The sequence below is a fragment of the Corylus avellana genome, chromosome 10, assembly GCF_965113065.1.
Source record: "Corylus avellana chromosome 10, dhCorAvel1.hap1.2, whole genome shotgun sequence".
NCBI classification, from domain to species: Eukaryota; Viridiplantae; Streptophyta; class Magnoliopsida; order Fagales; family Betulaceae; genus Corylus; species Corylus avellana.
The window spans coordinates 21,387,504-21,450,667 of NC_142499.1; the positions used below are offsets into that span (position 1 = coordinate 21,387,504).

At 36.1% G+C, this 63,164-nt stretch overlaps 8 protein-coding genes across 12 annotated transcripts; 5 read left to right on the top strand and 3 right to left on the bottom strand.

Annotated features, from left to right (window-relative positions):
- The first annotated feature begins 452 nt into the window (after positions 1-452).
- On the top strand, positions 453-8,236 carry APD2 (RING/U-box superfamily protein). Of its 3 annotated transcripts, none has more exons than XM_059607226.2 (11): positions 453-530; positions 649-938; positions 1,130-1,236; positions 1,331-1,456; positions 1,617-1,710; positions 3,121-3,195; positions 3,274-3,356; positions 5,920-6,066; positions 6,429-6,501; positions 6,575-6,923; positions 7,895-8,236. In XM_059607226.2, the coding sequence occupies exons 2-11, from the start codon at positions 650-652 to the stop codon at positions 7,968-7,970; spliced, it is 1,419 nt and encodes a 472-aa protein (XP_059463209.2). In that variant the 5' UTR covers positions 453-530; position 649; the 3' UTR covers positions 7,971-8,236. The 3 variants fall into 3 exon arrangements, with proteins under 3 accessions (XP_059463209.2, XP_059463210.2, XP_088367236.1); XM_059607227.2 differs by having other exon boundaries at positions 486-559; XM_088511110.1 differs by lacking the exon at positions 453-530 and having other exon boundaries at positions 3,107-3,214.
- A 413-nt stretch (positions 8,237-8,649) lies between these two features.
- LOC132161770 (Rhodanese/Cell cycle control phosphatase superfamily protein) lies at positions 8,650-9,563 on the bottom strand. Its single transcript, XM_059571950.2, has 2 exons — positions 9,080-9,563; positions 8,650-8,927 (listed from the first exon to the last, which is right to left on the bottom strand). The coding sequence occupies exons 1-2, from the start codon at positions 9,544-9,546 to the stop codon at positions 8,726-8,728; spliced, it is 669 nt and encodes a 222-aa protein (XP_059427933.2). The 5' UTR covers positions 9,547-9,563; the 3' UTR covers positions 8,650-8,725.
- Positions 9,564-11,131: 1,568 nt separating this feature from the next.
- ESP4 (HEAT repeat-containing protein) lies at positions 11,132-24,229 on the top strand. Of its 2 annotated transcripts, XM_059606396.2 has the most exons (27): positions 11,132-11,444; positions 11,667-11,826; positions 12,467-12,559; positions 12,636-12,741; positions 12,873-13,041; positions 13,833-14,007; positions 15,235-15,363; positions 15,461-16,021; positions 16,537-17,142; positions 17,331-17,399; positions 17,845-17,961; positions 18,038-18,280; positions 18,735-18,782; positions 18,869-19,006; positions 19,118-19,282; positions 19,394-19,456; positions 19,556-19,663; positions 19,752-19,835; positions 19,915-19,962; positions 20,260-20,334; positions 21,794-21,889; positions 21,975-22,055; positions 22,155-22,226; positions 22,593-22,637; positions 22,722-22,805; positions 23,387-23,490; positions 23,634-24,229. In XM_059606396.2, the coding sequence occupies exons 1-27, from the start codon at positions 11,227-11,229 to the stop codon at positions 23,818-23,820; spliced, it is 4,044 nt and encodes a 1,347-aa protein (XP_059462379.2). In that variant the 5' UTR covers positions 11,132-11,226; the 3' UTR covers positions 23,821-24,229. The 2 variants fall into 2 exon arrangements, with proteins under 2 accessions (XP_059462379.2, XP_059462380.2); XM_059606397.2 differs by lacking the exons at positions 11,132-11,444; positions 11,667-11,826 and having other exon boundaries at positions 12,878-13,041.
- A 496-nt stretch (positions 24,230-24,725) lies between these two features.
- Positions 24,726-27,706, bottom strand: LOC132191972 (uncharacterized). Its single transcript, XM_059607131.2, has 6 exons — positions 27,256-27,706; positions 26,647-26,775; positions 26,447-26,567; positions 26,279-26,360; positions 25,375-25,528; positions 24,726-25,269 (listed from the first exon to the last, which is right to left on the bottom strand). Exons 1-6 carry the CDS (start codon positions 27,580-27,582, stop codon positions 25,147-25,149), a joined length of 936 nt encoding a protein of 311 aa, XP_059463114.2. The 5' UTR covers positions 27,583-27,706; the 3' UTR covers positions 24,726-25,146.
- Positions 27,707-28,854: 1,148 nt separating this feature from the next.
- LOC132191935 (uncharacterized) lies at positions 28,855-33,485 on the top strand. The gene is made up of 3 exons (XM_059607071.2): positions 28,855-29,153; positions 29,240-29,661; positions 32,876-33,485. Exons 1-3 carry the CDS (start codon positions 28,989-28,991, stop codon positions 33,315-33,317), a joined length of 1,029 nt encoding a protein of 342 aa, XP_059463054.1. The 5' UTR covers positions 28,855-28,988; the 3' UTR covers positions 33,318-33,485.
- A 937-nt stretch (positions 33,486-34,422) lies between these two features.
- On the top strand, positions 34,423-38,257 carry LOC132191911 (PHD finger protein ALFIN-LIKE 1). 2 transcript variants are annotated; one of them, XM_088510947.1, is made up of 6 exons: positions 34,423-34,606; positions 34,678-34,751; positions 34,864-34,896; positions 35,387-35,609; positions 37,078-37,198; positions 37,670-38,257. In XM_088510947.1, exons 1-6 carry the CDS (start codon positions 34,542-34,544, stop codon positions 37,916-37,918), a joined length of 765 nt encoding a protein of 254 aa, XP_088367073.1. In that variant the 5' UTR covers positions 34,423-34,541; the 3' UTR covers positions 37,919-38,257. The 2 variants fall into 2 exon arrangements, with proteins under 2 accessions (XP_088367073.1, XP_059463023.1); XM_059607040.2 differs by having other exon boundaries at positions 34,559-34,751.
- Positions 38,258-40,605: 2,348 nt separating this feature from the next.
- Positions 40,606-43,971, top strand: LOC132191253 (myb family transcription factor PHL7-like). Its single transcript, XM_088511452.1, has 6 exons — positions 40,606-40,737; positions 40,870-40,946; positions 42,685-42,724; positions 42,855-42,912; positions 43,047-43,119; positions 43,358-43,971. The coding sequence occupies exons 1-6, from the start codon at positions 40,632-40,634 to the stop codon at positions 43,802-43,804; spliced, it is 801 nt and encodes a 266-aa protein (XP_088367578.1). The 5' UTR covers positions 40,606-40,631; the 3' UTR covers positions 43,805-43,971.
- A 2,733-nt stretch (positions 43,972-46,704) lies between these two features.
- LOC132191963 (jasmonate-induced oxygenase 2) lies at positions 46,705-49,618 on the bottom strand. Its single transcript, XM_059607114.2, has 3 exons — positions 48,782-49,618; positions 47,779-48,109; positions 46,705-47,254 (listed from the first exon to the last, which is right to left on the bottom strand). Exons 1-3 carry the CDS (start codon positions 49,297-49,299, stop codon positions 47,006-47,008), a joined length of 1,098 nt encoding a protein of 365 aa, XP_059463097.2. The 5' UTR covers positions 49,300-49,618; the 3' UTR covers positions 46,705-47,005.
- Between the last annotated feature and the right edge of the window lie 13,546 nt (positions 49,619-63,164).

The window sequence follows — 63,164 nt, forward strand, 5'->3', positions numbered from 1 at the left end:
CATAATCTAAATCTAACTTTTAAATTAGAGACTGTTTGACAATTAAATCCCAAAAGTAATTTATTTGTACGTGGATCTTTAACGAGAATATTAATCCAATTCTTTTATCCCACGTTTGAATTAAAAATTTAAAGTGAAAAGGCAAAAAGAAGAAGAAAAAGATTTTAATCTAAAATCTTTTTCTTCTTCTTCAAAGAGACGGCCAACTAACAAAAGATGATTGCCTTCATCAATCTATCTAATCCTAATAACGATAAATTATTATTATTATTTTATTTTTTAACCAACCTCTTGAACTCGAACATTACCCAGAACGCGCCAAAAAAACGTGAGCTGCTAGCCTGCTATTGGTCAAATTCTTAAACATGGGTCGTAGAGAACCACACACGATTGTCACCAACGCCTCGGTAACCGTCAGTCTTCCCAACTACCATTCCTACGAAGAACAAGACCGATCGGTGAAAGTCTAAGCTTCTCTCTCTCACTCTCTCTCTCTGGTTCCATGGACGGTTCTATTCAGCGAAGCCAAGGTGCCCCTTCTCTGCCCCCAATCCCTAGGGTTAGGGCTAGGGCTAGGCTTTGGATTTCATTTTCCTTCCTCTTGCTCTGAAATTCTCACTCACTCTTATCGTCTTTCTTTTTCTCTAGAATGGCAGAGCCGGATCCGAGTACCAGCACAGCTTCCTCTTCTTCCGCGATTCATAGGGAGTTCTCGAGCAATGCGGCGTCGTCTTCGAGCGCCTCGCAAGTTCGGGAAGAGGAAGACCACCGTGACCGCGACCAACTTCAACACCGATTTCCACACCCGGAGCCACAGCACCCGCAATTCGTCATTCCCTACCAAGGAAACCCGAACTTATCGGCTTTCGATGATGCGTCGGTGATCAGGGACGACACGTGGTCCTGCGTTATCGTCCTCCTCACCTTCTGGTTCTTCGGTTTGTCTCTCTCTTTCTCCTTCTCTTCTACTTTAATCGTAATTTAATTTTTGTCCCCCAAATGTTCGCAATATGGTTTTAGTCCACCATATTTGGAATGGTTAGTTTCTCTTTGCTTGTTAGAGTCATAATCTAATTATGCTTTGAGTTTTTCTTAGCTCAATAATTTGGTCAATATTTCAATGGTACAGTATCAATGACTCTGATCCTGGGGGTTTATGGGTCTGTGAATTTACGCCTCGGCCCTAATTGTTCTCTTCTTCTGCAACCTAGCCCTATTTTTGTGCAGTATATGAAGGTGATTGCCTCGTATTGTACTCTTCTTCTTCTTCTTCTTCTTCTTCTGTAGTATTTTTTGATGATGTGTGGTAATCTTGGTCGGTTTATAATAGGTGGAAGAGTTAAATGGGTCAGGCCCTGGGCCTGTGTTATATGGGTTTTCTAAGACTCCGCCTGTTGATACCGTTACCACATGGTCTGAGACTCGTAATGTTTCAGTTAAATTTGATTCTCACCAGGCAAGTTTGCCTTCTCAGATTGTCCATCTCTACTTGTTCTTTTTTTTTTTTTTTTTTTTTTTTTACTGATACAATTCTAACTTCGTAGTTTGTTCTTGAAGCTTGAGATATTCTTATTGACGGGGTGGAGTTAATCTTTTTCTTTTTTCTTCTCATTCAGGAATGGATTTATGTACTAAATAAGGGGTCTCAAATAAATATTTCATATAGTGTGAACTCTCCGAACTACTCCATTTTTCTCATAATTGCCGAAGGTGCATTTTCATCTAGAAATTGTTCTTGTTACATTTCTATTCCTTTTCATATAGTATGCAAGTTACTCACACACTATAAAAATGGAATATCTCCATTTATGTTGTTTATGCAAGTTTGAGGGTATAGATTTAGTGTATTTAGGAGGGTAATATTGTCCTTATTTTTTGAGGGGCAAATTTTTTGGACAAATTTATCCTCCTAAATGCACTAAATGGATACTCTCCATTTCATTTGAAATGGACAGGATCCGTTTCCAAGTTTGAGTATGATTCCATCAGTGAATAGGTCCATTAAGGGAAAAGGTGGTCCTCATAACACGCAATAAAACCAGCATTATTTGATAGAGCCAATTGTGAAAACGATAATGGAAGTTTAGAGATATATATCTAAGGGAATGTTGTCCGGATTACGTGCAAAAGTTAGCCATTCAAAAATTTCCAAGTCCTCAGGATTTAAAACTATGCGTCATATATAATAAACTAGCTTCACTGCAGAGTAAAAAAAAAAACAGAAAGGAAGACCTTGAAAACAGAAGAAACTAAGGTCTTGAAGTGATAAAAATTGTGTGAGAGGGCAGGCCTTCTCTCAATGTTGCAATTGATCACTTGAAATGATGTATATGGCTGTCATCTCTGACTCGCAGAACCATTTAGAAGTCTATAACTTACAACTATAGGTACACCAATTGCCCATACTTATACACCACATATTCCCCTCAAACTCAGTTAGCAAATATTGGACGACTTAATAAATTGCCAGAATTAGGCATTAGCAGCCACATGAGGTGACAAAGATATACATAAAAGATATCAAAATAATGTAGCAAGTAGTTCTTTTATATAAATAAAAGACATCAAATAATGTAGCAAGTGGGTTTTTTATTTTATTTTATTTTTTTTAATATATAGATAAAAGATATCAAAATAATGTAGCATTTTTTTTTTTTTAAATGCAAATATGGAATATTTGATAAGGGCATGTGAACTGATTGGTTTTTCTTTTCATAACAAATGATAAATGAACAGATATGAGTACAAAGTTTTATTCTATGCTGCCATTGTGGTGTTCAATCCCGTTGCTTCATTTGTCCATCTCTCTATAATAGATTTTTACCTCCAAATGCCACACAAAAAATAAATAAGTTGTATGATCTCTCTTGCTCTCTCTCTTCTTTTTGGGTAATTTTGGAGCTGTAAAATTGAAGTGATATTTGGGGAGCAACCTTCACCTTGAAAGCCGCATTTAGCTATCATAGGCCTACTGTACTTGGAACTTTTATCTACATTTATTTTTTAAAATCTTCTTTCACGCATAATGCGAAGTTTGCCTGTGGTTTTTCGTGTATTCTTATAAACTAATTGCAATTGAGCATTTGTTCTCCATATTATTCTGAAGCCAGCACATTGCAGGGAGTGATGGCCTTGCTCAATGGCTTGAGGAACCTACATATCCTAATACCACCTTATCGTGGAACCTCATTCATGGTGAGATGGAAGTTGGAAAGTATCTATATTCTGTTTATTTTAATCCTATACTGATGTTGGCAACTTCTAATTGACCAGGAAGTGGTATCATTACACAGGACATATCAAGGTCTTCTACTTATTATGTAGCAGTGGGAAACTTAAACACAGAGGAAGTGGAGGTAATTTTACAAAAAATTGAACTCTTCTACTATAGCTTACTAGTTTGATAAGTTTATGGCCTCCAAATCCATTTATGATTTGATGAGATGTCCACAAATCCATTGCTTACCCTATCAACATTTGAAGAGATTATTTTACGGCTAGTCCATCTTGTTCTCTCAGAAGTGATATTGTGGTATAAATGAAAAATAAAATCAACTGACTAGTGCTTAATTCTGTTCTGGAACTTTTGGGCTTCGTCTCCCATTCTATAGCATATTAGGATTGCTTTGTGTTTGAATTGATTAAAGTAAGACAAGCTGCTTGGTTCGGTCATTGTGATCTGTTCTGCTCAATTGAGTGAGCTTGAATAGTAGAAACCTATAAACCGTAATATGGAATTATTTATTTGTTGCAACATCTAAGGAATATGATAGTGTAAAAAACAATTGCTAAAATTGCTTTTGCAATGAGGGTGAATGCAATAGAATTGGAGCAAGATTGTTACTACCCTTCTAGTCTTGCTCTACATGAGTGTGCTGATTCCTTGGCCTTTGCTCGATAATCAAATCGATTAATGTATGAATAATTTGAACATAGAGTTTATCCCTTTCCAATATAAGTGTTTTGAGAAATTTTTTTAAAAAAGGGCCATCCCCTTTCTTGTTACTGTCATTAAAACTCTTTCACTATTTGTTCAACGTTTTCACTATGGAAACTTTGAATAACCTTGGTATTTTTAGCAACTAAATAGGAACTGTAATTTGTCAAGATTAGGGTAAAATACTAAAATGTCTTTGTTTCAGGGAGCTGGTTATGGTAATGGCTTATGAAGCTCATATAATTTATGTTTGATACTTTTGAAGTGTATGGTTACCAGATATTTACATATTTATATTACTGGAGGGTGAATTAATGTAAGGATTTAATAAATGGTTTAATCATTGTTAATATGAGGATGCCTCTTGATTGAGCCCTTTGTGCCCTAGACTGCCTATATTTAAGGCACTCTAAGAAACTTGGGAGCACAGCCCCAGTTCTATACTTATCACATATTGCTCCAAACTTTCATTTCCATTTAAATTGATTTAAATCTTCCTTTCTAAATGTAATGATATATCCCTATTGAATTTTTTAGTACACTAGGCATTTAGGTTGATTAGTAGACTATAAGTTAGTTGGTGTTTGTGCATCTAAGTAACAAACTATTTTGTGGATACTATTTATAACTTGCTGTCATAAGATAAGCTACTTGGTTGATGGAAATCATAGAGTTCCTGTAATCTTGGAGATGCTAATTTTAAGGCTGTAAACGACCCCCTTGGGTCGGAAGACACCTTATTCTGGCTTCCAACCTGATTGGGGTCGAAACCTCATTTTTTCAACGGAACCGAACCAAAGGAGTGGGGTACCAAACCGAAGCAACACCAACAAGTGACAGGTTTCAGGCAGTTGCCAGTCACTTTGGTCAGTTGGTCCAGCGTTTGGTTTTATACGTCAACACAGTGACGCACACACACACACACACAAAAAAAGATGGCCCATGCTCTAAAAAATCTTTGCCACTCTTAATGGCCAACTTCACAAAACGAAATCTCAGTCGTAGAAGAACAAGAAGAGGGTGATGATGATGGGATTGGCTGATTGGGCTTTCTATTTGCTCATCCTCTTGGGTTTCTTCATGTTTGGTTGAATGTATGAGAGAGTTACGAAGAGAGGAGATAGATGTGAAACTGAAGAAGGTGAACACAGTTCCGACATTTGCACCCTTCCCATTGATTCGACGGTAGCAGAGTTTTCCATTGCATCTGGGCCGACCACATGTGTACGGCTTCCCTTTGGTCCGGTTTAATAAAATTGGGGTGGCTATTGATTTAATGGTGGCCAAGTCATTTATGGTAAGTTAAATGTTGGGCTACAGTTAAGTGTTTGGTGGAATGAGTTGCCAGTTGTAAAAAGTGGACCTTTGCCATAGAAAGAGGTTCAACTTTAGTCAAACAAGTGTTGTACTATATATGACGTGGCAGCATGTCTGCCCTACCAGAGATCCCTCACGAGCCCTAGCATCTTCAACTCCAACCTGGATGCTAGGACTTCCAATGGTCTTTAGTGAGGCTCAGCTGTGATGTATAGTTGGATCAAAACAGTCTTGAACCAAAACCTTGTGGCAGCTTGTGAGACACAGCTGTGATTACGAACTGGGTCTTACACCAGGCTGGCTTGATTTGGGGTGGCATTGTGACGGAGAGGGGGTTGGGAGGAGAGGACAAGATGCGAGGGCTCCTCACTCCTTAGAACTCTCGATCTGTTTGGACTTTGGGGGTGATTGGCTATGGTTTCCGAAATAAAAAATTTATATTTATATTAAAGGGTGGTCAGGTCCCTTAATAAGCTTCATAAGCCATTACCATAAATTATATTTTAATCAGATTATCCAACATAAGCTATGGTTTTATAGAGTCGGTTTTCCTCAATAAAATGTGGCTAATCTTTTCTGGTTGCTATTGTCTAATTAAAATATTTTAAGCAGTTGTGATATTTCTTCCTCATCATCTTTTATAAATGAGTCTCTACATTAAACAGGTGGAGTTAAACCTCGAATTGAAGGCTTATATACACAATACAACAGAAGCTTATTACAAGTGTACTTTCCCTGATGGTCTGTGTAGTTTGAGCATTTTGTTTCCCAATGGAAATGTCGCAGTCTTAACCTCCCCTAGTACAGAACAGGTGAGACTAGTTTTCTTCTTGATCACCTCCATTCTTAAGTATCTTTTTCTCATTCAGTAAATTGAATAAACTGTGGAGCAGAATTAGAAAATGATTTATATTGTAGGAATCCAACTTCATATATCAGTCTGGATGGTTCATATGTTTGAAAATTTGTGCCAGGGGCACTGTCATGTTGTTTAAATCATTGATTATCATGATATCACCAAATTTGTTAAATTATACCCCATGCCCATGGTTTTGCAATGGAGACATCGGTAAAATACCTTCTTACCGCTCCCCACTGGACTGAATATTTTTCAAATCCAATATGTACAACTCCAAAATTTTCAATTAACCAGGATTTTCTTTGGTTGCTTCAGGGAAAGAACATTGATGAGTGGTACTTCAAATTGTCATATGGACCAAGATGGATCACATATATTGTTGGCATAGGTATACTTAATTATTCCATTTCATAAGGGAATCTTTATGTGTAAATTTTGTACCTTAATATTTCCTCTTGTAGGTGGAATGACTCTGCTCATGTTACTGGCCTTCAACTTCTTAAACAAGTTCCAATGTAACCGTGAAGATGGAAGAAATATTCAGTTTGGGGAAATGGGATCTGCAAGAGTCCCTTTGCTTCCACACAAAGATGATGATCTCTCAAGTTGGGGTTCATCTTATGATTCTGTGTCAGATGAGGATGGTATTGAAGACTTACTTGTATTGGGTTCCCTTGAAGGGGTGTCACTAGGAGATGGTGAAAATAGTAACAATACCCGGCGTCTTTGCGCAATTTGCTTTGATGCTCCTAGGGACTGCTTTTTCCTTCCATGCGGGCACTGTGTGGCTTGTTTTGAATGTGGAACTAGGTAAGTACTCTCCATAATTTCTGTTCTTTTTTCTTTTCTTCTCTTTTTTTTTTTTTTTTGTTTATTGGCAAAATTTGAACCTGGACCTACTCCAACCTCACCCTGCCTTTTACCACGTGGTCCAAAGTCCAAGAGCTTGTTTTTCTGTCCTTAGCCCTGCAACAAACATATGTTTTCAAACTAAAGATGATTAGCGGATGTGCCTATTTGTTTGCCTAATATGACCTATACTGCCTGGACCTAGGTTGGGATCTAGATTAACAACTTACCACTGCACATGTTCCTAGTTGATTGAAGGTTGAAGCATATTTACTATAAAAAAAAAAGAAAGAAAAAGAAAGGTTGTAGCATATTTATACATATGGCTACTTTAAACATCTACTATTGGCGAACCATTTTTTGGCTTCTTCACATTTTTAGTGGATAGTTGCATGATGAACCAAGGTCAAACATAGAATACTTCTCAAGGAAAGTTAATGTCTTTATGTTACAATGATGATGATATAGTTTAAATGTCACAGTTTTAGTTGCGATTATATGTTGATGTCTTGATTATGTAGGTTAGGTACTTCCCAACAAGCCTGAACCCTCTCAAAGCCCAAGATTGATAGAGTAACATTTAACTCAAAATCATTGCCCTTTTCTTTATTAGGAAACATAATTCTCAATATTGGTCGGACACAATTTTCACTCTATCGTCATCTCTATTAAAAACACATTCCACAGCTACACCATTTCTTTCCTTTTAAATTTGGAAAGATCACCTATTAAGACTTGACTGATATAATAGATTTGGCAATAAGCACAAGTTGAGCATCATTTATGATCTTTCAAAGGGTAGACGGCAAACTATGAATATATCCTCGCATAATTGCTGTACAAATTGCCGAAGATCTCAATCCGTGTTGACAGTTTATGAGGACAAAGGATTTGACAGTTTTATGATATGTGATTCATTCTAATCCTTGCAGGATAGTGGAGGCAACTGGCACTTGCCCGGTCTGTCGTAGGCACATGAAGAAGGTGAGAAAGATTTTTACTGTTTAAGCGACAGAACTTCTTGTTAAACGGGCAACGCCTAGTTGAATAATCTGCAACGTGGATTATAATAGCTGGCCACATTATTTATTTCCTGCTGACCAATAGCATTCATCGAGTAGTAGCCGGGTTCTTCGGGTAGTATTTGAAAGTGGGATGACCTCGTCCTCTCTTTTTTTCCGATGGGCTTTCCACAAATGTAATACGATTTATTTATAGGAATGTCAGAATACGCACATTGTATTCAATGTAATTGATACGTTTTTGGTGTTTTATCTTCAATTTTCTTTTGAGGGGTTAATTTTTTGGATTTTATCTTTCAATTTTCCCCTGGTTATACCAATTGCTATTTTTTCTTTTAGATTTTAAATCCCTAACGTATTAAATAGCTTTTGGTCTGCTTTGATTCGAGTAGACAGGCTTTGCTTTGATATTTTTCCATTCAAGTGGTTGCCTGGCAATGACAAATCTGAATTAGTTATCATATGACAACTCACAACTTTGATATTCTCTCTGTGGATCTCAATGACATATCTGGATTACCTAATCTGAAGACAGGCCAAAGTAAAAATTATATAGAATAGCCAGCTTATCTTGCCCAAATATAGAATAGCCAGCTTATCTTGCCCCCCTCCCCATCCCAATTTTAAATGCATTGTGCAGTGGATAGTTTATTTGCTGAAAAGGCTAATATAATCACCTGCAACTGCTTTAATATAACAAATGTTGAACCCAAATATACAGCATCATCAAAACTCAAAAGGTCAATTACTCTTGCCCCCAGCTTCCAAGAAAATGAGCAATTGAAGGAAATAATATGATGCACCCCCTATTGTTGCATACTGTAACTTTTCAGTTCCTTCGACGGCTGGGAAATCATCATCCCCCGCTCGATTAAATCCCCCAGCCAACCACCCCAAGTTCTTGTATCCTCCTCCAAATAACTTTGTAGCCGCCATCATCGACCTGAAGTAACACCAACAAAACCAATGAAAAATTTTGTTTTCTTTCGAATTGAATTCGAGATAAATTTCATATGGGTCTCTCACAATTGATGCCTAGAGGCTAGAGATCTCAATCCATTTTTTTAATAAGTTTAATAAAGGAGAAATTCTCACCTTAAACCCTCACCACAAGCTACAAGGAGTTTGGAGTCCTTATCAGGAACAGCTTTCTGAACTTGCAATAGAAAATCAGGATTCAAGGTGGTGAAATATTGGCCAGTCCAGAGGCCAATGTAGCCAAAATGCACCCACTTCTTCAGAAGCGTAACGGGGCTGTTGTCCTTGTCCTCGACGAACAGTGGGACGTGGAGAGACCCCGTCACGCGCGCCTTCTCTCTCTCCCACGCGGGTCTGATGTCCAGGAGTGTGAAGCCCTCGGATACAATTGCCGTCGCTGCGTCCTTTGGCTGTATGGGCCGGACGGCGCCGGACTGTATGAGCTGCCGACCATTGCTGGAATATACTGCGCGGACTTGAAGTGTCGCCGCCGCCCTTCTTCGGGTGGTGGGACGGGGTGGCTTTGGTTGCTTCTCATGCTTGTTCGAGTTCAATGTGGATAAGTGGTTCAGTTGGACAGCCATCTCTCTCTCTCTCTCTCGCTCTCTCTCTTTCTCTCTCTCTTATATCCTCAACTCGCTTGTTTGTTGTTATTGCAATGAGCCCTTGCTTTTTGAGCTATTTCTGAACATGCCCATTCAATAGTGTTTTTAATTTTTAACAATAGTCTCCATCTATAACAATTTGACAAATATGTAGTTAGGAGTGTCAATGTTTACGTGTTTTGTTTAGGTTGTGTTGGGGTGTGAATATAAAATTATATGGGTTAATTTGAGTTATTTAATTAAACGGTACATGCCTCTCAATGTAACCCGCTATTCTCATGTTTGATTCGTATCAGGATTATGGGTCACGTGTCGAATTCGTGTTGTATTTAGAGGTATATGTATAGAGTTGTCAATTCTAATCTGATTAATTTAATTAAACAAGTTAGACAACTTAATTTTAACCCTCTAATTTCATATCGAATTCGTGAATCGTGTCAAAAATGACAAATTTATTTGCAATTTTTTTGGGGTGCAAATGTTCAAGACATTTTTCAATGATTTAATTAATGCAAAGTGAAAATTAGAGACGGTAATGACTAATGAGATTATTCTAGTAGAGAATGCTGAGATAGAATCCCTTATATTTTATTAAGATAATTCTAAAGTAAAGTTCTTAAAATATTAATAACTATTTTCAAATTGAATAGTTTAGATTTTATTATTCCAATGTTCATCGGCTTTAAAAGATTTCAATTTTTCCTTAATGCATTGTATCTCACCTAATAATACATGATGATAAAATATGGAGCATTTTAATTAAAAAAATCAAATATATGATCTTAAGAATTCCTTTGTGAAATTACCTAAAAAAGTTATAGGATCCCAAAATACATTATCATTTCTTAGATGTAGACTATCTAAAAACATTTGTTTCATCCCTTTGGTACTCTATCACATCATTTTAATAAGACTAACAGTACCGATCAATTCTTAAATTTTTTTGTTTTTTTATAAGAGTTGATCAGTCCTATCACGTTAGTAAGATGATATAGTAAATGAATAAAAATGTAATTTTTAATATTACTCTTCTTAAAAAATGTGTCGGGAGACTCGGGATTTAATGACAGATATCTTAATACGAGATGTCGCAAGTAAGCGTAGAAAAAGAAAAAAAAAAAAGGTAACAGTAGTAAAAAGATTAACTCCAAACATAGTTCATTTAAAACTATAAATATTTCACCTTTTTTTTTTTTTTTTTTAATTCGAATACACCGTAGAATTCCTTTAAAATTTGGAAGGATTTTGCCATTTTTTGCTTTAAGAGACTTTAACTCATTATCTTAGATATTCCTTTCAAGTGTGTTGAAATAATATAAAATTGATAAAATTCATTTTCTCCTACTTAATTTAAAAGAAAACGACAGCCCAAAAATCCGGACGGGAAAGCTCTTTTGGGTCGCCAACAATCAGTGTTGGCCTTAAATGTTTCCCATCCCAATTTGGACCTTTGAGCTGCCCAACAACCCGTGGGTCTGGCACGGGCGATGGCCCAGAGTCCAGACCCGAAGAAGGTGGGGGTCCGAACATACAGAGCACGGTGAGGTGACACACGACAAACTGAGCTCACCCATCCTGAAACCGCATTTCAAATGTTTCTTCTCCCTCTACACAGGCACGGTTCATGATCTTATTCCCAAATTAGGGTTTTATTCTGCAATGGTGGCAGTGATGATGGCCACGAACACGAGGGAAAAGCTCGCGAGTTTGATAAACTCGGTCGAGTCGGCCTCGGATATACCGTCTAAGCTCGAACCCTTGCGCCAATTGAAGCAAGATTTACCCCAACAGGACCACGTCTTGCTCTCGGAGTTCCTGCCTCTCTTTTTCGAGCTCAAGTCCGACCGGTTCAGTCCGGTTCGTAAGCATGTTGCAGAGTAACGCTCCGTTGAAAACCCTAGTTACACTTTTCCCGCTACATTTGATTTGTTTTTATTTTTCCTTGTAAAATCGTTTATTTTTGGTGATAACAATATCACATGGAAGACTAAATATAATTTCACGGTTTTAGTGTTTTCGTAGCTGGTGTGTTTCTGGTTTATACATGTGATGAATGCTGTGCTAAAGTTTTATCTGGTTTTGTTTGCTTAAAAATGTAGGATTATTGGTGAAATTGGACTTAAGCATGTGGAATTCTTACCTGAAATTGTGCCTGAGTTGATTGCTGTTTTGAGTGACGGTACACCGGCTGTTGCACGACAAGCCATCGCTAGTGGGATCGAATTGTTTCGTTCTACTCTTGAAAAAGTCACAATTCAGGTTCTTAATCTGTATTCAAGGTCTTTGAATTCATTTACATTGTGTTTGTTGCTTGTCGAGGATTATTAATACCCGTGCCGCTGAACTTGTATGCCTTTTCTTCTAGTTTAGTTTTTACTGTACATTTTTCACTCTCTTTGATCATAGATTTGAAAGAAATTCAATTCGAATTATAAATTTTCTTGGAAATTCTTCTATTTCTACCAGCAGCCGATGAGGATTGCCTTTTTCACAGCTTATCTAACTTGTCTTTGGTTGGTGGACTTAAAATGTCTCCTGGTCTACCAACATTTCTAAAAAGTAGTAATCGTTTAACATGGGTACTTTCAATATAGTGATATGATGAATTATAACATTGCCCATGGCTGGTTCCATCTGCCATGGAATGTTATAATTCCCACTAATGATGTTTTTCATCATCTCTACGCACATATTTTTTCATCCTCTCTCTCTTTCTTTTTTTTCTTCTTTTTGAATCTTGATTTAGATTACTATTGCACATGGCTGACCATCCTGTATGACCTTACTATATGCAAAAATGATAAAGTCGTAACAATGGTTGGACATGGTGTATCCTACAGTATACATTTTTCTGCAACAACCTTGTCACTACTTACATGCTTGCATTTGTGATCATCAGGGTCTATATGCAAGTGAGTTGGACAGTTCCCTTGAGTCATCATGGGCGTGGATGTTGAAATTCAAGGACAAAATATACTCGATAGCTTTTCAGGTAAACAATGATCTTATGATAACATGGAACTCAATATTGTGCATGTTCTGATTCATAATAATGGCATGTTCGCTAGACGGGAAGTGGTGGGACAAGGTTACTGGCACTGAAGTTTGTTGAAGCCGTCATTCTTCTTTACACACCCGATCCTAATGGCTCTTCAGAGCCCCCTCCTTATGAAGGTAATAAGATTTTACTTTACATTTCAGGCTCTGTGAGCTTGAAAGTCAAGGATATGTAATTTAAATATGTGGATACATTACAACTCAGACAACTTGTATTTGCTTATACAGCACACTGACCTGCTTTGTAGGAAAGTGTGTGCAATTTAATATATCTTGGATACGCGTGGGTCACCCTTTGCTTAATGTTGGAGATTTGTCAATTGAGGCCACTCAGAGTTTGGGTCTATTGCTTGATCAACTCAGGTTCCCGACAGTGAAATCTCTTAGTAATGCAGAAACCATTGTGCTCATTAACAGGTAATTTGGCCTCTCTATCATATGCTTATTCAAATTTTCTGCAAGAATTTTGCTATTTCAGGCAATCTGTTACTTCAGACGAATGGATTTATTAATGCCAAAAGGGATAAGTATATTATAGGAAAAGGATGAATGGACTTGTACTGAATTATGTTGCAATAGTGTTCTCTCTTGATGAATTTTCCTCTATGCGTTAATCTCCTCTCCCTCCAGAAAAACACAATAGAAAAAGGAATAAAAAATAAATAGATACTCTCCAGCCATTATGAGTGTTTGAGCTTCTATTTTTATTTCACCCAAAATGCATACCTGATATAAAAAATTTAAAGACATAAAATTTCCCTTTCCCCTTTTACAACTCACTCTAAAATGTTGTTCTCAATGGAAAGTTGAAAAAAAAAAAACCCCAGTAATATGAGGGTAAATTTAAAAATGAGTTTTCATGACATTTAATGATTCCCCTTTAAAAGGGTATATCTTTTGCAGAAGACACTAGTTATGGGAAAGGAGTAGATTTTTCCCTAGGGCCTTTTCTATTCATTGACCTTCCTTAGTTACCAGGCTTTGTTTGGAAAAAGAATTATTGATGGTAGACTTGGTTCTTGACAATTGCTGAAAAACATGATTTTTTCATGTCAGGCTCATTTAAAAAAGCGTGGTGTATTTGGAAATTCTTCTTAGTCTATACTTTTGTTTCACTTAATTGCTAGTATCTGTTTATGCTATTTGTTAGGTTCTGGTACTGCAGTTTGGCTTTATCTTTTGTTATATTCTACATGTTTTTTTACCAGTTTTTCGGCAATTGCAAAACAAAGGCCTGCATTCTATGGACGGATTCTGCCAGTTTTACTTGGTTTGGAACCCTCAAGCTCTGTGATCAATGGAATGCATGTTTCTGCGGCACATCATGCTTTGAAAAATGCCTTCCTCACCTGCTTGAAATGTACACACCCGGGTGCTGCTCCGGTATTTCTTTTATACTGAACACGTATTTAGTGTTCTTAAGCGAGTACCTTACTATTTGGAAAAAAAATTTAGAAACTGTTGTCACTTCTCAAACGTTGAAAACTTTGTCAAATGTTAGTTATCCAAACGGATTTTCAGATGCAGCCCCCACCACTAACACCTAAAAAAAAAAAACTCTTTTCAAAAAATACTTTTCACAAAACACTTCTAAAAAAATTAACTAAACACATGCTCATTTTTTCAGGTGTAGATTTTCCTTGTTACATTAAAAAACATTAAATTTTTAAAAAAAGTGGTGGCTGGTGCAGTGGCAGCAGCGGCGGCCACTTTGGGGCTATCATATCTGTCTTGCATCCCCCATGGTCGCTGCCAGATCCATCTTCTGGCCCCATGGTGGCCCCTAGATCACAACTGCAGTGGCTGCCATATCATCAATGTGGCTAGGTGGCCATCACCGTGGAAACTCCTGTTTTTTTTTTTTTTTTTTTTTTTCTCCTTAGTTTATTTTGTGAAAACAATACTTAGGTTTTTGTTTTTCAGAAACACTAAAATTTTCCAAAATACAACATTTTTTTCAAATGTGTCCCCTACCAAATCAATTCTCGATTTTACTTTTTCAAAACCCAAAACACTTCTCAAAAACTTTACAAAACCAACCATTTTCTTTCCCCCTCGTCTCTTTATCTGGATTTATGACTAACATGTTGTGGTTGGACTATATTTCAAGTATGCAAGTTTTGAATCAAATAAGCTATTAACGTTTGCCCCGTGTTTGTGGAGCCATATATGTAGATATTCCAAAATTTTCTATTGGATGGTACTGTTGTCAGGTCTCTGCTAACTTTGACAGGCACATGACTTGACATTGATACCTTGAGGCTTGCATATAGAGACAAGGAGAGGCAGTTATAGGGTTACTATATTCTGCCCTAAGGCTGCCTGACGCATGCATTTAACTCATACGACATTATTATGTTAATGCTTGTAAATAGTTTTTACTTTTCTTACTATTTTCTTTTCATCTTTGACTGGGTGTTAAAATCTCAGATATATAATTTGTATTGAGCATTACTTATGTCACTTCCCCTTGGTTAATTTCTGTGTTATTGTTATCTATTGGACCATCATACTCTGGGCTTGTCATGTGTTTGAAAATTGCAATTTCTACCTTGAATTTTTGTTTTGTCACACAGAAGTGATAAATAAGGGATTTTTTGGTTTCTGCAGTGGCGGGATCGTTTGGTTGGTGCCTTGGGGGAGATTAAACCCATAGGGTTGGCGGAACAGGCTCTTCAACAAGGTTGCAAGTCTAATGGAAGTCTAGGCGAAGGGAAAGAAGATTCACCAGATATTATGGTACCTGTCAACTTTGCTTCCCATTCTATTCATAGGCATGTAAAGAGAGATTCAAATACCCCAGGATATACTTGACAATGGCTAAAATATTTTACAGGAAGAGAAACCCACAATTAAAGCATGTGATGCTGTGGACAGTAATTTGGGGAGAAAAAGATCTGGATCACCGGACGGCAGTGATCTGGCTGAAGATGAAGATGTGGCAGAAAAACGAGCAAGACCATCACCTAGTGTCTCAGAGGAATCGACTAGAGAGTTGGATAAGAAAATCACAACACCTCGGGATGACATTCCTTCAACTCGTCCAAACATTTCCAGAGGAGATGGTGATTCTGGACCTGTGCAGCAGCTTGTTGCTATGTTTGGTGCATTGGTTGCTCAAGGTGAAAAAGCTGTTGGCTCTTTGGAGATTCTTATCTCAAGTATCTCTGCTGACTTGCTAGCTGAGGTAGTGATGGCTAATATGCGTTACCTGCCTCCCAATCGTTTTAAAGCTGAAGAAGATGAAGATTCGCTGCTGAACATGACTATTTATGGCAGTGATACTCAAGCTAAATATCCTCCATCGTTTATAGCAAATGTTCTGTCACTTTCTAGTACTTTCCCACCAATAGCCTCATTGTTAGATGCTCAACAGTCTGCATCCAGTGATATAGTGGTATGGTTTTCTCTTTTAATTCTGATTCTGAGAGCTCCTTTTTTTTTTTTTTTTTTTGGGGGGGGGGGGGGGGGGTCTCCAATTGTTTATTTTCTGATCCTCTAGTGATTTGTAATTGTATTTATTTAACTCTCTGTTTGAGTTAAATTTTATTTGTCTTTTAGTTTTGCTATTCTAAGATTATTCATATTAATGCAATTGTAGAAACCTGGGGGGGTGGGGGGGGCGCTCCCATTGTTTATTTTCTGATCCTCTAGTGATTTGTAATTGTATTTATTTAACTCTCTGTTTGAGTTAAATTTTATTTGTCTTTTAGTTTTGCTATTCTAAGATTATTCATATTAATGCAATTGTAGAAACCTGGGGGGGGGGGGGGGGGGGGGGGCGCTCCCATTGTTTATTTTCTGATCCTCTAGTGATTTGTAATTGTATTTATTTAACTCTCTGTTTGAGTTAAATTTTATTTGTCTTTTAGTTTTGCTATTCTAAGATTATTCATATTAATGCAATTGTAGAAACCTCATGACGAGGAAGAACTTGTGGCTGTAGCTGATACAGATCTTGAATGTGCTGGTATGGACCATGGATCTGATAATGCAATTTCGCCCACTGGTTTACTAGCTTCTTCTGATGTTGTTTCATCTGGAATGGAGAAAGGCTGCTTTCCTATTCCATCTGATATCCATGATGTGGAGAATCTAGAGAGTGAGATACCTGGCCTGGATTCTTCTGCGCATACTGATGGATTGTCAGAGACTTTGGTTGCTTCCTCTTTGGCCTCTACTGATTTAGAAGAAGCCAGTCAAGAGCAAGTTACAAGTTTGGGTCAGTCACCAGTGAATTTACTTCCATCAATGTCTACGGACAAGTCTGAGGAGCTTAGCCCAAAAGCAGCTGTTACAGATGTCACTAGCCTGGTCTCGTCAACAGCAACTTCTGTTGGGTTGTCTTCTCATTTTGTCTTGCCCAAGATGGCAGCACCTGTTGTTTACCTTGATGATGAACAGAAGGATCATTTGCAGAAATTGGCTTTTATGCGTATTGTTGAGGCATATAAGCAAGTAGCAGTTGCTGGAGGTGCACAAATCCGCTTTTCACTTCTTGCAAATTTAGGGGTTGAGGTAGAAGTTCTAGCTTTTCAAAGATGTTTATTATCATTTGTACTGCTTGTAACAGAAAGGGCTGCCATTATATATATACATATAAAGTAAGTTTTATGATGTAAAATAGTTGTATGGCCTTATACCCTGCTGTCAGTATGCACTCAACATTTCTTTATAGTTTCTTTATCAATTTGATTTTATTGCAGTTTCCCTCAGAGTTGGATCCCTGGAAACTGTTACAGACGCATATATTGGAAGATTATATGGGTCATGAGGTAAGCGAGCTTTCCAGCTTTTGTTTACTAGTTAGATACTGGCCTAGCTTTGCTTAGTTTTTTAAACTGGTTTATAGCTTCTTACATCATGAGTCTGGAGCTGAGACCTTAAACAACCTTGCACACATTCATATGTGCGTACTTGCTGGGAACTTTAAAATAGCTATTTGTTTTTGAAAAGCAGACAAATCATACTACTGGACACACCTGTATGCATGCAGCTTAAACCTAGCTATGAGTTGTAGATTTTCTATGTACTATTTTGTTTCATTGAAGTCGTTCAATCCAAGGAAGAAAACACTAATGAACTTGGTGGCCATCACCATGTCCTGTCTGTTTGTGTTTGTGTTGAAATTTGTTAGATGATGAAAGGTTCACTGTGATACTTTTTGCTTACTGCATTCATCTAACGCATCAACTGACAGTAATTACTGGATGTCTTCAGGGGCACGAGTTGACATTGCGTGTCCTCTACAGGTTATATGGCGAGCAAGTAGAGGACCGCGACTTCTTTTCTTCTACAAATGCAGCTTCTGAATATGAAAAATTCCTTCTTACTGTGGTGTGTGTCCATTTGCCATATTTAATTCACTTGTCCTTTTGCAAGGCAAAAGCTGAGTAATTTTTTTCTTGTGCAGGCGGAAACACTTAGAGATTCTTTCCCACCTTCAGACAAATCATTAAGTAGATTGCTTGATGAAGCTCCTGATCTGCCAAAGTCGGTTTTAAAATTATTAGAGTCCATGTGTTCTCCTGGAAACTGTGACAAAGCTGACGAGTTACAAAGTGGGGATCGAGTTACCCAAGGTCTCAGTGCGGTGTGGAGATTGATTATGCTGAGGCCTCTCATTCGAGATGTGTGCTTGAAAATTGCTTTACAGGTATGCTCCATGAATTTCATCATATCTGTTTGTGTTGTGTCCTTGAAGCATAGCATCTAATTCTAGTTATATTCTTCTTTTGTTATGTTTTTTCATTGAGAATTGCATGTTTTCTTCTCATATATATTAACCATAACTCCAGCCACCCTAGGTAAATAAACAAAGAAGGTTGGTAACGAACTCAACTTGTTGATATTCTTCTTCTTTGGTCATGGTTCACACTTTCCCAATATGATATTATAATCTGACAACTTGCGAATTCAAATTTTTGGGTGTTGTAATTCTATGACATTCATTCATTTAACCTGTTCATTTATTATTCATTTACCCCCTCTGCTTTCTGTCTTTTTTTCTTTATGTCATTAGAAGCGCATGCTTAATTGTGGAAAAGAACTGAAGTTCTCTCTTTCGTGTCTCTTAACTGACTTTTTGATTGCTCTTTTACCTCTGGAAGAGTGCAGTCCATCACTTGGAGGAAGTGCGTATGAAGGCAATACGTCTGGTAATTAAGGCATAACTTCCTATTAAAGCAACAAGTCTGTTTTTTAATAAATCTGTCTTACATTTCTGGGTGTATTCCTTTTACAGGTGGCAAACAAGCTGTACCCTTTATCATCCATTGCTAAACAAATTGAGGATTTTGCAAAGGAAATGTTGCTCTCTATAATAAGTGATGATGCAACAGAAAGAACAGATAGTGCAGGCCCAGTCACTGAATCACAGAAGGTATGTTTTTTAATTTGCTGATGTGGAGTCTTACATTAGGCAAATCCAATTTTACATATTTTTGTTTTGGGTTTTAACTGCATAGCTGTAACTTAAATACAACTTTTACAGTTTTCTGATCTGGAAAAACACGTCGATGAACATGTGTCAGTGAGTGCCAACAGTAAAGACATTTCCTCTGATACTCTTCAATCGGGCATGTGTCAAACTGTGTCCTCCCATTCAGTCTCCGAGGTCCAGCGGCACATGTCACTGTATTTTGCGTTGTGTACCAAGGTGTTATTTTATTTTAATTTAGATTCTTCTTTACTTCTAGTTTTCAATCATTTACCCTTTTGTCAATCTCTAATTAAATTAATATTTTTAATTGTGTAATGTAATTGACAGAAGCACTCCCTTTTTCGCCAAATATTTGCTAGCTATATGAGCATGTCAAAGACAGTTAAGCAGGTCTGATTTTTTTTTTTTTTTTTGTGGGGGGGGGGGGGGGTGGTCAATTCTTGTCATTCCTGCTATGATTTCTTGCTCCTTATTAGTTGTGTGGTGTAGGCGGTTCATCGCCAGATCCCAGTACTAGTCCGTACTATGGGCTCTTCATCAGATCTTCTTGAAATCATTTCAGATCCTCCAAGTGGAAGCAAGAACCTACTAATGCAGGTTCTGCCGATTAACTGTATAACCTGCCCATTGCCATGCAAAAGATAAATGTGACAACACCCTTTCTTTTTTCTTCTTTTTGCATCAGGTTTTGCATACACTGACAGATGGGACGGTTCCCTCTTCAGAATTATTATTTACCGTTAGGAAGTTATATGATTCCAAAGTAAAGGTATATCATATTGTTTTCTCAACTCTGGAAAAGAAATGAAGCAACTAGCTAATATGTGTTTGCTTGTGGTTGATTACAGGATTTAGAGATTCTTATTCCGATATTACCATTCCTATCAAAAGACGAGGTTCTTTCCTTTAATTTTTTTCTTTATATAATTGTGTGATCTGCTGATAGAAGTAATCAAATGGCTGCTGCTGTTCTTTTTCACGCTGATTGAATTTTCTCTTTTTATCTTAATAAATCCTGCCTATTTATCTTCTTTTAGCTTATGCCAAGCATATACTGGACTTCTGTTCTTTCAGTTTTCCTTAACTTTCTTATATTTTACTTTTCATTATGTATTCTGAATATTGATTTTAAATATTTAGGTTGGATTTTAATTTGTTTTGCTGCAAATAATGCCATTAGCTTCTTTTGTTAGGTTAAGCTGATTTTTCCCCATGTTGTGAATCTTCCACCAGATAAGTTCCAAGCAGCACTTGCTCGCATATTACAGGTATATATATATTTTCTTCATTCTTCTTAGTTGCATTGGTGCTCTCTGGGTATTTAAAGTGCTATGCCTTTTCTAATTGTCATATCCTACAAGGCTCTTATAGATAATATGCATATAGATCATACCATGGCCTTACAATTGTCTATGACATTTGTGATAGAAAAACGTAATTTGTGAGCTGCAAATTAGCTTATTGATCTTTCCCATCTCCTATATCCTATTGCTTGCACTTTACTGAACCTAAGAGCATTCGCATCTGGTTCTTCAAACCCACTTTTTCTTCAAATTTTGAAGATCCACGCCCTGAATGCCTCCTCATTTTGGACAAAATGCTACAGTGATCCTAAATATAACTGTAGCTTCTTTATCTCTTTTTTTATTCAATTCTCTCTTTAAGCTAATGAAAAACTCTCTCTCTCTCTCTCACGCACAAACTCTCTTCTCTCATAGAAACTCTCCCTTCAGCTCTCTCTCTCTCTCTCTCTCTCCCTCTCCAAATCAGGAGATTTATGGTTGTGTCACGGATCTGCTAGGGCGTGCAGGGTGAGTGGAGGAGTCTGTTTGGGGGGCGTTTCTTGGAGCATGTAATGCATGTAAAGCACATAAGCTTACAAATTTGGGCAAATTGGCAGCTGGAAAGGTATTAGATCTGAGGCCAAATATGGTGGGGACTTACGTGATGCTGTCAAATATATATGCAGCTGAAGGTTAGTGGGGGAAATTTGCAGATATCAGGAAGTTGATGAGAGGGCTGGATCGAAGTAAAAGACCAGGTTTATAGTTTTGTTGTTGGAGATAAGATGGGTTCTCACATTAAAAAAAAATAATAATAAAAAAGGATTTAAAATGAATGAAAATGAATATTTTACTGAAGTAGAGAAAAAAAAGAAAAAAAGAAAAAAAAAAGAAGAATGTGATGTAGAGTGTTTTTCAAAAGTGATTCTATAAAATCGAAAAAGTGGGGCTACTCTTCAAAATTTTCTTTGCTGGGCTTTTTTTGAAGAACCGGATGTGAATGCCCCAAGACTTTCAATCATATCAGTAACTTCGCTGGGTTTTTTTTGTCTGGGTACTCAAAATCATCAGAGCTTCTCTTAACCCATTCACTATGCTATATTTGTTTGTTATCAGTTTACCATTTAAATTTTCGTGGAATTATAAGCTATCAGAAAGAGGTGGTCATGAAATTTCTGTAGTACATATTTTGGATCACAGAATGCTTGATGTCTTGTTTTTATTATTTTGTTTACCTTACCTTCTTTGAAGAATTATTCATCCAGTTCAAAATGCATGGAAGAAATGTTTTTACTTCAGATGAACTGTTTAGTGATTTCATATCTAAAAGAAGCTGATACGCATACTTAGCTTTGAAATGCATATCCTACTATATTCCGATCCTTATAAATTGTTTGATCATTTATTGAATGGATATGTATAATCTAACTAAAATCATAAACAGGGATCATCTCATTCTGGTCCAGTGCTCACTCCAGCTGAAGTGTTAATTGCTATCCATGCGATTGATACCGATAGAGATGGAATTCCCTTGAAGAAGGCATGCCTTTTTTGTTTTTACCCTCTTTTGAAATCGTACCAAAAGGCACCAGTCCTTGACTGTGTAATGTTATTTTTCTGAGCAGGTCACAGACGCATGCAATGCTTGTTTTGAGCAGAGGCAAATATTCACCCAACAAGTGCTTGCAAAGGTTTTGAATCAGTTGGTGTGTACCATTAAGAACTCCCAACTTTTTATCACCTAAATTCCAATTATGTCATTATGTCTATCGGAGCTCACAGACGACCAAGGTTTTCCTTTGTAGGTTGAGCAGATTCCTCTTCCTTTATTGTTCATGCGGACAGTGCTACAAGCCATAGGTGCTTTCCCAGCGCTGGTGAGAAATTAAGCAGCATGTTCTCCTTTTCTATTCTAAAGAAGAGCCATATTATTATTTGTGTGTTTAGGCCTTTTTGTGGATTCATGGTATATCCTGATGTGTTCATAGGTATTTATTTTTATTACATTTATAATTATATACTGTACTAATGCATGAGTTAAAAACTTAGAATGCTTAGAAGTCATTTCAAGCTCATATTTGTCAAGTCCACTCATTAGTTGCTACAGTCAACTGATTGAATTGGCCATTATCCCGGTATGAGAAAAAAAGGGGAAAGAATTTTCTGCATTTTCTTCAAAGTTTATACCTTTGCTTAACATGTTCATGACTTCTAGTTTATTCAATGACTTAAAAATGATGTAGGTGGATTTTATAATGGAGATCCTGTCTCGTCTTGTGAGCAAGGAGGTGACTATTTTTTCATTGTAAGCTGATTGGTAGTCGTTTAGTACTTCATTCTTACTTGATCTCCTATTTACTGAGGCGTTGCAGATTTGGAAATACCCAAAGTTGTGGGTAGGATTCATGAAGTGTGCACTCCTGACAAAGCCTCAGTCATTCAGCGTGTTGCTTAAGGTCTGGCTTTTCTGGTTCTATTTGTCGTTGATAATTTTTCCTATAATGTTTTATCATGTTGGATGTGCTTGCTGCAGAAATTATTGCAGTATTATAGGCTCTTTTAACCGTATCACTTTTCCTGTTCTGCTCAGTCCCCCCATCATGTCACAGTTACTGATCACATGTCAATTCTGTTTCTCTTTTTATTAATTTTTCATTATACTTTCAATCCTTGGTATTGAAGATAAAAGATAAATAAAAAGTTACCCAGTGTTTATCTGTTTTAGTAAGAAAATTCAGTAAAGGGTGCCATGAAGGAAAGTGAACTCAGATGCAATCAAACTTCTAAGATTCAGGACAGTATGAATTCTGTGTAATGTTAACAAATCATATACAAGAGCCAAGAATGAAGGGAAAAAAGAAAAAAAAAAAAGAAAAAGATTTGTTTGGACAATGGTACTAGGTCGAGTTCAGTAGAGGGAAGTGATTGCCAATCCAGAACCTTTCCAAACCTGTCATGGTTTGGGATAATGTTGTGGGCTTTAGAAGTTCTAAAGATTTGTTCTTTCTTTGCTTTGATCATGTGTTTTGTTTTTCAGCTACCTCCAGCACAGCTAGAAAATGCATTGACTAGAACTGGAGCACTAAAAGCACCTTTGATTGCTCATGCTAGCCAACCCAACATCCGATCTTCACTTCCAAGGTTCATAAGAAAATTTCATTTCCTTTTAGCTTCCTGTTATTTTGCACAAAAAGTGTTTTGCGTTTTTCAATAAATTGAGCCAAGGAGAAGTTGGGGAAAAATGCCATCTTACTCCTGATTTGCTTTGGATGTATGTGTTTCAGATCTGTCTTGGTGGTTCTGGGAATTGCACCAGATTCACAGACTTCAAGTCAGGCACAAACAACTGGAGTTGCCCCAGATTCTCAGAATTCAAGCCAGCCGCAAACAAGTGAAGCTCAGACTGGACATGCAAGCAACTCAGATAATGTGGTGACAGAGAAATCTAAAGAATCATCTGGGGCCACCTGACTTCACAAGAAGCTAATTTTAAGAGTCTGATTCCGCATTTCAATTTTGACATTGCTTACCATACCGGATGTGTCCCTAACTTAGCCAATTGGGTCACCCCAAGCTCCCATAGCCACGGCCTCTACGCTCAAATCTCACTCTAAATTAGTGGAGCACGAAGACGAGACTTATGTATGTTGTATTACTACACCGTCAGCAACACAACCCCGGAGTGCCGTGTACAAAGAAATTGCAGAATTTAGGAGGCATGTTCAACAGTGTACGATGCGATGAAATTTTGTAAATGAAAATACATGTGGTTCTTTTCTTTTTAGATTTTAGACACCTCTTCTAGTTTTTTGTACCAAGGCTTTGCCTTTTTTTCTTTAATAAATTATTATTCATTAAAAAAAATATATAGTTTTATTATTTTTGTACTTGCACTGTTAAAATGGATCTACTGCTGTACAGGAAAGCTCTAGTTTTGGGGGATGAGCCCAACTGGGGCAAATTGCTGTGTATGTATTTTTATGAAGCCTTCGGTCAACTTGATTCTTAGCATATTAGTAATGCTATTTTTTTACGTCCATTTCACATTAGTTGATGTTTCAGGTGGCTACATTAGTTGATGTTTCAGGTGGCTTTTTCACATTACGTATTTTAAGTAGCATTTCATGTTAACCACTTAAAATATGATACATCAGCTAATATGAAATGAGTGTAAAGCGTAGCATTATTTTGGCATAGTAAAAGCAAAATTTTAAGTTTGACTGCTAAGCCTGCCCAAAATTATGAACCTATAAAAAAAAATGATCCCAGTAGAATGTTCATAGGCAGTTCCATTGCCCCCTTGGGTATATTTTAAGGTTTTAAAGAGAAATAATGTCTTGAGCCTACTCACTGTATGGCTATCACATGTACATCCATCAACGAAAATACTCAAATGTGGGAGATTACCCAGATTGGTTATATTGCAAAAGATAAAAGCTCACTACTTCAACTCATTTACATATCAAAAGCAACAAATTGTTACTTGGACAATGACAGCTGAACCTAAACAAATTTGAAACCTTACAAATTCATTTGAGATCGTGTGTTAATACACAATGAGAAGTCAACTCAAATCTTTGATAAACCTGCTGTCCGGATATTTCTCTGATAGTATAAACCATAATTGTTGCAGGTTATCCCAAAAGTCTTGAATTCAATGGTTCACAGCTGCCCAATCAATGACAATATACAAGAACTGATAATATCAAGTTGAAATGTTCTTCTACAAAATACCTGTGCTTGGGTCCCAGAAATATCATGCTTGTCCATGTGACCTAACTAATCTCACACTGTCAATCAAGAAACAGGAACCCCATGCATTTGAAACCATTCTGGCATGAGAAACCGCTCGTAAAGTACAGGCCGAACATCTTTTTGCAGGGAGAGGTGCTTGAGGAGTGGAAGCAGGACTTCCAAAAGCTATACATGCCATATGAAATAAACAAAAAACCAAATGAGGATGTGTAGTCCGCACTTATGATGCACTCATTCAATTCTTCCTATGAATTGATGAAACCTAAGTACCTGGTCATCATATGGCTGTCCAGCGGTGAATGGAATGCATGGTACTCCATTCAGCGGTTGCAGCAGAAAACTAAATGGGTTGTTATCAACAATGACAATGCGACAGAGATCTTTTGATAAACATGACAGATCCTTCACATGTTCTCGATATTCACTGTCAATACACAAATGTCAAAGATATTGTCAATGTCAAACTTGGTAATCAATGTCCAAAAGTTTTAGTCTCTGCCATTAAAGGTAGTACAGTGTATCCAATTACGTCAAATATTGAGCTGGACATTTGTAATTCAACAGGGTCAAAATGCTTGAATTGTATGTAAGCACTCTACTTTTCAGCCTGGCACTTTTTTCACCTAGTAGACAAGTTTCAAGAGAACCAACTATAAAAGCAATCCTTATTTATGCATCTTCAACTATCTATACATATAATCCTGTGTATGTTTTTAAGTATACCGCTCTGTGAGTTGTTTTCGACCCTTAATACTTGAGACCAGGATTATATATGCATGCAATCATGTTTTTAAGTTACTACTTCAAGAAATACCTACTTATGCATCCTGAGTATTGCAGCGGGACACTTCGGTACACCTGGATCAACCAACTCTAGATACCATATGTAGCTATCTTCAATAAGGTCCGAATATAGCACTCAACAACTCAGCCTTGCCCATACAATTTTCTCAAACAGTATCAACAGACATAGGTCAATGCATCTCACCATCAACCAAGATTATTTACTGCATTGCACTATGCCTATCCACACTCAAAGAGGTTTCCAAAATAGATCAATCCCTGCATGGTTGCATTTGCTTGTCCTAAACCCTCAGATTACAAAATGCTCTCCTAGAAACAAAATACATGCAACTTTGGTGAGAGGGTAATAGTTATTGACAAGAGTACTTACGTGCTAACTGTTGAAGGCCGATAAAGGCGAAGGAAAAATCGGTTCTCTGCATCTATTTTGTCAACAAGTGGTCTAGCATAACCTGTATGGTGCCAAAAGACGTTAAAAGAAAAGAAAAAACAAACAGAGGAAAAGATTCAAAATGAAGATGGTGAAGCGACATCAAACCTTCAAGACCAGCAGTGAATAGAACAAGGTCTGCAAACTCGCTAATCTGTTCTAAGAACTCTTGCAAACCGGGACGTTCAAACACCGTCACGTAATTGATCTTTTCCTTTCCTTCAGAATCCTTCAACCCAGAGATATCATATCAGCATTGCAGTTACGAGAAAAACAAACCGAGATAACAGGTTCAGAGAGAGGGGCACCTTGTCCGCAGATACGCATTGCATCTCGAACCACTTCAATCCAGCTTCTACTGCTTGATTACGAACAATGGCAGGCAAGCTAGAAGTTTCGTATGCACATACTAGAGTCTCATCCAAATCAAGAACTACCTACATTCCAAAGTCCATGTCGTGAGCCCACTATTCCAACATTACACAACAAAATCAAATTACAAAATTCAAAAGGCTCACATTTTCTTCACTATGCTATAACAACCATAATTAAATTTACAACAATTGCAGAAGCCCAACATACAAAGCTCATAAACCCACAGAAACACTTCACAGACCAACCCACAAGCTGTAAATTATCAAGCACACTGCCTATAGCCAAGACACTAAGACTATGCTCTCTACAATCTAAATCTAGAAGCATTCAAAGACAAAATCAGTATAAAATAAGAAAATAAAGCTTATGGACTAAAAGTTCATACAAATTGACAAAGAAGTCGTGTAATTTACTTTCACAATCCTCCAATCAAAAAGCTAGGAGTGTAGTGTAATGATCCGATTCACAAATAACCCGGACAAATCAATCTCATCCACCTACACTCATAAACAAAAGGAAAAACAAACTAAATAAATAGATACCATCAGCTTTTCGACGCGGTGATCGTCTTCGTGGCCGCTATCTTCACCCGCGCAGCTGTCGACGCAAACGTGCGGAGAAGAATTGGAGTCGTGGAGAGAGAGCTCCACAGAGGGTAAGGGCTTGAAGGAGGGAGAAGAAGAGGAAAAGGAAGCGAGAAGAGAAGGGAGAGGGAGTGTGGCAAGGCCGATGTGGGAAAGCGCGAACTGGGCCCCCCTCGCGATCTGCACGATTATTTGCACCACAAACGCCACCCAGTCCATCAGCGACCGCCACACCTGCACTGGCCGCCATGCGCACACCTCCGCCGCCGGGCCCATCTCCGCCATAGCCTCCCACACAGAGACGCAGAGAGACTGTGACGAACTTTCTTTTGCTTGTCCTTTCGAAAAAAAAGATGCTTCGAGTGTGAGTTCCGACAAGAGCAGAGGGCGATCTGGTGCTCCTATGAAAGCGTGGATTCCCGGCAACTGAAAACGTGGCTCATAACTACTGGTTATTTGCTTGCGTGATTATTTTGTATTGTTGCAAACGTTTTCTCTTTTTTTTTTTTTAGCCGTGTATTGTTGCAACGTTGAGCCAATTATGGTTAATTTCCTCCTTTTTTTTTTTTTTTTTGTTCAAAATTAATGACGTTAATTTATCTGATGTACAATTAATCTTACGTGGTATCAAAATTTTAAATGAACTCAAAAAGGTATGCAAAACAAAAATAAAAACAACAAATTTACTTTCTTTAGTCAAATTTCGTTAAAATACTTGGCAAATTTTGTTAATGTGTCACGTCAGTGCCAATAGGCAATATAATAACCACATGTGTCACTCATAATAAAAAAAAAAAAAAAGACATGTTACACATAATTCTTTCAATTATATTTTTTTGCAAATCCAATAAATTGATCACTAGTAGTCTCGTGTAGGTTCTACACAAATTCAATGATTAGTTCATACATTAATTATACGAAAATGGGTAAAATGTGAGATGAATAATGGTTTTTATCATTTCTTTAGAAGAATATATAAATATAAAAATAAAATAAATTAAAAACTTCAAAAATTAATTTCTTTTTAATAATTAAAAAAAAGAACGGGGTGACCGCCGAGCAGCCACTTTTTTTTAAAAAATTAATTAATTTTTTAAGTATTTATCTTTAATTTGTTAGTTTTTATATTTTTAAATATTTATATAATTCTTATAAAAGGATGGCACATGTCGTCATTTTATTGATGTTGACTTAACACTAACGAAATTTGTAAAATGTTTTGACAAGATTTAACTACAAAGAATAAACTTATTTTTTTGGCATACCATATGAACTTCTAATTTCATTTTAATACTATAAAAAGTTAATTGTATAATCAGGTAAATCAAATAGACTAACTTTTTATTTATTTTTTATTATCAGTTTAAGCTTTTGAAATATTTAGCATTATGGAGCCCAATATAGATCAATCAACTCTTCGGCCCTAAAATGAGAGAAGTAAAAAGGTTTTGGGCCAAAAGAGAATCTAAGCCCAATACATTAACGGGCTGACAAAGCCCATTTACAGAATCTGGTTTAGATAACTCAGCACTCAACGCACAGTGCTTTGTGGGGGAAGAAAACTCCGGCCAGAAGCGCAGGTAAAAAGGAAAAGAAAAATCCAAATAAAACCAGGCCGAGCGAGGAAGAAGGAGAAGGAAAAAGAGGAAGAAGAAATCAGAAACGGAAAAAGAAGAAGAGGAGGAAAAGGAATGGGCGTGGATTACTACAAGGTTCTCCAGGTAGACCGGAACGCCAAGGACGATGACCTGAAAAAAGCATATCGAAAGCTCGCCATGAAATGGCACCCGGACAAAAACCCTAATAACAAGAAAGACGCCGAAGCCAAATTCAAGCAAATCTCCGAAGCCTACGATGTGAAAATCCCTTCACTTTTCACTCTCATTTTTTGTTTGGTAAGACAAAAGAATGATAATTAGTGGGTTTGATTGTGTGTGAATAGGTTTTGAGTGATCCGCAAAAGCGAGCAGTGTACGATCAGTACGGGGAGGAGGGGTTGAAGGGGCAGGTGCCACCGCCAGGTGCCGGTGGGTTCCCCAGTGGGCACGAGGGCGGACCGACGTCGTTCCGGTTCTCCACGAGGAGTCCGGACGATATCTTCTCGGAGCTATTCGGGTTCTCGGGCTTCGGGGGGATGGGCGATTTCGGTGGCGGCGGCTCCCGGGCTGGCGCGTCCGGGTTCCCCAGGGGCATGTTCGGCGACGATATATTCGCGTCGTTCAGAGGCGGAGGTGGCGAGGGCTCCGGCAACCCCCTGAGGAAAAGCGCGGCGATAGAGCGCACGTTGCCGTGTAGTTTGGAGGATTTGTACAAAGGGACTACGAAGAAGATGAAGATTTCAAGGGATGTCCCCGATTCCACTGGGTAAGCTTGGGATCCTACATAGTTAAATTTTTATAGAGCTTGATTTGGATTAGTTTTTGTACCGGTAGTTATGTTGTCTCACATTGGATCACCTTGCTGCGAATACTAGTGCAGATTTAAAAGGTGGATTTAGATTCGAGATCTATATTTCCAAGTACATGTTATAATCTAAATGAAATGATTGCAAGGATGAGTATAAGGGCCCAAGAGTACCAACCTTTTATAAGAGTCAAAGTATAGCATGTTATTCTTTAGTTAATTGTTCACTCTCGAATCAACAACCTCAAGTAGATACTAAGAGCAGAGATTATATGGTTATGTGATGGTGCATTTCTTAGAATCAATCCAGTTGGTGATCTTAACATGATGCGGGGTGGAAACTGATAAAATAATTATTGGGAAATAAGACAAGGGAAGCCAACTTTAGAAGTGATCTTGGGTTAGCATGTGCATAGATCTGTCGTTTCTTCTGTTTAGTTCCTTTGAGGTTTTGCTGCAACTTGTTATACCTTTTGCTTCATAATGCACTTGTAGCATTTAAGTGATAAAATGTGTTCAATGTATTGCACTAGTTATGATGGTAATTTTCTGCTATATGCTAAACTTTTCCCTCCTTAGGCAATTCATCGGGTTCTGTGTCTTATTGGCAAAAGCATTTTGCAATAGTATCATTTATTTGTGAATATTTTTGTTTCTCAAGGACCTTAAAGAATGATTGATTTCTTTATTAATATTTTACTTTGCATGTACATGTCTCTATGTGTGTGTTGCCTTGTGCATGTTCAATACAATTGATATTTTGTTTTGGTGCCAGCTGACATTGCTAATGATGCCAATAGTTTGAAGTCTGATTGTGGAATTTATCATTGTTTAGTAGCCAGTTTTTCTGGGGTAATTTGAATGCACTTTGATTCAGCAGATGACACATTGATTTTTTGTGAGGCTATTCCTGATCATCTCCGTAATTTGCAGTCTCTTTTCTTACGTTTTGAAGCTGTATCATGGTTGAAATTAAACCTGGCTAGATCATAGTTAGTCCATGTTGGAGGCTTGGCCAATATTCTTGGTTGTAGGGACTCTTTGCCTGTGAAATATCTAGGCCTTCCGTTGGGGGCTTTGTTTAAGGCAAAATCTATTTTGGATGGTATGATTAAAAAGACGGAACAGCAATTGTTAGGTTGGAAGCCGCTTTATTTGTCTAAAGGTGGTAGAATGGCTTTGATTAAAAGCATTCTTTCCAATTTCCAGTTGGAGTGGCTAACTGTATCAAGAAAATGCAGCGAGATTTCTTGTGGGGTAGAGTCGGTGACGAGTTTAAATTCCATCTAGTCAATTGGTTTAAGATTTGTACTCCGCTTTTCTTATGGAGGTTTGGTAGTGAGGAACTTGATTCGGTAATCAAGGTCTCCTGGGGAAATGCCTTTGTCATTATGCCACAGAGAAGGAGGCTTTGTGGAGATCTATGGTGAAAGCTAAATAAGAGAGCATATGGGGTGGGTGATGCTCCAATGTGGTGTATGGGTCCTACGGTTTAGGGGTGTGGGAATTTTTTTTGTTTTTTGGGGTTTGCGTGGGGGGATGGTGGGATTTCTCTATATTTATGAGATTTGAGGTGGGAGTTGGGTCTAAAATTTGGTATGGCATGAAGTATGGTGTGAATGGGGGTGTGGGATTTTTTTTTTGTTGTTTGGGGGGTGCGCGGGGGGATGGTGGGATTTATCTATATTTATGAGATTTGAGGTGGGAGTTGGGTCTAAAATTTGGTATGCCATGAAGTATGGTGTGAAGATCAGACCCTAAAGGAAGCTTTCCTAGTGTTGTTTAGTATTTGCCCGTTTTAAGGAGGCCACGGTGGCAGATCATATACTGTTTCGAACTGCACCTGTTAGTGGAATATTACCTTCATCAGATCCATGATTGGGGGATGGAGATGGTCACCTTTTTCTTCAATCTTGTAGTCTATCAGGTTGAATTGAGTGGGCGAGGATAGGATCTATTGGCTGCTCCCTTCCAAAAGGCGGACATTCGAGGTTAAATTTTTTTATCATGTGCTTAGCCCCTTGCTTGCCTTTCTTTCCCTTGGAAGAGCATTTGGAGAAATAAGGTGCCTATGAGAGTGGCTTTCTTTGTTTGGACAGCAGTGTTAGGGAGGATCTTGACCTTGGATAATGTAAGAAAAAGGCACGTCATAGTGATGGACTTGTGTTGCATGTGCAAGAAGCGTGGGGAATCCATCGGTCATCTTTTGCTCCATTAGAAAGTTGCTAGAGACTTGTGGGTATCCGTTTTCCATCTTGTTGGGATAGAGTGGATAATGCCTGATTGGGTGATGGAGTTATTAGCTAGTTTGAGAGGTCAATTTATTAGTCACCATAATTTAGAAGCCTGGAGGATGGCTGCCAATTGGATGATGTGGTGTATCCGGAGAAAACGCAATTCCTAAAGTATTGAAGATTGTGAGAGTGATGGTAGAGTTAAAAGATATATTTTCAAAACACTTTATGGGTGGATGGCTGCTATCAACAATACTCGCTTTTCTAATTTCTAGATTTGTGTTCTTCTTCTCCTTAAGTAGGTGTTTCTCTTGTATGCTCTATGTGTACTTGGAGTGCAAGTTGCACTCCTTTGTGCTTTTTAATAAGACTGATTTACTAATTAAAAAAAATTCCACGGAACCTTATCTAAGTTGCTAATATAAATTTGATGTTGCAATATATATTGGAGGATTCCACTGTGTAGGCTTGCCATGATGCTATGTGTCTACTTTGTTTTACATATATGTATTTCAAGTAAAAAGAAGGCTTTTTGTACCCCTAAAACTTCTGAAAACCCCACTGTGATTGAACCTTTCTAACATTAATTGTTAGATAAATTGCCAGTATACAATTATACATGCCAGTGTCAAGCTTGTGTTACAGGAGAGGGTCAGTAGAAAAGACATGTAACATGTAGTTTTTGTTACAGAAGATAAAAATTTTGATGCCATAAGTGACAACATTAAAATTTCATAACAGGCTAAGGGTATTGTAGTTTTATTCCAATTTCATATTTTGTTTCATGTTCTAAATCTATTGACCTGCAGGTGTATGCAGTAAAATAGCATATGATTGATAGACTATATTACTAAAATGGGTTAATGGGATCCCGGTGTGCAGTAAACTTCTTATGGTTGTTTGTACTCGACTGGTTTTGTTTATTTTATTTTGCCGTGCAGGAGATCTAACACAGTGGAGGAAATTCTTACGATTGAGATCAAGCCAGGTTGGAAGAAGGGGACAAAAATCACCTTCCCAGAGAAAGGAAATGAACAGCGAGGAGTCATACCCGCAGACCTCATCTTTATTATTGATGAGAAGCCTCATAGTGTCTTCAAGAGGGATGGCAATGATCTAATTGTCACCCAGAAGATATCTCTTGTGGAAGCCTTGACTGGTTATACGGCACAGCTGACAACGCTTGACGGGCGGAATCTGACAGTTCCCATCAACTCCATCATCAGTCCCACTTACGAAGAAGTTATTAAAGGAGAAGGAATGCCAATCCCCAAGGAACCTTCCAGAAAGGGGAATTTGAGAGTCAAATTTAATATCAAGTTCCCTACCAGGCTTACTTCAGAGCAGAAAACCGGCATCAAGCGATTATTAACATCTCCATAACCACCGGCGATAGCTTTCCCTACCATATTCCAAACTTGTGTAAACTTGCATTTGTTTTCCCTGCTGGTTTTCATCCTGGGAAGAAAGTTTATGCTTTTGCTGAACTGAGGATTCCACAAAAACAATTATTTAGGAGTTTAAATTATTTATGATCTTTTCTTTTTCCAATCTTGTTTGAGTGCTAGCTAATGAGTTCACAGAACAAAAGTTCAATAGGCTTGCTGGCTTGAGCTGCCTTTGCGCCTTCTCCCCCTCAGTTTTTTTCGTCTCCACTCTCCTCATTGGTTTTGTCAATTACTGCAGATCACATAACCATGAAGATGTCAGAATGAAAATGGATGGATTTCTTGAGCATGCCAATCATTTTGGTGAGATGTAGACTTTCAAAAGCTGCAAATTTGCCACCAATTGTGAGAAAATAATGTCCTCAATTTTGTAAAGGGGAAGACTGCCCATTTATTAAGAAGCAGTCATATGGTACCTTAGGGCCAAGCTATCAACATCCAACATTAATTTGTGAAATGGGCTCGACTTTTGTCAATCATTCAATGCAATGTACAAACTAAGCAAGTAGAACCGTGTTTTTTTTCTTTAGCTTAATTTATTCAATCCGAGTTATTCTTATGGGTGTGCGGACTTATATCCTTAAGTCTCAAAGTTCACTATCTACATTAAAATGGTTTCTCATTTGAAGCTGTTTTTAAAATCTTTGGTTCAAAAAAACAACTGATGAATGTTTAATGGAAAGAGAAGACTTATTTATGTAATTGATTCTTATGGGTATTTATTTCAATTGAGTATTGTATGTATTGTGCCGTATAAATTGTGAAAGAAGTGTTAAGATATTAATTAAATGACTAAATTAATATATTTTTATTAGCTTAATATTTTAAATAGAAATCGGCTTAAGAAGTTGCGAAAATCGGAGGTTCAAAATTGAAATTACAAAATTGTATAGGGACCTGTCCAAGAATACGGGGAAGACAAGGGTGCAAAAAGAAAATTTCAATTCACACACTCCCCTTTTTACTATCTACACCCCTGGGGCCTCGGTTCGGGTCCGATTGGATTTATGGATTCCAAAGAAATAATAAAAAGAGGAGTGGGAATAGAAAGAAACAGACAGCGTTAATTACACACTATGACTTCCCCCTTTCTCCGTTTCGGTCCTCACCACGTTTACATGCATCTCTGAATCTCCCACGCTCTCCCCGATCCGTCCTCATGGTCTCGCCGTATCCTCTCTGCAATTCCAAATCCCACTCCTGCAATAGGTACAATTGCAATTCGTAGCCCTAAATTCACATCCAATCCGCACCGTTTTTGGATCTCTGATTGCTCACATGGAAATGGCTTCCAGTCCGCGAACCGTAGAGGAGATCTTCAAAGATTACAGTGGCCGAAGAGCTGGCCTTGTTCGTGCTTTGACTCACGGTACTTTACGCTCTCTTCCGTTCTCTCTCTCTCTCTCTCTCTCTCTCTCTCTCTCGCTCTATCCGCGAGTATCTGACAGTTGGCTTCTTTTTTTTTTTTTGGCTTGGTGCAGACGTTGATGAATTTTATGGATTCTGTGATCCAGGTATTTTTTTTTTTTTCAACTAGATTTCGTTTTGATTTATTAGTTTGAAAATTTTTCCCTTTCGGTTATATAAGATTTTTGTTTGGTTTCTGGGAAAGAAAATGGCAGAAATTTTGAACTTTTGTACTCATTTTTTTTCTTTTCTTTTTTGTTTCTATTAAATCTACTACGTTTAAGTTTCGTTGCATGGTATGGTATCAGATTCCGCTCTTGTTGGCTCTATGTGCAAATATATCTACGGTTTAATTTGAAATCTGATATATTTTTGGTCTATGGAGATGTAATGGTAGTAAAAATTAGGTAACATATTCCAAAGAATTGGAATTTCAATTCAAATTCAAATCTTTGCAACAAGGTAAAAGCCTCAAGAACTGTAGAAAACTTAATTGGGTTCACTGTTTCGTACTTAATCCAAACAGAGCTTCTAAGTTTTGAACTTTCTAAAGTTTCTATATGTTTTAGTACACCGTTCTTCTTTTGGTTTGTTTAGATAAGGAGAACTTGTGTTTGTACGGACATCCAAGTGAAACCTGGGAAGTAACTTTGCCGGCTGAGGAAGTTCCGCCGGAGCTTCCCGAGCCAGCACTTGGGATCAATTTTGCAAGAGATGGCATGAACAGGAAAGATTGGCTTTCATTGGTTGCTGTGCACAGTGATTCTTGGTTGCTCTCTGTAGCTTTCTATCTTGGAGCCCGTCTTAACCGCAATGAAAGGTAAAGTACTTCACTTTGTTGTTACTGCGTGCCTGTGCTTGATCAGTGGTGTTAACATGATTGATGTATTTGTTGAGGAGACCTTTTGGATGCCTTCGAGAAGTGGACTCTCATTGTATTTAATATTTATTTTTACACTGAAAATCCATGTTCAATTGGTGAAAATTTAATGCAATAGCAGATGGAGTTCATGGACTTACAATATAAGTTGTGGTGATGGCTCTAATTATCTTTGGTGCCTCCATTGTACATGATGAATTTATAACTTCAAATGCTGTGTGTTGAAAATAAGTGATTTAACTTCCACAAGATGTCCAAGTACTTAATTTGTTTGTCAATTTTTCTTTTTCTCATGTTAACCTGTGGACTTGTGTCACGTCATAAATCTTAACCCAAATCTCCTTTCATGAAAGGTATATTTTTGCCTCATGCTCTCCAATCTGTTGGTGTGCAAGCAACTTTAGAATATGTTGCTTTATTATTGCTATTAGTGAACCTACTCTCTTATTAGCGGGATCTTGATTCCTGGATATATGCTATGCTTTTATTTTTGATGCATTAATGGTTTACATGTTTTAGTCTTTTACCAATGGAATAAATAATGGTTCATGAGCATGGTCTGTGAATTCTGGAAGAATGTCGGTCCTGGACTCAAGTATAAAAACTATGAGCTTAAGATATCGTGAGGTACCTTTAGAGGATTCATTTAAAGAATGCGCAGGGAAACATTAGTGCCATTTTGTGGTTTGGAGGTTGCTTTAGTCTTTTTAATGGAAGAGAAGGGATGATAAAGTTATTGACTCTCCATCTACAATGTTGGTTTATGCTATCACTACTCATTAATCCATGCTGCTGAAGCAGTTTTTTTGTCACACATTTGAAGTTCATTTTGTGTAACCTGAAGTATTTTGTATATGTTAATCATATTATATGCCTTTAATGTAATTGTGGCCCTGATTGCTAATTGCTAGTGGATACATGCATATAATTTTACTCCCTTGCTATGACATGGCCTCTAGGAATGCTCTCTATACAATGGTTTCATGCATCTTATATCAAACAGCTGGGGTTGGGACAAGATTGATAGTGAGACAGTGTCCAAGGCCTTACCTGTTTATGTTTAAAGCTATCTCCTCCTGTGAGGTTGGCAGCTTTGGGTCAGAGATTTCCTGTCATGAGTGGCGTGATGATATTTAGTTTATGGTAGCTCAGAAATTGGAATGCGACTTATTGAGCAAGTTATTCTTCACATCAGTTTCCGCTATAAAGAAATTTTACTCTCTCACAACCTTATCAAAAAAAGTGTTCACAGTTTACCTTTTTCTTAATGTCCACTATTTTTTTGACCTATAAGGAGCTTTCTAGTGTATGCAAATTCACATGCTTTCCTTGTTTATACGTGTCTTTAACATAAAGTGCTCCAAGTATGGCTTCCTTCATGAGTAGTTAAGTTGGTTTTGCTTGACAGGAAGCGTCTGTTTAGCCTGATCAATGATCTGCCCACTGTTTTTGAAGTTGTGACGGAAAGGAAGCCTGTGAAAGACAAGCCGAGTGTGGACAGCGGGAGTAAATCTCGGGGCAGCACAAAGGTTAGATAGATCAAACTTTATTTTATAATTTCTTGATTCTCATCTTTCATGGAGTTTCTCATACTTAAGTTAGGACCTATCATCCTCTGTTTATCTGAGGTTCTGTTCGTCAAAATGATTATAAAATTCAGGAAAAGTTTATTGGAATGTCCTGTGTGATGATTTGTATTTGACGATGTTGGCTTGCTTTTGAATAAATGCTATTAAAGTAGAGCACGGTATGAGATGATTAAGGCTTGCAGAGCCACCCAGGTTTCCAAAAGTTGACTTCTTGCAAGAAGAATTGATTTTCCTGAGATATACTGGATAATTGTTTCATAGTACTAGCTAGGTGTTTTCTTTTGTATATTTCATGTGTATCTGGGTTGCGTGTGCGCCTTCGCTATTTTGATTACTTATAAAAAAAAATATATTTCATTGCACTAATGCACGCACATAACTGCAATCATTACTGGGTTTGCTCTTTTGTAGAGATCAAGTGATGGACAAGTCAAGAGCAATCCAAGGCTTGCTGATGAGATTTATGAGGAGGAAGAAGATGAACACAGCGAAACCCTTTGCGGGAGCTGCGGCGGAAATTACAATGCTGATGAATTTTGGATTGGCTGTGACGTCTGTGAAAGGTGGTTCCATGGAAAGTGTGTAAAGATTACACCTGCTAAGGCGGAGAGCATCAAGCAATACAAATGCCCATCTTGTATGAAGAGGGCCCGGCAGTAGGAGTCACTCTATAAGCCAATATTGGGGGGATGAATAACGTCGTTCCAGTGGCTGACAAAATAGTATAGCAGTGTTCACCTTTCAAAGTTATGTAATGAGTTTGCTTTCATACTATTTCTAACAGACCTTCTTGGGGGGTTTAAGTTATCCTTGGTTAAATATTTGCTTATATAACTAGATTCTGTTAATCTATGTTGAAATCATGAGTGACATGAATGTAGTTCGTGTTAGATTTATATTTTTCTTTATCAGCTAAATTTTAGAAGGTGAAGTGCCATCTAACATGTACATGCATGTACATGCACTGTTATCATAATGGAATATGTGATTGTTCAAGTATCCACTTGTCCTCGAGCTACCTACTATTATTATTATTATTATTATTATTTTCAATTTATTGAATGATACTAATGTGGCATATGGTGAATAGGTTTTACTAGGTGGGCCGTTAAATTCTTGAAAGGAAAATGAATAGAAGTATCGACTATGTTTATAAGATGTTCATAGGCACTGTTTGTGACATTTTTGTAAACCGGGGTGGGTGGCTATTTGATAACGAGGCAAAACACAAATAAAAAAAAAGGTATTGAAAAGGTAATTTATCGTATTGAATGTACTCGTATTGGGTTGAAAATTATGATCAAGCCTTTCAAACAATGATGATCTTTGGGGACGAAACCTTGGAGTAAATAAGGTTTAATTCTTTGACACATGGGTTGGGATGGATGACTCGCTTTCTTTTCCTCTATAAACGTCTTTTATAAGGTGTTATATGCTAATAGGCATGGCCCTCGCTTTCCTAATAAATTAATCGGGTCAAATTAGGAACCCGTAAAAGTAATCCAACCTGAAGAAGGTAGAAAATTATGGACATGGCCAAGATTGATATTTCTGGGGTAACTCGGGTTTGTTTGTTTAGCAAGTTGCCCATAGTATTTGCTTCCTTCCAAGCCTCCAACTTATGCGCCTATGATTTGAAATGACTTCAGAGTATGTTTGGCATTGCGATTTCTTAAGTTAATAGCTCGTTTTTAAACAGGCTATTTAGAAGTGCATTTGAACAAAAATGACAATTTGAAAACATGTTCGTGCAACAGTCGAGGGGTATGTTTTTAAAAACCCATGATTTTAAAGGTCGGGCCGTTCTTTTACCAAACACTTACCTGCGTTTTTAAAAATCGTGCTTTGAAATCATTATTTTTTTCAAAATCGTCATTTCATGACTCAACTACAAAGCCACAAGGCTTACAACTCACTCAACGAGTTATGTTTAATTCATACTCAATGTGGCGATTGGCACCATATCAATTCATAACCTTTCAGTTAGGTTTTCTTTCTTTTCTCTCTAGCGCCGTCAGAGAGCAAGAAAGGAAAAAAGCCTGAGGATCCTCTCCTTCCCTCTTCTATCCTTCTTTCCTCTCTCACCATGCTGCTTCTCACTGGTGATTTCTTTTCTCCGGTTATTTCCACCTCTTTTGAGGTCTTATCCGTCGCCTTGTGCGATTTATCCAATCTCATCCAAAAATCACAACTCCAGCATAACTTTCGATGCTCCACCGCCCCCTCCAAGCCACAACAATGGTTTTTTTGTTCGAATTTGTCATGAGTCTCCGATTTGGTCTCTTTGAAGCTTGATTTGTCATCCTTCGACAGCCCCGCTTCTCCACCTTCATCTTTGGCATCATCTCTTCCCGCTGCTGCCTTTCGCTCAACCTTCCGGCCACCTCGAGCCTCCGCGACTCCGCCATCTCCACTTCTGTTGTTGCTGATTTCTGGATTTGGAGATTTTTTTCCTGCTTTTTAATTTTATGCTCTGCCTTGTGTGGCTTTTGTTGGGCTTGTATTTTCTGTTGCTTATGTTTTTTGTGTTTGTTTTCGGAATTGTGTTGGTTACTCTTTGTGCTTTAGTCCCTTTAATGGACTATAACAGTGACCCTTCCACTTCTATCACTTTCCGATAGTCGTTGCTGGTTCATTCTGGGGGCTTAGATTTTGTCTATGCCCCTTTAGCTTCTGTTACCGCCATGTGCGGCCCTTTGAGAGGACCGTGTTACTTGTTTGACCCATTTTCTACCATTTGTAATTACTATTGCACTGTTTTAGTTTGTTTGGGGTTTGTTGTTGGGGAGTCCACCCCTTTTTCGTTGTTAGGATCTCCCACTTATTTTTCCTTTCGGATAAGAAGTGGTAAAAATCTTCCCCTGTAGCCCTTTCCTAATTTGCTTAGAAAAAAAAAAAGTGACGATTGGCTTTTATATCAATTGATACAAATTTTAGCTTAAAATTTATCAAACGCTGCCAAAATAATCCTAATTTTGTTCGACATCACAATAGTATAATTAATCCTTGGACGCCCATCACAAATGGACACCTACAAACAAAGAAGTAATTTTCCTGGGAAATTTCGGCCCCAAGCTTGGATTTGTTCGCCTAAAGAGTATATCATGAAACGGGAAAAAAGAGAGTGAGTTAAATTTGAATTTCTTGGAATGTCTAAAAACTTGGTTAATTCCGACAACTACAGACACTTGATGGGATATATATATATATATAGATATATACAAACCTCGATCTCAATCGACCTTAGTGCATATCGCCGCCTAATAACTTTGTCTTTTTCCAGTCCCCACAACAGGTTTTGTCTTCAACCCTCTCAATAATCGTCCTCTCTACCAGGCCATTGCTCATGCGATTCTTAGACCGGCCGGTCAATATGGGCTCGAGTCGCTCAGATGGGTCTGGGAAAGATCGCCTGCGGTGGACACAGAAGCTACATGATAGGTTCGTGCGGGCGGTTGATCAGCTTGGCGGCCCTGATAGTAAGTCTGATCCTCCATTTGATTGCATCAACGATCCACGTCGTCGTTTTATTCCACTTTCTTAATTATTGATGGCTGCATGATTTGTTTGGTGATGGTTTCATTACATTTTGTGATCATTTTGGTTGGCAGGGGCAACACCCAAGGGTATCCTCAAGGCTATGGGCGTTCATGGCCTAAGCATTTATCATGTCAAAAGCCATTTACAGGTTTCTCAATGTTCACTTTTATTTAGTTGCCATTAAATTATAGGATTGGGATAAATAAATTGCCCATCAACAATTTTAAGAATCTGGTTCGTGTGATATATCCAATGGCGTTAAACATGCCACATCAACATACAATTTAACTTTCAAATTTCAATCCAAAATTTGGAGAAAGTAAAAACTACCGCTTCTTTTCTTTCTATTCCCTCTCTGGTTTTCCACCCTAATCTTCTTCTTCTTTTTCTTTTCCCATTTTCTTGTACTTCTCCCCGGATCTGATAACCATTTTCTTGCACTTCTTGAAATACAACATGCTTTTGAAAATTGATGAGCGAGTTAGTGGTGGTACATCTATTGAGCTTATTGAAATTTCTGTTCAAAGCATCCGAGAAGGAAGCCGTAAGAAAAATGAGTGCCCAACATCAGTTCTTGAATTGGGATAAAATATTCATCTTTCATACTGGCAGCTCTTCAGTTTGCAGTATATGAGCACTTGATCGAGATTACAGAGTGGAACCGACGAAGCAAAAAGGAAAGCGAAGATACTTTTACCTTATGGATCTCAATCAATGAAGTCAATTTCTAAAATAATAAATCAATAAAAGTGAGAAGACAATACAAAAGATAACTCCAATGTGGGTGGGAGTTAAACCACAGTTCAGATTCTACTACCCATTATATGCTGAACTACAGTAGATATAACCCACACACACTACAGCCACAACGTGGGCAACCCACTTTGTTACACTCTGTTTTATGAAGCTAGAACAGAGGAAAATATAAATGGATTTTATACTTGCACCAGTCCTCTGCTCATGGAACAACTTCTCTCCCACTTCTCTCAACTCCCACGTCTACTTATGCCACGTATTTGAGACTGGGTCTTTGTGTACGTCGTGGCCTATCAGATCCCTTGAAGTTTACAGAAGTAAATTTCCGATTTGGTGGTTTCTTGGATTAAAGTTTTCATGTTCATATTAAATGGAACCTTACAGTTGCCTGTAATTTAGTTATTAACGTATATGAACCAACTAAGCCAAACAATTTATGCAGAAGTATGAGCCACGATAATGAGTTTATGCAGAAGAATGCCAAACACAAGACATCTCACCCAGAGATAGAGTTTAAGGCTTTAATACTAAAGAATACACTCTTTAATTTGATTATGCATTCGATCGAATTCTGCAGAGTAGTCTAAAGCTTTACATCAGGTCCGGCGAGAGGTGCAAGAAAATGGGAAAGACAGAGAAGAAGAAGATTAGCGTGGGAAAACCAGGGAGGGAATAGAAAGGAAAGAAGCGGTAGTTTCTACTTTCTCTAAATTTTGGATCGAAATTTGGAAGTTAAATATATGTTGACGTGGCATGTTTAACGCCATTGGATATATCACACGAACCAGATTCTTAAAATTGTTGATGGGCAATTTATTTAACATTGTCGGGAATCCCAATCCTAAATTATAAGGTATATATGAAGTAGCATATAAGGATTAACTTAAATGGTCGATTTGTTTGGTTAATATTATGAGATCAGCTATTCTTACGTATGGGGGAGTCGTGCATCTGAGATTTACCCTATATAAATTAAAATATTAATTAAATTATTAAAAAGAGTTTCCTTCTTGTTTAAGGCTCTAGTTTTACAAAAAATAAAATAAAAAATTCTAAGGAACTTTATTATTAATTTAATTAGTTTATTTTATGCTGATAATCTTTTTGGCTTTTTTTTTCCTTTTTCTCAGAAATACAGGATCTCAAAATTTGTTCCAGAATCGACCAATGGTAAGTTTTAAAAAAAAATAATTAATCCATACATTTATTTATTCGGCACTAAGAAATTCATAAATAAAAAACAAAAGTACTCGTTGATGGCTTCAATTCTCTAACGTTATTGCATGCTATTTCTCCAAAGGAGGCAGGTTTGAGAGGAGAAGTATTCCAGAAATACTGCCAAATTTCAGCACGACATCGTGAGTTGTTGCAAGTTGGAATGTTTTTTTGATGACTCCTTGTGCTTTCCAATAATTAATTACTAATAAATTTCTTCACCCTAATTATATATATGTTGTGAATTCGAATCATATATATATATATATTTTTTCAGTGCTGCTCAAGTACTTACTGAAGTGCTACAAATGCAGCTGGAAGCACAAAGGCGAATGAGTGATCAACTCGAGGTATCCAAATATATTTGCCTAAATCCCAACTTTTGCCTTAATAATTAGTAAGCAAAAACAAAGTGTCCGTTTCGTTTAGAAGTTTCAAAACGTTCGGTTTAAAAAATAACGATTTTAAAACATAGTCAATATACTGTAATTAAATATTTGGTAAAATCGTGCATTTAAAAAACAATGTATCCCTTGCTATTTGAAAACATTGATTTTAATTAATTTAGTTTGGTTTACAATATTGAAGGTTCAAAAGAGCTTGAAGCTTAAAGTGGAAGCGCAAAGAAGATTTCTCGACAGAATCGTGGAAGAACTTCGAAACCGCACAACCATTACAAAATTTAGGAAGCTGCCTTCTCCTCCGGCAATATTACTCCCTTCCCTCTGCGACGAGTCGACCGACTCAACTGCAAAAGAATTCGAATCCGATTCAGAGGCCGACAAGACCGAAATACAGCCCGAGGAAGGATTCATTAGAGCTCCGAAAAGGCTTAGGCATGTAGTTGAAGAAGAGGATGTTCTGTCGCCAACACAAAACAATATTGCTACAGTGGATTTCGAGTCCTACTGCCAAGGCATGTTTCTTTCAAAGGAACAGCAGAAAATTTCATATCCCGCTGATAATGATATCAACTTTTCGTGGAATCTGACAGCTGCAGCCAGCCCATCTCCTATAGAGTATTGGAGTGGATAGCTAATATTTAGTATTTAGAAGGGAGCATGGAAGAAACTCAAACATCTTCAATAATAATTGTCTTTCCTAATAAAGTTGTAGCACCCACGTACGTACAGAATGGCAGCAGCATTTGTAATCAAAACCGTACGGGATATGGTGTGTTGTCTTTCCTTTTTGGGATTTGATGAGAGCTTGCATTGCTTGATCCAAATAAATTATAATTATATTGTCTCGTTTCATTAAATTTTTATTTTATAATTATTATTTAATATTAATGTGACGGTATCAATTAACTTTTAAACCTTTTAAGGAAAAAAAAGATGACTGATTTAAAGTCTATCATTGTGGGATAGTTATAAGATATAAATATAATTTATAAAATTACTTTTCAATTAAATGTTATACGTTTCATTTATGATATTTGAGCACCTACATGAGGGAACACGAACCTCCCCATTTGAAATGAAACAAATGAGTCATTTTATGGTTATGATTTAAAGTTAATGCATCTAATAATATACATAATTCCATATTATTTATATTTTTAAAAGACCATTAGATACACTAACTTTAAATTATAACTATAAAATAATTTATATTCATTTAAAATAAAGAGAATCCTTCGTGAGGAGGGTGTAAAAATATTAATTAAATAATTAAATTTATCATTTATTATCAACTATCATAGTAATGCTACAGATATAACTCTTTTACAACTTTTAACATGCGTAAAGTTGTAAGCATTTAAAACCTTATGATAGCCTCCAACATTTGTAAGAAGTTAAAAAAGAATTGTATGTCTTAGTGGTTTTTTTTTTTTTTTTTTTTTGATGGAATTGAACCCTATGAGTGCTGTTGAAAAATTAATTAAATGATCAAATTTGGAGAATTTGCCTTTATGAACCATTAAGATGGCCTGGCTTGCAATTGGAATAGGCTGGCTCTATAGCCCACTGCCAGGGCCCAACCTGATCATCAGATGATTACATTTCAAATGATTTGGGCCCTGGCTTGTGCAGCCCAATTTATTTAAGAGGTGCCAAATACTAGTAATAATCATTTATGGATAAGCTAATAAGAATATGTAGGAAAAAAGAAACATAAAACAAGGCCCGTTTAGTAATAAAAAATTATTGATGTGATATAAATGTAAAAAATGATTTTTTATTTTTTATTTTTATTTTTTTGAGAGAAATGAAAAAAAGGGGAGGTGTATTGCCAAATACACCAACTTATTCATCTCTTATCTCATTCTCATACCAATAGGCTCATGTGGTAATGCTTACCAACCCTTAGATTAACCTTTTATATATATATATATATATATATATATATATATATATTAAAAATAAATTTAATTATATAATTAATATTCTAACATTTTTCATCAAAGTCGTCACATCTCTCTTGGACATTAGCAAAAATTTTTCACGTATGAGGATGAGGATTAAAGGAAATTGAGTAGAGATGGAGAAAGCCCTGGTTGTGTCGCATTCATCCCATAAAGGTTAACATTGATAATATCTTACTATAACTTTATGAAGGCACCGCCATTTGACTTATTAAAAACGTGGACGTGCTTCAGCTCCACCGCAAATTAAATCATATATTTTGAAATGACACGCCAAACAGATTTTTTCTTTTTTCTTTTTTTCGAATTAGATATATATATTTTTTAATTTAGTCAATAAAATTGAAAATAAAATATCTGATTTTTATATATATTTTTTAATTAGTGCACGTGCATTTTGTCTTCAAAAAGACACGTGTTACTTTTTGATTGATTATGACGAAGTAGCACCAATAGAAATTTGTTGAAAAGTAGACGAAATGATCTATTTGATAACGGTTTTAATCTTTGTTAGAAGAGTTTTCAACACGGTGGATTGCACATTCTTTGGAGCCTTCAAGATCTACAACACATCGTCGTCGTACTAGAGAAATACGCTTGAGAGAATATGAGAAGATATTAGATTATTCAAGATCTGAAAGGATATTTCATGATGTTTTAGTACATCGTGTAGGGGCCTATTTATAGGTTTGGACTGTAGAAGTAGGCTTGAACTAGCTCTTCTTATTTGAGTTGTATTGAGAATCCATAATTAAAATAGAACTTAACAGCTATTATGTAGAAATAAACTTTCAACAGATATTATATAGATGTAATCTTGAGCAGTCATCTTGTAGAGATAAGTAGGACGTCTTTATTCTAATATTATCCCAATTGGAATATAAGACTACTAATTAATTAAATAGCCCTTGCTATTTAATTAATATCTTTATAGGCCTATCCTTAGCCATTGGGCCCAAAATTTGTTGGGCTTATAGTGTGAATTTATTCCCTACAATCTTAAAAAATAAATTAATAAATTTTAAATTTTAAGAAACAATTTAATAGAAAGTGATAACTCCTAAGATTTTTTCGTGAATTATACGTTGGAGAAGTCGAGGAAGCAGGTGTGACTCTGTGTGTAATGCGACATGATTGGTTTTGGTTCCTGAATTAATTAACCCACGCTACACACGAAGTTCTCATGCAACTGAAAAAAAGGGGAGCCAAAATTCAATGCAATTATGCATATCATATGATTCTTATTTAGAATAAATAAATCATATCATATGATTCTTTTCGGTGTCTACAACATCATGCCAGATCATCACTTCAAGTTCTCATATCCAACTAGAGAAAAAAGTGGCCTCCTATAATTCAATTTCTTTGTATCATTCATTTTGTTTCCTGAATTAACTCCAACTTTTTATATAATTCAGCAATTAGTGTACCGATCGTTAATAATTCAGCAATTTGGTGTACGGATCGTTAATAATTCAGATAAAATATTCAAATATGTGGTTGGATTGCTCAAAATTACTATACTTCGTGGTTTGATTCATTTGATTGGCTAAATAGACATAAGCAATGACTACCAACTTATCAAGAAAACAAGAAAAGATTTGTATACATGACATTTAGAGCAACATTTCACATCACATCATTCATTTTCTTTCCTTTCTGGATTATTGACATGAAAAAAAAAAAAAAAAAAAAAAAGGGAAAAAAAAAGAAAAAAGAAAAGAAAAGAAAAAGAGGGGCAAATTGAGGCTCTAATATATATTGTCTCTGGCTTCTTCCCATTCAATTCAAGTTTTTTAACGAAGGATTATTGAGAATGAGGTGCCAGCGAGATTACCAACTTTATAGAGAAATATAGAAAAAGGAAATTATCTGGGGGATTTTAAGGATTCAACTTGAGCCTTGCCACAGGGGCCCTTTGTCCTAATATAAACCCTGTATTCATCAAATGTCATCGGCGGATAAAGCGCCGGCCGGTCCTCGGTCACAAGCTCCTTGGCAGGTTCAATCGGTAAATCGCTTTTTGGGTTATAAAACAAGGCCAGCGAAACACGGTCTTTGGCTGAATTCACGATCACCCGGTGGTCCACACTCTTGTAAATTGCATTACTCACTACCTAAATACACATCAATCACAACCTGATCAGTTATGATAATAAATTTTTTTTTTTTTTTAATTTTTTACAATGAAAAATAAATATGCAGCAATTTGTTGATTAAATTGTTGCCCATCTAGATAGAAGACGTGAAAAAAACTCTTATGGTCTCATTTGCCCGGATAAGTGGGCGGACCCGTGGATACCCACTCGGACACATAAGTCCCATGGAAATTGCCTGAATTTTTAGCAATTCGAAAAACAAAGTTGTTGAAGATCTCTTCAAATTTGAACCCAGTTTATGGATTTGAATCACTAGTAATTTGCCGTCTGAATTACTGGCAATTCAGATAATAAATGTGAAAGAATTTTTATGAGATTTATCAGCCCAATAAGTAGGATATGCCGGTGAGTCCCGTGAGAATTGTCAGAACTGTTAGCACATGTGGGACATATTTTAATTTAATAGATTGATAGTTAAATTTTGGAGGAAAACTTTATGTTGCACAGTTTAGGGAGAGGGAGAGAGAGAGAGAGAGCGAGACCTGAATTTGATCCCCCATGTTGACGATGAAGGCATTTGGGGCAGGGTCAACAGTGACCCACTCGTTGAATTTACGGACTTGGAGGCCGGAAACATTCTCATCGGGCAGGAGAAGGGTCAAGCCACCGGGATCGGAGTGCGGGGAGAGGCCAAGAGTTAGGTCAGGCTGAGGGCATTTAGGGTAAAAATTAACCCTTAAGCATGCACCGATATTGTCACCTCCAAAGGCATTCTGAAGATACTCCTCCCCAAGCCCAAGATTTATGGACAATACCTTCATCAATCTTCCACATAGCTTTACCACTTCGTCACCGTATTCCCTAATCAATTTCCTGAAAAAAATAAAAATATATATAAAAATATTCTAAACACGGTAATTAATTAAGATCTGTTGTAAATCCCACTGGAATAAGACAAAAGCTTATATATAATTGATTCATTTAGCACTTTAGGTGGATCATCATAAAAACATATATATATATATATATTTGTGAGTATCATCATAAATAAATATTGTATTTGAGATTATCCGGCAATGACGGAAACAAAGAGCAAAAGTCCAATCCGCATCTTTAAGAGGTCAAACGACGTGCTTATGCCGCCTTTACGTACATCCCCTCATTTCAGGAGTAGCGGTTGTACTACTCATAAAAAGTTAAAGGTCCAAGGGGACCAAGAAGCAAACTTTTTGGACAATCGCGTGCATGAAATAATAGTACTACTAGATTTTTTTTCTTACAGGGGGCCAATACCAGTGGCAACCAAAAGCTTCAAAAACTTTCTATGGGTAATCCTTTTTAAAAATATTATATTAATATTTATAAAAATAAATAAATAAGTGTAAAACAGTGATTTATTCAAAAGATTTCGCTCCATATGTATGTAAATACAGAGGATAAGAAAGCATAGCTTTAGATGTTACCCAGAGCATTAATTAGATGAAACTTAATTAACGTCATTGTATCATGTTTTTCAACCACTCGCGGAGAAACAAACAAACATACCTGCATGATGGTGGAAGTGCAGGCCACTTGCTCTCTTTCCTCAGCGACTGAGGCATGTAATGGAGGAAGAAATAGTCGCTCCAGTCAAGAATCGCTCCCTTCTCGACGCCCAACCGACTACCGTACCCTTCGTACGTACTCGGCGAGTTGGCATACTCTTGCTTCGCTTCAATCGGGAGGAGAAAGAACTCCCGCCACACCTCTCTCGCGCGCCTCATCAGCTCGTGGCTCACACCGTGGTTCACGACCTGAAAGAATCCCCACTCGCGGCAAGCGTGTGAGATGAGCCCCAGCGTCTCCTCGCAGAGACTCTGGTCGTCGCTGAAAAGGTTTTGCAGGTTAATGATTGGGATGTTAATGCGAGTCGCCTCAAAATTCTTGGTGGCGGCGGCGGTGTTGTTCCATGAAGGCCTGTCGGAGGGGGGCTTGATGTAGCGCGCTGGGATTGCGCTTATCCCACTCTCCGACAAGGATTGGACTCGAACCACCGGCTCCGGCCAACTTAGCAAGCAGTTCATCTTTTTTTTTTCGTCTGTTGAAAGACAAAGACAAAGTAGGTTTATGTTTATGTTTATGTTTATGGTGGATGGGTGAGAGAGACCTGGATAAGTATATATATATATATATATATATAAAGATTGGGAGGACCACAGCTAATTTCGGCGCCGTGACGAACTTGATTTGGTAATGATCATATTTAAAAGATATTAGAAAAAGAAAGAAAGAAAGAAAGATGGTGGTGTTTCAAAGTGCTGTCCTTGTGTTTCTATCTCTTATTACTGCAGGAGGGTAGGAAGAAAATAGAGAAGGAAAAGCGAATTGCTTGGGTTGGCGTACTGAGCACTGGGGTTTCACTATTTAAGGCTGGGTGGATCCGGAGCTGGTTGGGTGGGCCTGTTTTGGACCAGGCTAGCTCTGGAGAAAAATTGCAGTTGACGCAAGCATTTAATAGACATGTGGTTTAGAAGCGACTGATGCCAGAGACCAGCTTTATCAACATGTCTTTTATTAGAGACAGTAAAGCAGCATTTTCAACACACGTGTCTTGCACAGGTTCAATCACCAAGCCGCAACCAGTTGTCTCATGAGTCATGAAACATATGTCTTTTTAGAGGCACAAAACTTTTTTACTAAATTTTGGCCTAATTTTTTTTTAAAACAAAATAATTTTTTTTTTTTTTTTGAAGCAATAACATCGTATGTGGTCATTTTTTATTTGATATTTTTTTTCTTTAAAAAAATATTCATTTTTTTTAAAAAAAATGGATATTATTATGAAAAAAAATACCATTTAAAAAAACAATACCAAAAAAAAAAAAAAGATCACATAGAATATTATTGATTGAATTTTTTTTTTAATTTTTAATTTTGTTTATTTAAAAAATGACCACATAAAAAAAAAATTGGGCCAAAATTATATTAAAAAATTGTGTCTTTATCATTTTTCTTTATTTTTAAGAGTAAATATTACGCTTGATTCATCTTTATTTGATTGGGATGACAATGCTTATAATTATGAAATAAAAATATAATTTATAGCATTTTTTAAAATTTTTTTATGAAAATTACAGTTTTGTTTTTCTTTTTATAATTTAGGTGGAAAAGGCACAATATAAGTGAAAAAACAATTAAATAATAAAATGTGATTATTTAGTGACGATAAAAATAAAAAAAATAAAAAAAAATTTAGTACTTGTAACACCACTTTTATGGTTTTGTTGATATAGATTTAATTGTTTATGTCATATAATAATTTGAAACAGTTGGAGTGATTAGATTTCGCATACTTTTCTTGCCACGAAAGAGAAATTAGCTTTTGGCCGAAAAAGGAACAGGAATATCACAGACTCCCAGGAATATCAGACTCACAGAATGCGTCCGCGACATAGATTCTGTTCGTCTACATGTTTCTTCGTAAGACATAGTGTAGTGGTCAACTATCGAATCTAAGTAAATGACGACTAATATAAAGATTATCTCAAAAGTTTAGGAAAATATATTATTATAATTCACTTTACAAATTTAAGTGGCAGTTTAGACCATTCTCGCATGGAATATTAGTGAAAAAATTGGATTATTTAATAATTAATTATTTGTCACCTCAATTATCACGTCAATTTATAATATATTTATTTCTAAAATTATACTCTTAATTGTACTAATATATAATTTCTCGAATACGGGATTCTAAAAAAAAAACAGCCTGATTTTTTACTGCACTAGTAAGTGCCCTCCCTTTTTTATCCTACTCAATGGCGAGAAGATTAAAAGCATGGCGGACAATTTTGACACGACTTATAAATTCGATACGAAAAAATAGGTATTGGGTTTAGCCTTATCAGGTTTGGGTTTTAATCGGATCTACTCGATAAAGACTTAGTTAATTTCGTGTTTGGTGGGTCAACCCGCTAGACCTGTTTAATTTTTTTTTTCATAAAAGTAAAAAAAATCTCCTGGCTGTATTATTAATGGACTATCTAATATGTATATAGTTAAAAATTACTAATTTTGTAAATGTGCTGATCTAGGCCTCCTATTTTTGATAATGAATGTGTGGATTTGGATTGTAAGGGTGCAAAATAGGCATATATTGAGCTTGTATTACATTGCAATGATCCTAAGCCACATGATATATACCGAATTGGCTATGTTACCATTTATCATAAGATGAGTACGCATTAGACACATCATACCCAAAAAGAACAGTCAAAATTAGGCTATGCATATTTGCTTAACATAGCTCAGATCATCATACTACAGAGGTCATTAAGAATTTGACTGGGTCGTATATTGAATGTGCACATTAAGACTATATAAGTGACTAAAAATTAATTACAATTTGTTAACAATTAACAATGTTATTGGTATTATTATTATTACATTTTTTAAAAAATTTTAGGGTTTAGGGCTTTTTAAACAGGTTGGGTCGCATCGGGTTACCTACTAAGAACATAGGTCGTGTCAGATCGTGTCAATCCGATATGACTCTGTTATTTTAAACGGGTCGTGTCGGGTTATCCGGCTATTTTTTCGTGTTATAATCATATCAAACTCGCCAACTCGTTTAGCTAAACGAGTCGTATTTGTGTATAGATTAATCGGATCGCAAGTCTTTACGGGTCATGTCAGTACCTGTCTTCTTCTTTTATGAGCATGTTCAGTTTTGCTACAACTACAAGCAAGACATTAGACATTATTCAAAATTTAAGGCTAAACCCTATATACCAACCCCCCCCCCCCCCCCCCCCCCCTCAAAAAAAAAAAGGCTAAACCCTATTTGTTATCTTGTTTTGCCTACATTAGGTACTAGGAGACCGGCCTATAAAGCAGGTTGTTTCTTTTATTTCGGTGACACTTACACAATTAATGCATATCGAAAGAAAAAAAAAAAGTAGACAAGATGTCACCGAAAACTTTTAATGTTATTAGAGTTTCTTTGAGATTAGAGATTAAAAATATAATTTTAAATTAAATTATAGAAAATGTATTATTTAGAAGTCTGTTTTTTTAAAAATTATGTAGAAAAATATGTGTTTTCAAATCACAAGTAAGATGATATATATATATATATATATATATATATAAAAAAAATAATTTAAAAAGCTAAACTATGATTTTAAAGATCAAACTGCGATTTTACCAAATGTTTAATTATATTTTTAAAAATTAGACGTTTCAAAATCACAAATCTAAATCGACCAGCCCCTACTTGAACATTTCTACAAACCTTGTTTGATCCTTAAGAGAATAAGTATTCAAAATGAGACATGATATAATATGACATAATGATTGACATATACATCTCTCTACCCAGTATCCTATTCTATCTTGTATGGCAAAATTTGGCTATGTCACATGGGGATGTGTTTCACATGCCAAACTCGTCACGTTCATAGTCATCTCTTTTTTTTTTTTTTTAAAAAAAAAGGAATAATCAAGAAAACAAAGAAACCATCAAAATATTCTTAAATTTTGTAGAGTAATGGTTAGATAATAATGTCAAGATATTCTTTTTGAAGAAATTAAATGTCTTGGATTTCGTCTCTGTTAACAAAAATATTGAGATTTATTGATACAATAACTGTACACCAAGCATCAAGAAAAGCTGAGTACAATGTCCACCGGAGATCGACCTCCGTTGGTTAAATCATAATGGATAGGAGAAAGGGAAAATCAACTAGCAGAGTGTGAGTTTGAGAGAAAGATTGTGTACAAGGATGTTTGACTGGATTTCCCTGTTATTTATCTCAATAATAATCATAAGCATTTTTACAAATTTTCTTTCATATTAGTTATCAAGATCCAAGTGAAGAGAGAAGAGCCAATTTAAAACCCCATTCTATTTGTTTGGTTAATATCAGCCAACTCTCATGGGATGTCCTCCATAAACCGAGCTGCAACTCATTTGCTCATATATATTCTCTGTTTTTGCCAAACACAAACCAGAAATGTCGTTAAAGTATTCCACAAATCCTTCTACTGTTTGTTTAATCTCAGCTGTAAGTCTCGTGATGACATGTCCTCCACAAACTCAGCTACAACTCCCTGCCCATATCTACTATCGCCTTTGTCTTTATTAAAAAATATAAATTAAATTTATTTTTTATTTTTATAATAAATAATAATTTAACTTAATATCAAATTATAGGTCATGAGTTCAAACTTAAACTTTTATATTAAGAAGAACTTTTAAAATATTAATCAAATATAATTTTTCATTCGTTTAAAATATTAAAATAGGTGGTGATGGTTTAGACAACTAACCAGAAATGCAGAGAAACTTACCGGAAATGTCAGAGAAACTTCCTATTTTGTTTGTTTAACTACATATGTTTCGTAATTTACAATTTTACATGCACTTTTGAGAAGGATAGTTGAAGTTTCGTCATATATATATATCGGATGCCGACCCACGTGCACTTATTATTATTTTTTTATTATTATTATTAATTATTTTATTTGATTGATGATGCGAAGCATATGCTCATGTTACATGTAGAGCCAACTAGTGTGGCACTTGGCTGTGAACGCCAAATTATTAAAGGCTTAAAGCAGTAGGTGAAGTACAAGTGTGTGTCGTTTCGCATGAGAGAAACGATGTTTGTGACGAAAATGGTTTGGTCTCGATGCCGACATCAATATATATATATATATATATATATATATATATATATAGAGGTAGTCCACACCCCACAGGACCACGGTACCTCAATTATAAAGACCACCTTATTAATGTGGGCTTGACTTTCAGTGTGCTACATGAGTGGGCTGGGGGGATACTACACATGACCCAAAGAAAAAGCAAAAGTAGCTTATGTTCGGTGTAAACTTTTTCCAAACCTTTTTTTTTTTTTATATATATATATTTATTTTGAAAATGATGTTGAGAGGTTTTTTTCGTGGGGTCCATATTTAAAAAGTTTTGTATGTGGGGGTTTATTATAAAAGAAATTAAATTATGTGGTAAAATTTTTAGTCTTCAGTTCTTTCAAAAAAGCAAACATTAAACATATTTGTTTTTTTTAGAAAAAACACATGTTTTATTTTTTATTTTTTTTATTATATATAGATGCTGACTTGTTACTTATAAAAAATTAAAAAATAAATTAAAGGTAGCTGCGTGGCCATGCGAACTCTGCTTCACCTCTTACCTACTACTGAAATAGCTATGTAGTCACCTTTCTCTTTTGTTTGGAATTCTCATCTGTTTGGAATGATTGTACGACCACCTCTTTTTTTTTTTTTTTTTTTAATAATAAATACATGTTCTCTCATATGAGGATGTATTTAGCATTTAGGTCTAGCCTTCTAGATAGTGGGCGAGTCACTGTATTTTCTATCAAGGTCCTGTAGGGACTTGCATGTCATTATAACTAGCTTGAGAGCATTTTGAATTTTCTGGGAAAATGTTCTTGTTCGTCTTGGTCTTCAATTTGTAATTATTCTTATAAAATTATTGCATGTAAGAATGGTAATTAGTTCATGGGTAACTATATGCTGAGCTGTTCTGAGACCATTTGGACAAACTTGTAATTCTCTCGCATCATGTAAAATGTTGAAGGTGATCGATGACTTTCTGAGAGAAAAGACTCTTCACCATATTGCTCAAGTGATTGATGCTGATTTGTTGATTAGTAATAGAAAGCCTGCTAATTATCCATATATCTGAGAGGGTGAGATAGAAAATGATCATTTGCCCACACCTAGAGAAAATAATGCACAAGTTTGTCGGCAGGGAAGAACTAAATTTTTTTAATTTTGGAGGAAAACAAAAACACTTTTTAAGGGATAAAAAGTTAATTTGAAAGAATTTGCACTTTTTATTATTATTATTATTATTATTTTTTATAAAAAGACATTTATGGGGCGTGCCTCCAAGCTCCGACGTGGTTCCACGCCTGTATGTCGGTGTATTATTGAATGGCTCAAGATTTCTAATTGCTTGATCCAAATTAGACTACCTTTCCAATATTTCTTGCTATTTGATTTATACTAAATAAATCAAAAGAATTTGTCCATATGATCAAATGAATATGCATATACAACAGCACAAATTAAGCTGAGTTCAAACATGATCTTTGGGTATACCATAATTGTTGTGTACCAAGTATCTGTCTTGGCTTAGAAAATATATATATACATACATGAGAAATGTTAGGGGTCAATAAGTTTCTCATATTTGGCTAATATTCTCTTATAAATTCAATAGATCAACCATTAAATTTGTAGGGTCTACTATTGATTTATGTGAAATTTATATAAGTCTACAAATAGTAGTTGATAGTAATAAAATATGGGTCAAATATGAAAAAAATATTGACTTTTAGCATATATATAGATATATATTGTCTTGGGGACGGCTATGTACTCTGTTTAGTGACTAGCTGCCATTAGTGAATGGAGAGGTTCTCAGAACTCACCAGGTTGTCTTCTTGTTACATATTAATGGAACCTCACAAAAGTTAAAGTTGATTACATTTTATTAAAATTCAGATGAATGATTTCAAGGCTCAGAAAAAAAAAAAAAAAAGACGAATGATTTCGAGATTTGTTGCAAATATTTTTTAAATATAGGATGATTTTGCTTCTGCATCAGAAATACTTATGATACGGAGCAAGTTATTAGTATTTTATTTTAAATATATTTTTATTTAATTTTCAAGAGGTATTAAGTGTTTTCTTTTTGTCAATCTTCATTCAATATAGAAAAAGAATATAGATAACCCCCAGGAATATCAATAGTATTCCTTACTCTAAAGTTACAACATTATGGATAACCCCCGAGAATTCTTCCACCTTGGACCTTGTCCATGATATGTGTGACAACTATCTTAGCTAGACCATGTGCCACAGAATTTGTTATCTTTTGGTATGTTGACATTGTCAGCTCCTTAATATATTTAATATTCCTTTCATATCCGCCACCACTTGTCTATACCTGTTCTAATTTGGTCCCATGGCATTTAAATTTTAAAGCATTGACCACTTATAATGAATCCATTTTTAGGAAAATACTTTGGATGCTCAAATCTCAACTAAACTTTGCTAGCGCTTCGGCTATTATCCTAAGCTTCTATACACTACAAATAGTCTCACTTTTCGCTGCATTCACCCAGCCTGTACAATCACATACAACGATACCAATTCCCATTCGCTTGTTTGTAGAATTAATTTGTTGTCTTAGACTATTTTGGGTAATTCATTAATGAGCATTACTAAGTCAATAAAAATATGTGAATTAGGTAAGTTAATAAATGGGCGTTGCTTTAGAGTTTAGTTGGAATCTATTTTTATGGAATTTAGATCTGCATAAATAAAATTTCAATATTATTAAAAATAAAATTATAAAATGACAATTTTATCTTTATTTTAAAAGGGTCTCTCTTTAATTCATTTAGGATCCTATTTATATACGCATTATCCTATTTATTTAAAGTTTTCTTGTGTTGGAAAGCATTGTAAATTTGAGCTAGTTCAATTATGTCAAAGCCATTAAGGTTGCTTTTACGTACGTAGCTGCTGAGGTAAGGCTATGATGTCTCAGCAATACTTTTTTATACGATTCACATATATCACGTGCTTTATTTCATTTCTCTCTTTCTCTGTTACCGGCGACTCTTTTTGTCTTTTTGGTGAAATATGGGAAAGCAGTTTAAAAGAAGAAAATGAGAAAGAAGAAAATCTAAAAGGCTTAAAAAGTCTTCTGGAAGGATTGAGATAGGGGTGGATGTCACGAGCATAACGCCACGTGCCAATTTTTTTTTATGAGTTAAGTTGATGTTTTCCACGTGATGAAAATCTACATGCCCAAGTGGTGTCGGCCAAACATTTTGGACTAATACTTTTATACGTGCAAATGTGCAATATTGATAAAATTCTTTGCAGCCAACATAGGGGCTTTCTAGAAGAGAGCTCCTATGGTCTGGTCAGTCTGCAAACCATATTTTTTACAGTACTCAATTACCATTTGCTATATCATTCATTTAACAAATATGCAAAAAATAAAAATGAGTTCACCTACACCAAATCAAAATGAGAAATACTCGACGAACCCAGGAAAACCCATGCCACGACGCCTAAGAAATACTCAGCGTGGGTCTGGCGTCCGGCCAGACCCACAGGTTTGACCCACCTCAAATTCGCCTCAAAACCCGTTTATAATTATCAAAATCTGTTTATAATGCCTAAAAACCTGTTTTAAATGTTTTAAAACTCGATTTTGAATTCAAAACTAAAACTTAGAAGTGAAAGGTTAACCCTTTAGAGATTTTATGATCCTAAAGGCTGAAAACCAGTGCCGGAGAGAGGTGACTCACGGCGAAACCCATGGCAGACCCACACCGTGGGTCTAGCCAGACCCCTTCACTAGTTCTTTCATTTTTTTTTTTTATTTATTTTTTTTTCATCCTCAAAGCAATCCGGTGCATTAGGACTTAAGTAATTATTTTGGTGCATTTTTTGAGTTTTTGCTTAGGTGTCAATTATGGATTGAAGGTAGTAAAAGTGGTGTTTCAAGGAGGCTCTTGACCAAAGTTCAATTCTTTCTAGAATTAAATTGTTTGAATTTTTTAAATTTGGACACTTTAAGAAAGTAGGTTGTTAGGTTTATTTGTCTCCAACAATTTAAAGTGTCGATCTTATCTATATGAAGCAATTTTCCAATTTTATCTTTTAAGTTGTCTGAATTTTATAAAGTATGGTGTAGGGTCCACTTGTCTCTAATAATTTAAAAATGTCAAGATTACTTATCTGGAACAAGTGGATCTCACAATCCTAAATTTCACCTAAATTTAGAGAATTTGAATCTCATATGCAAAGCTTGTTTGTTTTTTAGATGAATAATATTTTTTTTTTAAGATTTGGGTCCAAACAGGAGGTTGTATGTCCTAGTCAAGAAACATAAAATTCTGGTTTCTCACAAGTTCATAGGACTTTGTTTCCCCTTTTTAATGCATATTATGTTATGTAATCTTAATCCAATTACAAATCACCAAACTAAATTATAAAATTCAGAGAGAAAAAGTAGAGAAACAATCGGCAACCTCAACATATGTCACCCCCCTTGTCCTTGTATATGTTGTTAATTTACAGTTTTACCAATTTTATAATAGAGTAATTCTACATCCCACATGTATCATTACTCTATTATAACATTAGATTAAAAAAAAAAAAACAATATATTAAAAAAAGAAGAAGAAAAAGAAAGAAAAAGAGATAGAGTGCTTCGGCCACCTCTTTACCAACCGCTCAAGGCTTGTGGGGCTTGTTTGACCACCCTCAAAACTGCTAAGGAAGTGGCTGAATCACCATTTTCGTAGCTGAGCTTAAGGGGCGGTCAAACTGCCCTTTCAATCTTTGTCTTCCTCTCAGCGCCTAGCTAGGATCGAAGGCTACCGGGTATGACAATTGGGCTAACCAGGGGTGGTCCTCCCATTTTTTTTTTAAATACCTTTAAAAATTAACTTTTGCCCCTCCCAAACTAAATATTATAGTTTCGCCCCGGGGTCTAACGTATAGCATTATTTTAAATGCAAATGCGGTATAAGTTTGAAGGGTCAAGGATATTTTTCCTAGCAACATTAGATTTTTATTAAGAGATGTTTTTTACACGTGAAGTTTTTCATTTGGTATAGAAAGAGAGCCGCAAGTTCTGAATGTTTGAGTCCCACTTGGATAATAACATTAACATGTGGCTCTCTGCCGCCAACCTATCTTTAGTCTTTTGATATCGATAGGAGGACATGATTTGATGAAAACAACATCGATCATTTGTTGTTTTGCTTCCAAAAATATGATGGTTAAAATGATTAATTTTGACATTTCTTTTATAATCTTTCTTCCTTTATGTTTTGTTCTAAATATCACTCTTTATTTAGAGGTGCAAATCGTGAGAATGGATTGCTAGAGATGAAAAATATAATATTATAATCTCATTATACATGCAGAGTTTTGCATTGAGTTTGCCGATTTTTTATTTTTTATTTATTTTTTTAGTTTTTGAAATTTTGTTCTTCTTTTTCTATATTTTAGGGTTTTTTTTTTTTTTTTATAAGATTGCAATATATATATATATATATATATATATCTACCAATTCAAAGGAGCCGACTCTGAGATGCCCATTTCAATTCTATCACCTTATATATATATATATATATATATATATATATATATATATATATTTCAAGGTGATAGAATTGAAATGGGCATCTCAGAGTCGGCTCCTTTGAATTGGTAGATCCATATTCCATGTAGTGGGTTGTTAGATATGATTTTGGTTTACATCGAAAGGATAGTTTTTTTGGAAAAAAAAATTAAATTGGGTTGAAGAAATTTTTCTTAATTCAATTTATTAAACTGAAATATGTCTTTAAAATATGTAATAGACTGAATTATAAATGCAAATATTCTAATAATAAATGTCAATTTAATATATTGAATTATTAAAAAAAAAACATTTATGACTCAATTGAGATAAAAAAAAAATTGGTATTCTAGAAAGGGTATAGCCCCACGAGTTACAAATCAATAGCATACATATATGGGAGATAGAACTTTCTCACGCAGAGTCCCCCATTCTCATCATGCTCGTGGATCCTGCCGTTATGCTATTTAGATCCCTATACAGATGCACAAGGAAATCAGAGGAAGAAGAAAATATAATACATTCGAAAAGTTTTGAAACATTGACTAAATAATTACATTTTTTTTTTTACTTTTACTTTTAGGATAAGTTATGATTTAATATAATATTATGGCTAAAAGTTATGAATTCGAACATCAATTTACTCTCATTTTTATTTAAATATTTTACATAGGTATTGAATTTCACTTATTAAAAATAAGTTAAGCTTTTAATATCATATTACATCACCACTTATGAATGATAATATATATATATACTTTAACAAGAGTGTTACTTTTATCGGATTCGGCTTAGTTGCAGTAGTTACAAACTACCGCACCATGCTGTTAAATCTCTCAATGGCCGGAATTAAACATAATAATAATAATAATAAAAAAAGAAAAAAAAAGGGGTTGGGATTTCACGGAACCCATGCCGTCACGCTTCTTCTTCTTCCTTTCTCTCTGTAAACCCATTCTTCTTCTTCTTCTTCCTTTTTCTTCTTGTTTTTATTTTGGTTTTTTTATGCCTAGGACAATAAATAGGGGAGTTTAATTGGTTATTTTCTTTTGGCTTGGGAGGAAGGAAGGTGTTGGTTTTCTTGAGAAGTTTGTGACTTGATTTTTTATTTTATTTTTGTGGCTAGAATTTTAGAAGAATGGGTTTAGAGAGAAAAGAAAAAGAAGAAGAAGCGTGAGCACATGGGTTCGTGAAATCTCAGCCTTTTTTTTTTTTTTTTCCCTTTAATCCTAGTCATTAGGAGATTTAACGGTTTAACTACCACACCTAAGCCGGATCCACTTTTATTATATGTTATGTTTTAGTATATAATAGGAACTCCATGATGGACCATTTTGGGGGGTGGGAGGAACATTCAAGGAAAGTGAAGTGTGAACGGCCGGGGAAATGGCAATGGAACATGTGATAAAAATGGTGAGAGGTTCTATTCACCTTGTGAGATTAAGATTTCTTTGACGACTATATATCTATAAATTAAATATAAATATAAAAAATGTGAAACCAATTTCCACTAGCTGGAGCCTGGAGGGAGTGGTAGCAGTGATAAGATCGAACAAATGAATGATCAAGGAAGAACTGGAGAGTAGATACATGTGCTCTTGCTAGCTAGAATCTAGAGAGAATATTGCCTAATTGTTTATTGCATTTTTTATTTGATTTATTCCTTTCAATCACTCTCAATTGCAAGAGCTTCAATAATGTACAAGTGGGGTCTAATAAGGAATTTGCTTTCTTTGCTGGATAAGGACTATCATTTTTGTGAAAATTCTAATGATTTTTGTCTTCTTCTTCCTCCGTACTCCTTTTGAGGAGAGAAAGGGAAAGGTGAGAGCTTCATTAGAGAAAAAAAAAGAAAGAAAGAAGAAAGGTGGCATTGGGTAGAAAGATATCATTGTCAAAATAAGTATATTTTTTATAGTTTAAACTTTTAAAATAATTGATGATTGTGAACATTATTTCTATCATTTATCTTCTATCTTAATAAAATATTTCAGGTATTGAGTCTCACTTAATAAAAGAGTTTTGGCCTACATTTGAAAAAGATTGTTGTAATAATAATTAAATCAACAATTTCTTATCAGCTTAAATTTTTGATATTAAATAATCAGTTGGCCGCACATTAGATCTTTAATCGAAAAAACTTGTAGAGAATAGCACGAAGTGTCTCACTGAGTTCTGGTGGGTCACTCTGATACTTAAGTCAGTATTTATTAGAGACGATAATGAGCTTAATGAATTTAGAGAGACCGAGTGTTTTGTTAGAATGATGCGTACTTCGTGGGTGAGCTCATTCCCTTCTCTTTATGAAATGTTTTCTCGCTCTTAGTTGGCTAGGAGGAAGATCCATGGAATAACTTGTTTGATTTTGTAATTCCCACTCAGTACGGGAAAATCCCGTAGCTCTTAAGAATAAAGGAGCATTAAGAATCCACTTGGCATAAGTTAGCTGGATGCCATACACACGACATCTTTCTAGTACTTTTGCGCCCGTCCGACTAGACTTTGTCGGGTTTTAGTCAATCTATAAGAATCATCCAAAAAACGATTTGCTGGGGGGATAACTTTTGAGTCAAAAAAGTCGATTTTCTTTTTAACTACACCAGAGCCAATTAGTGAGTTAACAAATTGCATATTTGGTGAACTCATGTCCAGTGCTTTTTTAGACTCCATTGGTTGTTCACCACTAAAAGAAAAAGAAAAGGCTTTATTTATTCCAAAGGACATGACAAAGATCAGAACAATGTGTTATATATAACAAAACCTTTTGGCAATTGGAAAGCTTTTGGCTCATGAGTTGGATGAAAGGAGCATTACGGGGTGTTTATTTTCGTACAAGAGTCAACATCAATGAAGGTGAACAAGCCTTACAGGTAACCTCAGCACTAGTGCAGCACTTTGTTCTATCATAATCATTTCTGTCCCCCACGTCTGTTGGTGCTTTTAACCAAACAAAAGTTACAGAAGACAGCAACACAAGTTGCTATGAATTGTTGTAATATAATGACGCTAGCATGACATGTTCAATTTTCATCACTAACCCTAACGGCAATGAATGAGCAATTGGGCTTTGTTGTGGGATCCAGGTAAGGTGGAATATGAGTAGTTCGGATCGTCCGATCATGTTGGGTTTGAGTGTCGTCTTACATGAGTGGTCCGTATTACATGTGAGAAAGTATCGAACCCTACTTATTCGGTAGAGATCTTGTATATACACCTATTTGACTGTCCGATCATATGGGATTTGAGTGTCATTTCACATAAACTATAATATTGCATACAATTCTGACAACTATATGCAATATTTTATCATTGGTTGTGCTGTCTATCCACTTGAAAAGTTAGGTTAATCCAACACTAAAGCCATATTGGGTCAGTTCACAACATGCTGTATGAAAAATAAGTAAAACTTCCAATTCCCAATGTCATTAAATGGGTATATAAGTTGGGAAAAACCTAATCATAAAAGGAGTTTTTAAGTATTCAACCACTGCTGTTCATGGTGTATTTGATTGCTTCGAAACTTCCAATTTCTAATGCCATTAAATGGGTATATAAGTCGGCAAAAACCTAATAAAAAAGAAGGAGTTTTTAAGTATTCAACCACCGCTGTTATTGGTATATTTGATTCCTTTGCTTCATGATGTCAAATGATTTGGCTAATCACTATTGTCCAAATGATTGAGGCCTTTGCATTTCTTATAAAAACCATAATCAAATTTGCTTGAATTTGGCATGGCAAC

Coding starts and splice junctions, on each gene's coding strand:
- APD2 (XM_088511110.1), top strand. CDS start 650: ATGGCAGAGCCGGATCCGAGTACCAGCACAGCTTCCTCTTCTTCCGCG. Junction 6,067..6,428: donor CCTCCCCTAGTACAGAACAG/GTGAGACTAGTT, acceptor TGGTTGCTTCAG/GGAAAGAACATTGATGAGTG. Junction 6,924..7,894: donor TGTTTTGAATGTGGAACTAG/GTAAGTACTCTC, acceptor TAATCCTTGCAG/GATAGTGGAGGCAACTGGCA.
- LOC132161770 (XM_059571950.2), bottom strand. CDS start 9,546: ATGGCTGTCCAACTGAACCACTTATCCACATTGAACTCGAACAAGCAT. Junction 8,928..9,079: donor GCTTGTGGTGAGGGTTTAAG/GTGAGAATTTCT, acceptor GTGTTACTTCAG/GTCGATGATGGCGGCTACAA.
- ESP4 (XM_059606396.2), top strand. CDS start 11,227: ATGGTGGCAGTGATGATGGCCACGAACACGAGGGAAAAGCTCGCGAGT. Junction 15,364..15,460: donor AAGATTCACCAGATATTATG/GTACCTGTCAAC, acceptor AATATTTTACAG/GAAGAGAAACCCACAATTAA. Junction 16,022..16,536: donor CTGCATCCAGTGATATAGTG/GTATGGTTTTCT, acceptor ATGCAATTGTAG/AAACCTCATGACGAGGAAGA.
- LOC132191972 (XM_059607131.2), bottom strand. CDS start 27,582: ATGGCGGAGATGGGCCCGGCGGCGGAGGTGTGCGCATGGCGGCCAGTG. Junction 26,361..26,446: donor ATTCACTGCTGGTCTTGAAG/GTTTGATGTCGC, acceptor GGCACCATACAG/GTTATGCTAGACCACTTGTT. Junction 25,270..25,374: donor GACAGCCATATGATGACCAG/GTACTTAGGTTT, acceptor TGGCATGTATAG/CTTTTGGAAGTCCTGCTTCC.
- LOC132191935 (XM_059607071.2), top strand. CDS start 28,989: ATGGGCGTGGATTACTACAAGGTTCTCCAGGTAGACCGGAACGCCAAG. Junction 29,154..29,239: donor AAATCTCCGAAGCCTACGAT/GTGAAAATCCCT, acceptor GTGTGTGAATAG/GTTTTGAGTGATCCGCAAAA. Junction 29,662..32,875: donor GATGTCCCCGATTCCACTGG/GTAAGCTTGGGA, acceptor TTTGCCGTGCAG/GAGATCTAACACAGTGGAGG.
- LOC132191911 (XM_088510947.1), top strand. CDS start 34,542: ATGGTCTCGCCGTATCCTCTCTGCAATTCCAAATCCCACTCCTGCAAT. Junction 34,607..34,677: donor AATAGGTACAATTGCAATTC/GTAGCCCTAAAT, acceptor AATGGCTTCCAG/TCCGCGAACCGTAGAGGAGA. Junction 34,752..34,863: donor TGTTCGTGCTTTGACTCACG/GTACTTTACGCT, acceptor GGCTTGGTGCAG/ACGTTGATGAATTTTATGGA.
- LOC132191253 (XM_088511452.1), top strand. CDS start 40,632: ATGGGCTCGAGTCGCTCAGATGGGTCTGGGAAAGATCGCCTGCGGTGG. Junction 42,725..42,854: donor TGTTCCAGAATCGACCAATG/GTAAGTTTTAAA, acceptor ATTTCTCCAAAG/GAGGCAGGTTTGAGAGGAGA. Junction 43,120..43,357: donor GAATGAGTGATCAACTCGAG/GTATCCAAATAT, acceptor ACAATATTGAAG/GTTCAAAAGAGCTTGAAGCT.
- LOC132191963 (XM_059607114.2), bottom strand. CDS start 49,299: ATGAACTGCTTGCTAAGTTGGCCGGAGCCGGTGGTTCGAGTCCAATCC. Junction 48,110..48,781: donor GCACTTCCACCATCATGCAG/GTATGTTTGTTT, acceptor TATTTTTTTCAG/GAAATTGATTAGGGAATACG. Junction 47,255..47,778: donor ACATGGGGGATCAAATTCAG/GTCTCGCTCTCT, acceptor ATGTGTATTTAG/GTAGTGAGTAATGCAATTTA.